This window comes from Sceloporus occidentalis, unplaced genomic scaffold (genome assembly GCF_023333645.1).
Source record: "Sceloporus occidentalis isolate IW3139 unplaced genomic scaffold, rSceOcc1.0.p SCAF_30, whole genome shotgun sequence".
Lineage (NCBI taxonomy): Eukaryota > Metazoa > Chordata > Lepidosauria > Squamata > Phrynosomatidae > Sceloporus > Sceloporus occidentalis.
In genome coordinates, this window is record NW_028317010.1 from 7202716 (window position 1) to 7274804 (window position 72089).

Consider the following 72089-nt stretch of genomic DNA (forward strand, 5'->3'; position numbering starts at 1 on the left):
CCCTAGATGGCAGTGAATTGTAGTACTGAAGTGCAGGTGGAATTTCAGCAATTAATTTGGCTGTTGTTGAGAACAGGTACTCAGGAATCTGGTGTCATTAACCCTTTTACTCCCATACTCTCATGACTGTTCAACGGGGCCCATAGAGCCCTCACCTGTGACAAACCTCTACCTTGATAAATCCTTCACTAACAGCTAGAATTTAACCCTACTTAATTTAAACTATGCCATCTATTAATACAGTAGATACCTATAGGGGTTTTTCAAAAGTCTTTATGTGCTATTCCACACAAGCCTGATAATAAGCTTCTTAAATACTATAAATGGAAACCAAATCTATTTATATTTCAGAAGATCACTCTACTTCCCATAAATTCTGAAAATATATATATATATCCATATGTCTCATAAAACTATATTATTATATTATAGTCTATAAACAGACTGTTTGGGTCAGTTGTATAGGTAGTATGCCCCATAACTATTATCAAGAAGCACCAAAATTCCTTGATAAATGAGAACAATCATAATTTTCAACAGTATATTAAATATGTAAATTCTGTTGCAAGCCTTATTTTTGACATCGTAAATTTGGCTTACAGTCTTAACATTTTCCTCCAGTTTATAGTTTTCAAATTTACCCTCAGAAACAGCTTGTATATTGTGTTTACATTTTTCAAACCATAGTTTTAGCCATACTGGAGTGAGTATGTCTCTGTGTTTTATTCTTATAGAACCCTCCCTTGTGCCTTGTTATGTCTTTAATAACAAAGGCTGCCACACCATGTACTATAAGCAAAGGTGCTTCCAAATATTAAGTAGAGTGGACAGCTCAATTTAAAGTGCAAAAGAATGAAAGTGCCCAAATATCGATGTGCCTGGGGTTCCTAGGAGGTCTAAATCCAGCACTGAGCGCCCTCTATTTGTTATACTGCTTCCTCATAAACTTAAGTCAGAAGCAGTTTTTATTTTAAAAATGATAAAACAAGTGATCTATTATTTGCAAATCCTGGGTTATTGTATGCAAGCTTAGAACGAGCAAGATTGCATGTTAACATTTTTCCTTTTCGCTCCTAGAACTTTTCCCCCCCACTTTAAGTCTTAAAAGTGGGGGTGCGGCTTATATTCGGGGTCTAGCGCCCGACGCCCGGGACATGCAGTTCCGGGCGCTGGGCAGGCAGCAGGGTTAGGATACAGATCCCCCGCAGCAGTGCAGGGGACCTGCATCCTACTCTCTGATGCGCTCAGACAGCCTCCCCTGCCAGCACTTCCCACGGGGGGAGTGCCGGCACGGGAGATTGTTAAAGCACATCGTGCAGACGTGCCGGCAGCGGAGGTTGTTTACGCGCATCGCCGCAGCCGGTGAACGTCCGCACGATGCGTTTTACCTCTGCCCCCAAGACTTACCAAAGCAGACTCCCGATTGTCTTGCGGGGCCGGCGGGGGGACATCTACGCAATACGCGTATACAACTGAGTGTAGGCACCGGAAGTTGTATACACTTATTACGTAGATGTCCCCCTGCCGGCCCCGCAAGACAATCGGGAGTCTGCTCTGGTAAGTCGGGGGGACGGGACGGGTCTGAGTGGCAGCATATCTCAAGGGGGAGGGGAGGACAGAGTGGCAGCAAATCTCAGGGGTGGGGGGGACAGAGTGGCAGCATATCTATTACAAAACTTTTTCATTAAAAAAGCACCAAACTTTTAGGGTGCGGCCTATATTCCGGTGCGGCCTATATCCGAGCCAATACGGTATATATATAAAACTATCTTGTAACACTGGCATTATCTACTGAATGCTGAGTTGCCAAGAACCATGTCTTGTTTTTTTCCATCATTTTTATCCAGATTAGATTTTTTAATCTCCTGACAATATCTGGGAGTACTTCAGCAAGACCTTCATATATATTTCACTCTCTATGGTCCTCTGTGTGAAAATATAATAGTTATAATGTATTTTTATGGAAAAATAGCCAATACTGGTTCCTATATAATAATAATTTTGTTTCCTAAAGGTTTTGATATGTGAACTGCTAATATATATATATATATATATATATATATATATATATATATATGAATTTGAATGTATTTTTGTACAGAAAGCAGACTTAATGGTCTTAGACCAGGCCTGGACTAGCCACCTGGCGCATCAGGCAAATGCCTGGTGGGCTGCTGGCCAACAGCACCCCCTGCCGGATGGATATGCCTGGCTGCATACATAAGTATAAAAACATGTGGCCATGCATAACCCCCCGCAGCCTGCACTTATGTTACTGCCAGTCTGGCCCCGTCTTAGGCACAGTGTCACCTACATACTATCAGTTTTAAACCTCCTAATTTATGTATAGCATGCATTTTTCAACTTTATGTGCTCAAGCAGCTGGCGTTGTCTTAATGATTGATCAAAAAATGGATAAAAAATTTATTTTTATAGTACCATCATCACTGAGAAAAGAAGGTAGAATTTAACGAGTTTTCGTGCAAAGTGCAATGGATACAAACAGTCGCATCCTAACTGAACATACATGTGACTGATGCAACCGTGACAATTATATCTCATAGAATTTTTTACACATATACATATATTTATAGTGCATATCTAAAATAGCATTTTTGCATCTTTCTTTTTACACTTGCAGAACATTTATGGTACGTTAATAACTCATAAAAATAAACAATACAATTTACACACATTTAGTAGTCATTCTCTGTTTTTTTTTTTCTTTTTTTGATAAGTAATAGACATTGGCAAAATTCTACTACAATGGGTATATTAGTACAACTCTTACGGTTCAATAGCGATAAACCATTTATTAACTTATATATGTATATAATTATATTTTTATTGTAAAAACTCAGTATTGTTTATAAATATTGTGAGACAAACTTGGCTTCTTTGTCAACTTGGTTTTGTTAAAAACTTTTCTGCCAATTATTGATGGATCACCTTTCTTCTGTGACTTCCAAAGATCTCTAGAGCTGTCAGAAGTCTCATAGAGCAATTTCATTGGCTGTATCCCTATGCGGTTTATGTATGTTCGTCCTTTCTGGGCAGATTGAGGTTTCACGTCATGTGAATTACTAATAGGATGGCAACTGCATCGATTCCTGGGGAAAAAAATAAAGATTACTGTAAAAAAAGTATATAAATTGTTAGAAGTTTCTAATAAAACAATTACCTAACATACAAAATATGAAGATTTAAAAGCCCTATATACAAAGCTCAAGGCTGAGTTAAAGAAGACCTAGCTTATATAAAAGTGATGATAGGGCCTACTACAAATATTATTTTCATTTATATTGTGTCTGATTTTGCAAGGAAGTGTATAAATAAAAAATATATACTTCTAAAAAGGTAGCTAGAACAAATCACCAAAGAGGGACAGTGACTGATTAAAAAGAGGCAAATAACGTAACGGGAAACATTATTCATGTCCTGTGTACAGTAAGTTGGTTCGGCTGTTTCAGCTGGTATATACATAGGGAACATTTAATAAAAAAAAACCACACACATATATATAAAACATACACGCACATACATGTATACTATTACTATTTTTTTAGTACACTGAACTGGAAAATATAGTATTTGGGAACAGTGACAGTTCAGCTCAGTAGGGGATATAAAAAAGATCAAAATAAAGCATACATTAAATATACATACTGAGACTTGCTTTTCCTGCTAGCTGGAATGTGTCCAACCTTAATTAAGAAGAAAAACAAACTTTATAAAATAACTCAATATTGTTTCATTCTGAGTAACTCACTATAAAGATAATCAATTGTTTCTTACAGAAGGGGTTGCTCTTCAATTCTACAGACATATTTTAAGAAGTGAAGTGTTTTTTCATACATATGAGACTAGGTCAACAAAGGACAGGCTTGCTTTTAGTTTAAGCTTTCGTGAGTTCACACTCATAGTTTGAGTTTCAAGTCACTTGTGCCATTATAAAGCAAAATCGCCAAAAAGGTTGTTTTGATACTAGCATCCCAGATGTGAGGGATATTTCCACTGCACAAGAGAAGCAACAATCACAAGTGTACATTTTATACTTTCCTTGGCTTCATTAAAGAGGTATGGTTGGTATCTCTCAAGGCACAGTGATTAAAGCGGTCCACATCTGAACTTTTTTACTTTAAGTGATAATGTCTAAAACATTTAGAAGAATGCACCGATGTGTGTGAGATGAACTGAATCGAGAGCGGGACCTTTTTCACCCTGAAAGATGCCTACCACATCCCACATGGGCTGTCTGTTGACTTGTGCAGTGGAAACTTACTTGCACAGAGACATACACTAGTCCTACCTGTTCTCAGTAGAGCTGTCTCAGCCCTGCTTCTTCGAGACTCTGGGTCAGTTTCTTCTTTCTTTGGGAAGGCCACACCTACATCATGCTCCACCTCCTCCCTGCCCACTTTCCCCAGTCCCCTCCCACTTCAGGCTCTGGGCGGCTAGTCACGCCCCTTACAATATCACTCTTAGATGAACCCAGCACTGGAGCTTCCTGGAAGGATTACCAGATTTTTAATGTCCCTTACTTGGAAGGAAATAAGTATAAGCGGTTAAGATTCCCAGTAGAATTCTAGTACTTTCAGTCACCAATTTACTTCCTGTTCTTATTTTGTGAAGCATTTTCCATCCGAGACGAGGACATCAATGCTTTTATCACTATACAAAGAGCTTTTTCTTTGATATAATTCGCAAATCTATTTAAATAAGGGTATTTCACTGAAAAGGATTTTAAAATACACAATTTAACCTGGTAATTCACACTAATAAGCTAATCAGTGAGACTGTACAAATACATTTCTAATGCGTGAAAAAAAGCAAAGTCATTTGAATAATTGCAGATTTGACAACCTCTAAGCAAAACAGGAGGCAAATAAATAACAATTTTAGTTATTATATATATGTTTTTAAAGGACAAAGGCACAGGTTTGTAATCACTAGAGATGGTATATTGTGGCACACTGACTAATTGAATCCTGCTTGAATTGCAAACTTGGAAGTACAGAGATTTAAAAAAAATAATTTAAATGCAATTACAGGATAACATGCACCCAGCCAAGTGCTAAAAAACAAATCCAAAAATAAATAATTGGCTATATGCTTTTGGTATTACAGTTACCTTTTTTAGTAAGACATATTCTTATTCTTCAATAAAATAATTGGTTGGCTCTGACTATGTTAGAAATACAGCATGTGGCTGAGTGGATTAAATAAATACTATATACAGAATATACACACACGCATATATATATCAATGAAGTGTGAAACTTCTTCTAATCCAGGACTAGGCTGTTCAGTTACATGCAATTCTCATAATTACATGTTAAAAGGTAAGAAAGTGGCATAAACGATGAGTATTGTCTATAAAACGTGTTTTGAAGTTATCCTATCATAGAATGGTCTAATCAATTAATGGTCTAATCAATATTTCCCTTAAAATGCATTGTGCTGATCTGAGGAACCTTTACATCTTATATCTGCTGAATGTAACTGAATGTAACGCGATCGGCGGCTTTGCAGCATCCGGGGAGGAAAGCCTCAAAAAAATGGTCGCCAATGCACTGATTATCAAAGATCGTGGCGGCGGCCATCTAAACAGCTTAGGAAGCGATTGGCAAACAATCACCATATTTTATCTTTTTTTTTTTTTTTATAGTAAATTAGATATGATAAAAATAATGGTATCTAAAGAAAGCCCTGTTTGTCCTGAGAAAAAAAAATATAATGTGTGTTGGTTCACAAAATGAGAAAGAAGAAAATTACAGCTAAACAGCAACACTGAAAAATGTTGAAAATAGCCTTTGTCCCAAAATGTACTACGAGTATAGCAATGAAGATAAAAAACTATTTTATCCTAATAGTGAACAAAATAATAATTACCACAGGATTGCATGTTTTTGCTTGCATGTTTTTAATCTGTCGATTTTGATAATATTCCAATTGCTTTTCGGCAAATTCAACCCGTTGAAGGAGATTCTCAATAAATTGCTGAAGTCTTCTTTTTCCACGAAATTCCTTTTCAGCCGCTGCTTCCAGAAAATGGTTGATTGTAACAACTTCTCTGTAAGAGATAGATCATGTATAATACCTCTGTTATGCTAAATCACTGATGGTTTAGAAATGTAAAGTCTACAGACAATAAAGCGATATGGAACTTCATATGGAAAGAATTCATAGGTCCATAGGTGAAATTCAATATTCTGTAATTGACTGGAGAGTTTTCTTTTAAAGAAAAACTTTGCTTGATATTTGATCAACCATGTGGTATAAAAATTAATGAGAAAAATAACATTTGGAAATTAACAGTTAAACTCTGCCAGAATATTCTATATAAAATTGTAATGCTTCTGGACACTTTTAATTTGTTGCAGCTTTAAGACCAACGGGGCCAACATATTTGGTACACTGTAAGACTGGAAATAGAGAAGGGATGCTTTCTTTAAATTCCTATTCTGACCGCAGTCCATGGTACCAACTGTCTGGCACTAACTAAAAATATTCATGCATCCAAATACACATTCCAAGCACTGGGATGGGCCCTAATGAATTAATTTAAATGGGGCTGCCCAACATAGCTCTTTTGCATGATTATTAGTGCCACATATACTATAGATTTTAAATGCATTGGATTGTTTTTTCAAAATGTTTCAAAATGATTATAGTTTTTTTGTGTCTCAAGAGCTGCATATTACCGCATTTGCTCGATTATAAGACAACCCTATAGGAAAAATCTGAATATTAATTTAGGAAAAAAGAAAAGGCCTGAATATAAGATGACCCTATAGGAAAAGTTTTACTCGTAAATGTTAATTCATGTAAACTATGTAAACATTTTTTTTTTTGTTTTTATTTCCCTTTATTTTCCAACCTGCCCCCAGGCTTGTCACGCTGCCCCAAAAATCCCTTATACCCCCTATATGCCACTGTGCCCCATGATATTCTTTTTAACCCTCTATATGCCATTGTGCCCCATGATATGCCTTTTAACCCCCTATGTGCCACTCTGCCTCCAGAAATGCCTTATACCCCTATATGTCACGCTGGCATTTAGGGGGTTAAAAGCCATATTATGGGGCAGAATGGCATATAGGGAGGTATAAGGCATTTCAGGAGGCAGAGTAGTATATAGAGGGTTAAAAGGTATTTCTGGAGGCAGAGTGGCATAAAGGAGGTTAAAACGCATAACTAGAGGCAGAGTGGCATTAGGGGGGTTAAAAGGCATATCATAGAGCACTCTTCCTACAGAAATGCCTTATGCCCCCCATTTAACACTCCCCCCCCAAACTTACCAGTGCTTCTGACTCCCTGGTGTGTAGTCGGGGTAGCGGGTAGACGTCTACGCGATACGTGTAGGCAACTTCCACAGCAGCCGGAAGGAGGTGCCGTTAGCAGTGGGGGTTGTCTGCGTCCATCGCGCAGACACCCTCCGGCTGTCAGAGAGAATTCCCCGCAGCGGTGCTCTCCTCTCTGACAGCCGGGGAAGGTTATATAGTTATAGGTATAACAGTACGTTGCACATGTTTTACACATGTGTAAAAACTGCAGTAAAGTAAGAATGTTTTCAAAAATAGACAAAGTGCAAAGTGAGTGAACAGAAGAAAAATCTAATTCAAACCAATATTTGGTGTGACTGCCCTTTGCCTTAAAAAGTTTTCAAGGAATTCGGCAGGCTCATTGTTTCAAACATCTTGAAGAACTAACCACGGTTCTTCTGCAGTTTTAAGAAGCAACAGTTGCTTCTCTGTCTTCATGTAATCCCATACAGACTCGATGATGTTGAGATCAGGGCTATGTAAGGACCAAATCCCAACTATTTGCAGAAATGCTGCCCCAAACTTGCAGGGAACATCCACCATGCTTCACTGTTGCCTGCAAACGCTACTTTTTGAACAGCAATCCTGTCCTTTGGCGAACTGCCATCTGCTTCAGAAATATTTCTGACTCATCAGTCCCAGAGCATCCGCTGCAATTATTTTGCACCCCAGTGCCTGCGGTTTCGTAAATAGTTGAGTCACTTGGCCTTGTTTCTAAGTCAAGGGTATGGCTCTTTGGCCTCAAGTCTTCTGCCAATAATGGGCATCTTCGGATTGTAAAGGGAAGTAAGCATGATGTGTCTTTCATCTGTTTGGCTAACCACTACGTCTATTGTCTGTTTCTTTTTGCTTTTTCAAAAGAGTTTGGGCAGAACATCTGGAAATCTCTGTATGCCTTGGAAGTGTGTAACTGCCTTGTGTCTTGTTGCTGATCACAATCTTGCCAGGGTGTATGACTGTTGAGGCCAATTTTAGTCCTCCTACACAACTGTTTCTGTTTCACCTAATTATTGAGTTTAAACCTACAGTCCCAGTGACATCAGTCGGCGGTCCCACTGACAATACCCCTATTTAAAGGGGACCCAGAGGATTCGGGTGTTGACCCCGAAAAGCAGCGTTTCTCCTGGAGTTCTACGGGCCAAACCAGTAGAGTTCCCAGGCATATATGTGTGTATATATCACCTTCTTAGAATCATATCTACAAAATGTTCTACATATATGTACTCACTGGCCACTTTATTATGTACACCTGTTCAATAGCTAATCAGCCAATTACATGGCAGCAACTCAATGCATTTAGGCATGTACACGTGGTTAAGACAACTTGCTGAAGTTCAAACCGAGTATCACAATGGAGAAGAAAGGGGATTTAAGTGACTTTGAACGTGGCATGGTTGTTGGTGCCAGACAGGTTGGTCTGAGTATTTCAGAAACTGCTGAACCATCACTGTGGTCACGCACAACCATCTCTAGGGTTTACAGAGAATGGTCCGAAAAAGAGAAAATATCCAGTGAGTGGTGTGAAGAACCCTGTCTGATCTTCACTGTTATTATTATTATTATATTTATGTGTACCGTTTGAATGTGGCTGCGGCTCCAGCCTTCAAAGAGACGATCCTATAATCTGGCTGGGGCTCTTAATCAGCCAGCACAGCCCTGTCTGCCCAGACGGCACCCGCACTACAGGGGGGATAACACAGGTGGGGGAATCCATTGTATCCCTTAATCCCCTCACCTGATACATCCCCTGTATACCGATGGGATTTGTGAGGGGATGTGGCTGATGGGATTGAGGGTTGGGTTCGGTGCACAGTGAATGGAGATTGTATATAAGTTCTGTGTGTTTGTAATAAAGAGAGTTCTGTTTTTAACCTCAAAGCATAAAGTCCTGTCTCATGATTGAGGGAAGTGCTGGTCTGTGACTGCTTTCTTCGGACAGCCACAGCGTGTCCGCTTAATGGGAGAGGGAAGGAGCTGACGGGCGGATGTGTCCAGTCTGGGGCACAGGACGATCCGTCACATTGGTGGCAGCGGTGGGATCTACTCCTTCCAGACCAGAGCGGACCAAAGCAACTAGCCGCAGAACAAAGTTATACCCTGGCGAGGAAGAGCCAAACGGATCCACAGATGGAGTGGATTGAACAGTCACCGGGATGCGGGGTGACTTGGAGTGGAGTCGAGACCCTCGAATTGGAGACTCCAGTATGGGAGTTTGAGAGACGGACCCGAGCCTGGCTCGTGAGATGGAGAGCGGCCCTAGAAAAGTGGAGCGCCCACCAAGGTACACATCTGCCCACCCTAGAACAAACGAATCAGGGACCAGGTGAATGGGAGGCTCTACTTGTTCGGGGGACCTGCGTCTCCAGGTGAGGTTGCAGAGCTAGAGAGGCTGGTCCGACAGGAGATTGGGCTCGAAGAGGAGTACCGAGCCATATACTGGGAAGCCCGAGGCCCGCAGCGAAAATCCAGAAAGCCCCATTCTCCGGAAGGGATGGATGTTGGCGGGCCTAGCCTGTTGTGGGAGGCATTCGAGGAAAGGGGTGTCTTTGGCAATGTCAACATAGACCGATGGTGGGACTTTAGTGACAAGCGCCGGAGAGACCTGCCGCCCACTGCAACAAGTGAACTCAGCCAAGACCTTGAGAGACTAGTAGACAGAGAATGGTGCCTCGAGGCAGAATACTTGGCGCTATTCGAGGGGAGCTACGCCCTGCATTGTGAGCCGACAGATGTTACAGAGCGAGCTCAGGAGGCCGCTCACTGTAATTGGCAAGCCTCCGGACTTGAAGGTTCAGCCACTCTGCCCCTGGTATTGCAGCCAGACCCCGAAGAGGTGAAAGTGGGCAATCACTTTTGGGAGGAAGTCTTCCGGGCGATTATGGATCGCATGCAGTCGCCAGAATTTGAGGCAGCGGTCTATGGGTTTCCACTAGAGGCGGCAGAAGCGCCGACAACAGGGCAGAGGGACGCTGTTCTCTGCCCAGCACCATGCGCCCCTCCTACTCCGGCTGAAGCGTCGGCAGTGGGGCAGAGTGCCGCTGGCCTCTGCCCGCCCCACAGTGAAAGGTCCCTGCCTGCTAACAGAGACCCACCAGGGCAGTGCGACGCGATCCTCTGCCCAGCACCGCAAAATGCCAGACCGGCAGAAGAGCCGGCCACGGGGCAGAGTGCTGCTGGCCTCTGCTCATCCCCCAGTACAGTGTTCCCGCCGGCTAACGAGGACCAACCAGAAGTGCTGGCACGCGGAGAGAGAGTCGCTGACCTCTGTCCTGCACCAGCAATCCTCGGTCTGGCTGAAACGCCGGCAACAGGGCAGAGTGCTGCTGGCCTCTGCCCGCCCCACAGCGAAGGGTCCCCACCTGCTAGCAGGGAACCACCAGCGAAAGAGCTGGCCACAGGGCAGAGTGACGCTGTTCTCTGCCCAGCACCGTTCCCTGCACCAGCAGAAGCACTGGCAACCGGGCAGAGAGTCGCTGACCTTACACCCCCAATATCTGGCTCTCCCCAGCACGAGCATCCGGGAGGGGGCGCAGGCGGCGACCCTCCCCAGCGGCTGTCACCAATTATGGGAGGAAGGGCAACCGGCACTCCTCCCCAGCGGCATGGTCCAATGGGCAAAACGAGCCCCAGCTCGGAGAGCCAGGTAGGGGTAAGTGAAACTGCTGCTGCTGCTTTGGAGTGGGCTCTTGTTGTTAGGGTGGGGGAATGTGGAGCTGACTCGGGACAAGCCCATAGTCAGGGCAACCATGGGAGGGTTCCATCAGGTTGGGAGGGAGCTGAGTCTGGGCTGAGTGCCCAGAGGGGAAAGGAAGCCCTGGAGAAAGGTCTCCCATACCTGCAGAGGAGACTAAAGAGGGCTGCCCACTGGAGAGGCTTCTGGGCTGGCCTCTTACCCTTTGCCAGGCCTAGGAGCCTGGGTGACTGACATGGGGCTGCCAGGGTGCCCGAGAGGCCGCACGCCCGCTCTCCCTACCCCGCAGGACTAGAGACAGTAGAGGCCCGGTGATCCCCAAGCCGATCTGGCTGTGTCTGCTGGACGTTTGCACAAGAGGGGAGTAATGTGAAGAACCCTGTCTGATCTTCACTGTTATTATTATTATTAAATTTATGTGTACCCTGTTTGAAAGTGGCTGTAGCTCCAGCCTTCAAAGAGACGATCCTATAATCTGGCTGGGGCTCTTAATCAGCCAGCACAGACCTGTCTGCCCAGACGGCACCCGCACTACAGGGGGAATAACACAGGTGGGGGAAACCCATTGTATCCCTTAATCCCCTCACTTGATACATCCCCTGTATACCGATGGGATTTGTGAGGGGATGTGGCTGATGGGATTTTTGATGGGATGTGGCTGATGGGATTGGGGGTTGGGTTCGGTGCACAGTGAATGGAGATTGTATATAAGTTCTGTGTGTTTGTAATAAAGAGAGTTCTGTTTTTAACCTCAAAGCATGAAGTCCTGTCTCATGATTGAGGGAAGTGCTGGTCTGTGACTGCTTTCTTCGGACAGCCACAGCGAGTCCGCTTACTGGGAGAGGGAAGGAGCTGACGGGCGGATGTGTCCAGTCTGGGGCACAGGACGATCCGTCACAAGTGGCAGTTGTGTGGACAAAAAAGCCTTGTTGATGTCAGAGGTCAGGGAGAATGGGCAGACTGGTTCGAGATGACAGAAAGGCAACTGTAACTCAAATAACTAGTTTCAACAAAGGAATGCAGAATATCATCTCTGCACACACATCACGTCAAACCTTGAAGTAGATGGGTTACAGCAAAAGAAGACCACACCGGGTGCCACTCCTGTCAGCTAAGAACAGGAAACTGAGGCTACAATTCGCACAGGCTCACTAAACTCAGACAATGGAAGACTGAAAGAATGTTGCCTGATCTGATGAGTCTCGATTCCAGCTGCGACATTCAGATGGCAGGGTCAGACTTTGGAGTAAACAATATGAAAGCATGGATCCATCTCGCCTTGTATCAACAGTTCAGGCTGGTGGTGGTGGTATAATGGTGTGGGTGACATTTTCTTGGCACACTTTGGGTCCCTTAGTACCAATTGAGCATCATTTAAACGCGACAGCCTACCCGAGTATTGTTGCTGACAATGTCCATCCCTGTAGGACTACAGTGTACCCATCTTCTGATGACTACTTCCAGCAGGATAATGCAACAGGTCACAAAGCTCACATCATCTCAAACTGGTTTCTTGAACATGACAATGAGTTCACTGTACTCCAATGGTCTCTGCAGTCACCAGATCTCAATCCAATAGAGCACCTTTGGGATGCGGCGGAACGGGAGATTCACATCATGGATGTGCAGCCGACAAATCTGCAGCAACTGTGTGATGCCATCAAAATCTCCGAGGAATGTTTGCAGCACCTTGTAGAAAGCATGCCACGAAGAATGAAGGCAGTTCTGAAGGCAAAAGGGGGTCCAACCCGGTACTAGCAAGGAGTACCTAATAAAGTGGCCAGTGAGTGTACATACAAACACAGATCTAATGCTTTGATATATTGTCTATATTAATAGAAGCAGAAGTAAATACTACCATTAGATAAATCCCTGTGAGAGTGTTGTTTTTCTTTTTCTCATGGGTTTGTTCTCTGCATGTTTTTTTTTTCAATTCCCAGATGCTTTTACACATTTAAAGAACACATAAAATAACCATGCTTTGTTTCTTATTACATACAAGGACATATCCAATAGACAACTACAGAGAGACTGTGGATTTTTCAAGAAGAACTGTATTACCACTTATGCCACGTCATAATGAGTTCCAAGAAAGTGACTGTTCAAAGATAACTAAACACCAAGGAATCTGGAGCATGGGGGACAAGTCTAGGCATATAAGGGGGTATAATATATATCTGGGAGGCAGAGTGGCATATCAGGGAGGCAGAGTGGCATATAGGGGGGTATAAGGCATATCTGGGGGCAAATTGGAAAATAAAAGGAAATAAAAACAAAACAAAAAATGTTCTCAATGATATTTTTTATTAAATATGAAAAAATAGTTTACATGTGAATTAATATTTACTAGTAAAAAAAAATTCCTATAGGGTAGTCTTATATTTAGGCTTTCTTTTTTTCCTAAATATTGGGGGGTCGTCTTATAATCAGGGTCATCTTATAATCGAGCAAATATGGTAAGTCTGACATTGACAATATTTCGGCTAAAACATTAACTGATTTATTCACACAGTTAGCCAGTTATTTATGTAATAATATATGTTAGCTATATATCTGCACTGGAAAAAAGAAATACGATAAACCTGCTCTTAACCATGGTTACCATAACCATTTATTGTGAATATACTTTTAGAATCTGATAGAGATAATCCATCTTTGTCTTGTCTGACATATGGATTTCCTAAAATCCTATTATGCATCTGAAATTTGCTACACATCAGAGAAAGATTTTGAGACCCCTACCATATGGTTTACTATCAATAAAAGAAAATGTTCTGGAAGTTTTATTTCCACCAGGTGATATTTACAGAACACATCATAATCAGACAGACATCAAAGATTCTAGACATACCAGGCCAGTGCTGTTTATACATATATCTGCCATCAAAAGAATGCGAAATACAAAACAGACTAAAAATTATTAAATGCTCATTAAATTGATGTAGCTATGGTTCCAAAGCTCATATTAGCTTTCTGCATAGAGATATTGCATTGCATTTTTCATGTTCTGGTGGGACCCCACATTAATTACCCACACTTTCCTTTGCTTTGCATATGCTCACCTATGCATATTTTAGGCCTTTAAAAAAAGAGACATAAGTAATCTTTAGCTAGCCAACAGAAGTTACCAAATTTGCTTTTTTTCTTTTAATGGCTAACACATTACAGTTCTCTCTCTCTCTCTCTATATATATATATTCTGTATTGGCTCGATAGGCCGCACCCTAAAAGTTTGGTGCTATCTTAAGGAAAAAAAATATTTTAAAGAAAAAATGCACATTAGTGAAATAGTAAAACAGTATTTTATCTAATAAACAGGAATACCTGTATTGTAACATTTTTGGTATTTATTATGCAGTTAGTCAGGATATGTTATATATAAACAGAAATTTGTAAAGCCCCCTAGAAATGCCACTCTGTCCCCCCAGACATGCCAATGCCCCCCCCCCAGACTCCCTGGTACCTGGATCCATCTCTCTGGCAGCCTCCTGGCTGCTTTAGCTACAGAGGCAATCTCATTTAAAGGCAATCAACCCGGACATCCTCCAGAAACGGAGCTTCTTATGTAGATTAGGCTACTGATCTAAGAAGAAGGAGCAAAAGTGTGCTGGAAAATCTTGGGTTTCTAATTGGCCCCTGGAAGAATCTTATCCTTTTCTAATTGCAACACCAATGTAATGGATGTCAATAAATCTACTTCGACCACAGAAAAAAAAATGGGAGCACTAAGTCCCTCCGGAAACTTAACTGTACTCAGTAGCGTACCTAGCGGGGGCGGTCCGCACTGGGTCCCGCTCATCAGGGGGGGTGCCAACTTGCAGGCGCCGGGCACCCCTCCAGAGACAGACAGTAATGTCCGCCGCTGGAGGAGCAGGCTCGGTTGGGGAGATCAAGGATCTCCCTTGAACCGGCTTAAAATCACTCAAGGGAGCCGGAGGTCTATTAAAGACCTCCGATACCGCTCCCTTGCGATGCGCGTGGCAACTGCTGCTGTGCGCCGGGGTTTGTTGTCAGATCCCGGCGCACAACACTGAAGCCGCGCCCACCGCTGGTTCAGAGGGCACGGACGGAAGGAGACAGAAGACTGCTGTAAGGAGAAAGGTGAGGAAAGCATTCAGTGAGAGTGAGAAGAGAGGGGGAGGGGGGTAGATAGTGAGAAGGGAGGGGGGTAGATAGTGAGAAGTTGACAGCAATCACGCTCCTATCATGCCCAGTACATGCTAGAACCTGGGTATGCCTGGGCATGATAGGAGTGTGATTACTGTTAACAATCATACATATATATATTAATATTGTTATTAAATTTTTTTATCCTATTTTGGTGTGTTACTTACTTTAAATAAAAGTGTGAGATTTTTTTTTTATGGTGGGGCGTCATTCGGTTTCGGCCAGGTAAATGCTGCATTTTCGGTTTCAGTCCAGAATTCGTTTCAGTGCATCCCTACTACTAAGCCAGACAATGAAGTGGTAGGCCTACACCACATCAATGTTTGACTTAGTATATAGTGATAGTCGATATGCTGCACTATTGTCAGTCTGGCTCAATGTATAGTGGTAGGGATTACGCTGTACCACCGTCAATGTCTGCCTCAGTATATAGTGATAGGTGTTATGCTGTACCACCGTCATTGTCTGCCTCAGTATATATATATATATATATATATATATTAACCTTAAGTTACCTACTAGTGGCAGAATATTAGTTTTTTTTCCAGAAGCTAATGAAAGAGGTATAATGGGAAGAGTGAAAATAAGTTAGACAGGTAAGTATATATTAACATAAGCACAGTACTTAAAAGGACACACTGGAAACCTGATATATGCCTATTCATACTACGTTTGCATTCACTTTAAACATTAATACTTACTCTTCTTTCCTCTGGAGCTCTTGCTCAGATTCTGTCAGTCGTTGTCTAAGTATTGCAATCAGCTCAACAGCAACATCTACTTGTCGACTGAGCGCCCTTTCCCGATGCTGGACTTCTTGTTTCTTCTGGGAAAGTTGCAAGAACGCAGCACGGACTTCCAAGAGCTCTGATGTCTTTTCACAAAGCTCTTTATTAAGTTTGTCAATTTTCTTTTCTATTGTCTTATCAACGGTTTCAGCAATTTGGTTAAATGTCACTTTCCCTTGCAGTTCTAAATTTGGCTTAGTCCTGGTTGCAGGATATACACATACAGAATTGTGAACGTTTGTCGATTCATCAGAAAAATTACTCTTCATAAGCGGTGAAGGTCGTTCCGTTTCAGTGATTGCCTTGTTCTCATTTGTTTGATCACAATAAGTGGATGATGCTTTTTGCTTCAGACCATTGTAAGTGGAACCTATTTGTGTTTCATTTAAGGGTTCTATGGATAGTTTGGGATCAATCTCTTTTAAAGAACAAAACAGACCTGACTTCCCCAAAATATACCTTTCTTCATAGCTGTGCATATAATCCAGATGAGCCCTTAAAGAACACAGGCTTCTAAATCGTGAATTTTCTCCACATTGTGGGCAGCGGAAAGGCTTATAGACATTGTCATTTCTTAGGGTGTCCTGCCATGAGGACGTGGTTCCTTCGACGGTTTTCTGTTGCATCACACTCAATACCCTGCAAAACAAAAAACATTATTATTTAATGCTGCCTGATCTTACTTTCCTAAAAAAATGTGAGCTGCAGTCATTTAAAAGCTAAATGTATGGTATTTATATCCGGTCCACAATATGGCGATGTTCCTTACATCATGCCATTTCATAAGTAGGATGGTCTGGGAATTAAACACCTGGGAGTGTGATTATCAAAAGAGTGACAAAGCGCTATTAAATTCAAAAAATGAAGATGTTCTGATGTAAAGGGACCGATTACTGTTGGTAACAGGTCCACTAAGTAAGAATTTATATTAAAGAACTATGTGTGTACTTTAATTTGCATTCTTCAAAAACAAATTATAGCACTTAACCTAAGCTTCAATCATTCTTGCTTAAGAAGCCAATCATAATCAGGAGAGCATTCCCACAAGGGTCTACATAGACTTTCATCTGCCATGTTCGCAGGGTCTGAATAGACCCTATATATCAGGGCTCGACAAATCCCAGGCGCCAGGTCGCCATGGCGACAGAGAATTTTGTCCTGGCGCCTAGGTGTTTGTCAGCCTGTTACAGCCACAAAAAATTGCCGAGCCTGAGGTCACTCCCACGGAGTGATCCTGTAGGCTGAAAATGCGGTTGCAGGAAAACCAGCAATCGCGTTTTCAGCTGCCAGCCTGCCACAGGCAGCTTCAGGGAAGGAGTATGGGGCACTGGTGCGGGGAACTCTGATCTCTGACAGCCGGGGAAGGTCTGCGCGATGGACGCAGACAACCCCCGCTGCCAGCCACACCTCCTTCCTGCTGCAGCGGAAGTTGTCTACGCGAATCGCGTAGACATCTACACACTGCCCCAGCTACACACCGGGGACTCAGAAGTACCGGTAAGTGGGGCGGGGGGAGGAGACAGGAGGATCCAGGTCCCCTGCAGCTGCGGGGGATCTGGATCTTAGTCGTCTCATAGTCAGACGACTAAGGTCTGATTATAAGACGACCCCAATTATAAGACGAGGGGTATTTTTCAGAGCATTTGCTCTGAAAAAAACATCGTCTTATAATAGAGCAAATACGGTATATATATATATATATAGTGGTATAGTGTGTATTTATTATTATCTTTTACTTATATAGCGCCAACAATTTATGCAGTGCTTCATACAATACATATATTTAGAGTATATGACAATATGTATAACGCAAGTGCGTGTGTGCGCATATACACCAATCAGCCATAACATTATGGCCAACTGCCTAATATTGTGTAGGTCCCCCTTTTGCCATAAAAACGCCCATGACCTGTCGAGTCGTCCCACTAGACCTCTGAAGGTGTGCTGTGGTATCTGGCACCAAGACATTAGCAGCAGATCCTTTAAGTCCTGTAAGTCGCGAAGTGGGGCTTCCATGGATGCATCCTGGTGACATGTGTCCCTCCAGGTAAGTGACGCACACACACTCAGTCATCCACGTTATGTGAAAGAAAACGTGATTTAGCAGACCAGGCCTCCTTCTTTCATTGCTCTGTGGTCCAGCTCTTAGGCTCACGTGTCCATTGTAGATGCTTTCGGCAATGGACAGGGGTTAGCATGGGCACCCTGACCAGTCTGTGGTAACGCAGCCCATACGCAACAAACTGCGATGCACTGTGTATTCTGAGACCCTATCAGAACAAGCATTAACTTTTTCAGCAATTTGAGCTAGAGTAGCTCGTCTGTTGTATTTGACTACATGGGCCAGCCTCGCCCCCATGTGCATCAATGAGCCTTGGCCGCCCATGACCCTGTTGCTGGTTCACCGCTTTTCCTTCCTTGTGATAGGTACTGACCACTGCAGAAAGGGAACACCCCACAAGAGCTGCAGTTTTGGAGATGCTCTGATGCAGTTGTCTAGCAATCACAATTTGGCCCTTATCAAAGTCGCTCAGATCCTTACGCTTGCCCATTTTTCCTGCTTCTAACACGTCAACATTGAGGACGAAATGTTCACAAGATTATCAGTGTTATTCACTTGACCTATCAGTGGTCATTCTGTTATGGCTGATCAGTGTATAGATGCAAGTGTTCGATAGTTTGTAAATGTCTATAAGTGTGTTGTTAGCGTGTACAAGCATATGATGTGTGTTACTGTATAGCATTAGTGTATATGTCAGCATATTGTGTTAGATAGTGTGCGTATTAGTGTATACTGGAGGGGGTTAGTGAGGTTAGAATATGTATGGCTGTTTCTGCATGGTGTTACCAAGAGTTAGAGGCGAGTACACAAACCGTGTGTATGTAACGGTAAGGAGGTAACTTGAGTGTAAGACATTGGGCTTGTGAGATGATGAAAAGGCGAGGCAACGGGTGGAACAGGTGGATGGACATGGGGCTGGCTGCTTTACAGGGCACGGGGGCCCTGGCATTAATTATTTACTGGGCCTCAAGATTGCTGATGGTGGCACAGCATAAGTGGATTCATCAGGATTACTGCAAACCAGTTCCAGTGCTGGCTCACTTTAAATTGCCAGAGGGATTGAAACCTCCTCTCCCAATCCCACACATGCAGAAACTGTTTCCACTGATTTCAATTGGAGTGCTTTTCTGTCAGGGATTTGCAGAAGAAAAAGCAAGAGTTGCTCTGAAGCTCCAGCATCTTCGGCAGACGTTTTTGATTAGGTTGATAATGTTTATTAAAGTACTTACTATATATTTTAATACACACTCTTCATTGGTGAGCCTGTTGAGCAATAGAGGGCCACATTAAAGGGACAGTCTAATGTCCCTGGCACCCCTGCTATAAAGGAATGCATATGCCTTTGTGAGTAACCCAAATCCTCTATGATGACATCAACATGCATTCTTAAAAAAGAAAATCATATAAAATTAAAGCTCTTACCTGACACAGAAGAGATTATCTTGTAGCAGCAGATGTATACCTCCTCTATGACTTGACTGTTCCTGTCACTGATTGGCTGCTTAAGCAGCCAATCTGTGGCAGTAAAGAACTGCCAACACGATTAATGAGAGTATGTTCCTATCACTGACAGACAGCCTATGCAGCAAATCAGTGGCAGGAGAGCGCTTCCATTTAAATCTATGGGGAGACTTTACACACTTACACTGCAAGTAGTGTTCACCAAAGCCAGTGCTGGAGGCGAGAGCTTCATGTGCAGGAAGATGCATTCGGCCAAATGCATCTCCTGCAGGGGTTTTAGGCGAGGAAGAGGCAAATGCATTTGGGGATTCTGCAGAAGCTACCCATGCATTTGCAAAATGGACCCCATGAAAATTTACCACCCACCTATCATATGCATTACAGTGCATATGATGGCTTTCAATTTGCAAAACTCAACTATCACTAGTGGACGAGAAGCTGCAAAACGATTCAAATCACATGAAACAATAAAAGATGGGAGAATGCTGTAAACACACTGCTGCTACAGCACAAAATGCTACTTTTACTCTGAAAAACAACAGACATATTGAGAAGCTGTAAACCTGGCAATGATTTACAAGGCAACGAGATGGCAACTGATGAGGAGTAAAGCAGAACCCCTGATATTTATTCAGAGCATAAATATATGATTGGAAAGACCAGGGACATATAAAATACGTATACAGGTATATGTATCCTAAACATATGCATGTATATATACACTCAAAGCAGAACGATCTTATATGCACTGTGAGTGTACAAACTGCACACACTATACAAATCCAAACACGCATTTATTTTGTTATTATGTGTGCATCACATACATACACAACTGCATGGTGAACACATTAACCACTGGGCTGCAAGGAATGCACGTCGTGCGATCAGCTGCCTCTCACATAAATCATCCATCTTTAAAAGAGAACTGTCATGGCTGTCTTTCTGCTGCAGCTTATATACGGAGGTGTTACTGTGTAAAATACATGCAGGAGACTGTGGGCATTTTAGGAATATAGCGAATGCGGAGCTCTGTATTGCACACATTGAAACGTTTATCGTTATCCCTCACCCGCAGCATCCGTAATCACAGCAGGAAACGGCACACTTACCTGACTTGTTGCTGATGCTGCTGGAAAAGCTCTTTTCAGCAGTGCCGTAAATCAGCGCCGGGCTGGCACATAGCAGAGCAGAAGGAATGTTGCTAACCGGACACCTCCAGGACAGCTACACACTTTGCAAAGTTGAAATGTAAGCTGTCCCGTAATTGGTCATTGAACTGTTTCCGCTGATTGGCCAGTTATATATCTGTATCCTTTTTGTTACTGATGGGATAATGCCATTTATTACACAGCTTTAGGCATATAATCCCTGGCATTAGCCGGATAACCAGTTGTAATAATGTGTAATATATCAGACACTGTTAAAGAGACACCTGTGCTGCTAGAGTCAGATGTCTAGACAGATGCAGCTAATTTTTTCTCTAATGTCCTTTAGGAAATCTTTTTTGAGATATTTTTATTGTGTTGATCTAACCATTTTTTTCCCAAACAACTGCAGATATGAATCTATTATTAAACCAGAGAGATCACATTTCTGCAGCTTTCAGTTCTCAAGGTCCTTGCACAACATATTCTCATACCACTCAAGCTTCCTTTTTTGAGGAGGAACATTCCCCCTATGCCATGCTACTTCCATGCAATCGGAAACCCTCATTCACAAACATCATAAACTACAGCATAACACCCATCACTCTCACACACTTACTAATATTTTTCTACCTTTCCTCTGCCACTGTCACTTTTCCTCCTCCTCTTCATTCTTCCTCTTCTTCTTCCTCCTCTGTGTACTCTCCTTCCGGTGCGCGGAAGACGGTGGGCGTGGCAAGTCCCGACGCACAGCCACAGTTGCCGCGCGCATCATTTTTGGAGACATGCCGGCACGGTGCCAAGCCCCGGTGGCAGCCGCTTAGTTTTTAACTTTGCGGCTGCCATGAATGTTTGTGTGCCGGCCGCCCGGCCAGCCGGCCCGGATTCAGGGCGGCCTGGGGGGCAATTGCCCCCCTGCCCAGCCCGCCCCTGCCATGGAATGTGTGTGGCGAGGAGCACTCTGTTTCCCAGCAGACAAACCTGAAGGCATGACTCTGATTCTGTCACTAGGCAGCCACTGTTGATAGCATTTTCAAGGTGTCTAATGAATTCACATTTATTTACCACAATGTAATCTCCTTATCTTACTATGCAAACATGCATGAATGCACTCGGAGAGGTCCTCTTACTTTTTACCTATTGTAAAACTGCCCTGTTACCGTATATGTAAAGCAGAGCACTGTGGAATATGATCGCACTATATAACCATAGCTGGGAACTTCTGGGCTACGGCTACCTGGAGCCAACCCTTGAGGAACGTGGCCAGGACTCTCCACTGGAATACCCCTTAGTGTTCCTCGTTAGGCAGGTATTCAGTTGGGTGTAAAGGTGATACATCAGTATGCTGGGATAGAATGCTATGATGCCAGATTAGCGACAACAACCTGGACATGCGCCTCATACAACTTTTGCATAGCATTTTTGGCCCTAGACCTTTTTTTAAAATCCTCAGTCCATTCCTGACTCCTATGTTTTTAGACACCCCCTCTAGCAACAAAGAATGCATACTAAAGGACTTCAACACCCCCCACCCCAGAATTCTTGAACAAAATGGTGAGTATACCCAGCATGTAATGGGTTTGCCAAATGCAGGCAAGGAGCTGGGGAGGTAGTGGCAGGTGTATACATAGCATTCTTCTGATATGATGAGGTGACACAGCTCTCGTATACATTAAAGTGCATATGATGATGGGAGTGTCAATTTAATTTCTACTTAGGGGTGGAGGTTAGAAGACAAAATCATTTTTTAAATCAAAGAATAATTTGTTAATGTGACGGGACCGACCTGTACCCCGACTGGGTACGCCCGCCGAACGTTGCTTCCTTCGCCCCATGGCCACCGGGGCACCAGAGACTAACCCCTTCACTGTCTGTGGCTAGCCGAAACTGAGCTACACAGGGTGGCTATCGTCCTGAAAAGGACAATACGCGATCATAGCAGAGAACACAGCTCTTCAGGAACCTCGGCCGTACTGTAGTATACCGAAGTATAGCAATACAGCACCCTACCGCCCTAATAAGGGCAGCACCGAGGCTTACCTCAATAACAAGACAGGACTCGTAGTGAGGTAAAACAGGAACTCCCTTTATTTGGGAACACAGGGGCATTTAAACAGTACAAGGGATTGAGTTACGTCCAATAGACACACAAGGGAATTGCGTCCAATAGACACACAAGGGAATTGCGTCCAATAGACACAAGGGAATTACATCCTGCCCTCTTTTGCATATGACTGAGCATTAGCCCTCAGCCCAGTAGGGGGTCTCTACTGTAGTCTGTGTAAGGAGGGAGGGGCAGGACATGTGGCACCTGGATAGGGTAGCAAACAAGGGGAACAAAAACACACACCATAATCACAACATATACTGGGAAATGCAGGTATCACAAACAATAATTATTACAGACGGTACTGATTAACCCGGGGCCGTCACAGTTAACATATAGAGAAATTTTTTTTTTTAATTATTTGTATTTAGTATTACATCCCGTTTGGTAGCTAAGTCCACGGAACATTTTTTTCTAAGTACAGGCATAAAGTTGATGCACTCAATAGGCTTCTTAAAAGCTTTGCTATAATTATATTGAAAGGCATTTCCATCTGCAACAGTATTGAGATATAATGATTAAAGAGGGAGGAAAATGAGGAACAATGGGCTCAATCAAAAAATAAATATTAAAAGGCCGGAACTAATAATGGCTTAGAAAATGATATTTAGACTTTATCTTTACCATTCAATTAGTTTAAGAAGCATGTTCATTGTGTTCATTGCTGCATATCTTATTTGTATCTAAACACTTGTAAGAGATAGGCAAATATTTTGTTATGAATAGATTTTTTGTTCTGTTTTGCAGAAAGTGCATTGTAAATCATATAAAGACTTATGAAAATATAACATCCTGTAAAAACAACAAGAATACTTCCTGTTGACATATTATAGATATGAATAGAAATCACGAAACCCAGCGTGCAATATACACTATATGGACAAAAGTATTGGGACACCAGACCATTACACCGACAAGTACTTTTGCATTCTAAATGCATAGGCATTAATAAGTAGTTGGTCCCCCCCTTTGCAGCTATAACAGCTTCCACTATTATGGGCAGGATTTCCACAAGATTTTGGAGTGTTTTGGTGGGAATATTTGCCCATTTATCCAGTAAAGTCTTTGTGAGGTCAGGCACTTGTTGGATGGCAACTACTGGCTTGCAATATCCGTTCCAGTTAACCCCAAAGTTGTTCCATGGTTTTGAGGTCAGGGCTCTGTGCATGCCAGTCAAGTTCTTCCACATCTGACCATGTCTTTATGGACCTTGCTTTGTGCACTGGGTCACTGGAATAGAAAAGCGCCTTCCTCAAACTGTTTCCACAAAGTTGGAACCATAGCATTGCCCAAAATGTCTTGCTAAGCTAAAGTAGCAAATACTCCAGTGTGACAACCAGCTACAGGATAATCTTTCAAATTTTTAATTGGTCCTCCAATAAAAAACTACTACTTATTTGGGTCAACTTGAGCCATGCTAGGATTTAATGTCAAATTTCTTAAAGGGGTGCAAATGGATATCTTGCAAATTACACTAGTTTGGGTGCTGAAATGTAGACCATAGTTTCTGTGACAGAGACCTGCACTCAGGATGAGTAGCTCCGCAATGTAGGTCTTCCTTGCAGAAAATTCTATAGGCAGCCTGGTAATTATAGCTCTTATTCACCCAGTCACATGCCAAGACACAGTGTAGGGTGAGAAAACAGACTCTTGTTTATTGAAATTGTACACATTGAACCAGGTTAAATACATTATCTTTCATTCTACCTGTCCTGCCCAGGGTAAACATCCCAGCTGTCTGCCTGGTGTGAAACGTCCAGATGTACAGAAACAGGGTTCCCTCTAATGCTGTGACCCCCAAACCGTGTGTATCTCTGAAAGCCTCTCATAATTGCCTCCCTCATCCTGAAATATTATGCCGATTGGAGGCTTTATGAGGATGTGACAGCTGCTCAAAGTTTTACTGGACCGCAGCGGATTTGTGGTCCGCGCTAGAGTTCCAGGGGAATCCTGGTTGCAGTATCTAGTGATTTTCGTTGACGCAAGCACATAAGGATGTGTTTTGTAACAATGACTGTGCCCCATAATGGTACAATGAAAGCTGGCTCATTTTTTTTTTCAATGCAAGAAAGAAAAAAAGTATTTGTCATTTTGTTGCCCTTTTCTTGTGTTTGTTACCAGGCTAAAATATGCCTGAAGAACAGACCTAGTCTCAAACACACAATAAATGGCTGCTTGAATCCCACACTTAGGTATATTGTGAAAAGTGCTACTATAACACTTACCTTCAGGTACACTTAGCTTCAATGAACGAACACAAAAAGTAGAAGTTGATGCATGATGCGTTTTAGAATTGAACTGAGTTAAATTGTATAAAAGATGATATCGTAGGGATGCACCAAAATGAAAATTCTGGACCAAAACCGAAAATTCAGGATTCACTTGGCCGAAACCGAACCGAAACTGAAAATGACCCCCCCTTAACAAAATATAAAAAAAAAATAACCACACTTTTATTAAAACACACCAAAATGGGACAAAAAATGCAATAACAATATTAATATATATATATATATATATATATATATATATGATTGTTAACCGCAATCACACTGCTATCATGCCCAGGCAACCACTACATGCTAGAACCTGGGCATGATAGGAGTGTGATTTTAATAACAATATTACCTATATGATTGTTAGCAGCAATCGCACTCCTATCATGCAAAGTCAGCCAGTACAAGATGACCCCCCAAATCTGAATATTAATTTAGGAAAAAAAGAAAAAGCCTGAATATAAGACGACCCTATAGGAAAAAAGTTTTACCAGTAAATGTTAATTCATGTAAACTATTTTTTTTAATACAAGCTATGATTGAGAAAAATATTTTGGTTTTATTTCCTTCTATTTTCCAACCTGCCCTCCCAGTTATGCACATCTGCCCCCAGAAATGCCTTATATGCCACTGTTCCCCATGATATGCCTTTTAACCCTATATCCCACCGTGCCCCATGATATGCCTTTTGACCCCCTATGTGCCACTCTGCCTCCAGAAATGCCTTATACCCCTATATGCCACTCTGGCATTAAGGGGGTTAAAAGGCATATTATGGGGCAGAGTGGCATATAGGGAGGTTTAAGGCATTTCAGGAGGCAGAGTGGCATATAGAGCGTTAAAAAGGCATTTCTGGAGGCAGAGTGGCATTAAGGGGGTTAAAATGCATTTCATAGAACACTCTGCCTCCAAAAATGCCTTATGCCCCCCCTTTTAACACTCCCCTGCTCCCCCCCCCCCAAACTTACCGGTGCTTCTGACTCCCCTGTCAGACCTTCCCCGACTGTCAGAGAGAATTCCCCGCACCAGTGCAGGGAACTCTGATCTCTGACAGCCGGGGAAGGTCTGCGCGATGGACGCAGACAACCCTCTCTGCTAGCCACACCTCCTTCCGGCTGCAGCGTAAGTTGTCTACGCGAATCGCGTAGACATCTACACACTGCCCCGGCTGCACACCGGGGACTCAGAAGCACCGGTAAGTGGGGCGGGGGAGACAGGAGGATCCAGGTCCCCGGCAGCTGCGGGATATCTGGATCTTAGTCGTCTCATAGTCAGACCTATTTGAGGTGTGATTATAAGACGACCCCGATTATAAGACGAGGGGTATTTTTCAGAGCATTTGCTCTGAAAAAAACCTCGTCTTATAATCGAGCAAATACGGTACTTTGTTTTTTGTAAATTATATGATACAATCAAAATAAAGGTATCTAAAGAAAGCCCTTCTTGTCCTGAAAAAAAAGTCTGCCTGTTTCTACTTGCTGTAACTCTATGTAGCATTGCAGGCTTATCCCCACTATTTAAAAATACCAGATTTGATCAGAATATTATTCTTCATAAAATATTACTGCTTAAGTAAGTTTTGAACAGATTTACTTATTATTACCTATCATATCATTCAATTCATAGAAATGTCATTACTCTGCTTTAAATACAATGGATTGGTCTCAATAGTATTTAATAAGGTCCATAAATTACTTGTGTACTTCCTTAAAGTGTCTTTAATTTTAAATACTCTCCATAAACGAAAGCCGATCCATCACTTTCCTCCTCGAGAATACAAAAGCCACTGAGCAGGTTGCACTATTGTCCAGCCGCACCTGCTCAAGGGAGCTCTATTTGTCGCAGTCACAAGTGGAGGGAGAGTTATTGTACCTTTCTGTATGATACGTTACAGTGCTTTTCAGTCGTGCCATATACGTATATATTATTAGCGCCGTATACTCATTTTATACCATCAGCGGCCAATCCGTTCGGTGGTCTATACATTGTTTTAAACCTAGCGCTTTAAGTGCCCTGTTTAACCCCCCCCTTACAATGGTACGACCCACCCTTCACGGGTCGGTGATTGGCTGTCTCCCAGGAACTGTAGAAAGATTACAGATAGAACGTTGCAAAACACAATGGAGGAATCGGGACACGATCCACGGCGCGAAATTCAAATGTTTCGAAGGAGCGATAGGAATCGAGCGACGGTATCTGCCTGCTCGGCACTCGGAATGGAGATAAAGCGCAAGAAAATCCGGGAGAGCGCTCTCTTTCCGCAGCAGGATGTGAGTTGTGCGGGCAGGCTGGGAATCTTTGTTATCAGTGCCTGGCAGGCAGAATCTCTGTCCTTCTCTCTTCCCCTCTGTTCTGAGATCTCAGAATGTTTAGCGAATTTAAAGTCTCAGCAGAAAGCGTGCAAATCAAATGCTCTTTCTTTTAAAAGCCTTCCTAAAAGGTCTATGTAAAGCCCGATTACTAGCAATGCCTCTGGCCACGCCCCCTACAACAGAGTACCTTGAACCTTAGAAAAGATCAATTGCCTGAAAAAATTGATATGTAAATATTTATTATTAAAAGGACACGGCAGCCACCAAATGATGGTAATCTATACATATTGGCAACAGTACAACCTAGTAGGTTTCTACACTGCATTAGAAAGTGTCTGAAGTCTACTTGTCCTGTGATTGGTAAGCAGTAAGCCACGGTTTGGGTTTTACTAACTATAATCCACGCTAGGCAGCTACAGTCATTTTTAATGAACAATGCAAAATGTTGGCTCTCCCGAAGCGCCACCTCCTACTGCTGATGGTATCAGTAGGGGTAAACCTAGTAGTCCATGCTCATGCCCCATCTTATTCTTCCTTGGCCACAGCTGATGTAATCGTGTAATATGTTAACAATTAATTAGGCTTGAAGCCAAGGTCCTCGTCATTGTCAAACGCAAACAATTAAAAACAGCAGCGATCAATAACTTCTACCACTTACCATACTCTGCACATGTTCACCACCATTACTTTTTTTTATACAAAAACCCCTAAACTGACATTTATTCAAAACTATAAAGTATCAACGCGTAATATTCACTATTTTTCCCTGATTGTATAATTTTAGATTTTAGTGAGTGATTGCGTATTACATACACTTACAGTATAACATATGTTTTCTTCCAACCTTGGTCTTAAATGAAGGGTGCATATTACAGGCAACACAATAAAAACGCTTGTCACTGTGGGCATGACCAAAAAGACTGTTAATTCGATATGTGTGATTCTTCCAGTGCACACAATTCTAAATAGAAACATGCAGATAATGTTACTTTTTGATTTGTAACCCATTCTTCCCAAGTTGCTACTTTGTGTATTCATGTGCTATTCAAGGCAACATGGAATCTATTTTCTATTTTCTTACTCTAACCAACAAATTATACAGTCCCTGCTTAAGGCTGTTGGTTATATTTGCTTGGGAACGTCTAGCTGGTTGATTTAACCTTGCCATATCACGCTTCCTCAAATCATGGGTTCTGTAAATGAATCCAGTCAATTTTCAGTGACCGGCCATGGCTTTTGAGCTCCATTATGGAGACTCATTTCTGGAATGGTCTCCAGGTACCTGATGTAGGGCAGGCAGGCTAAGATGTTGAAAGATTGGCAAAATGGATTGGTTTAGTTGCTTGTTCCTGGTCCTCGATGCAAAAGCCAGTACAGGTGCCAGCTACAGTATATCTAAAAGGCACGTTTATCCCCTCTGTACGCATGGGCAGAAACCACTTATGTTAATGTAAATAGGAGCAAATAACTGCCACTGATTGGCTGCTTCAAACCGCCAATCAGTGGCAGGAATTGCAGGATCACAGAGAATGGGTAGCTGTAGAGCTTCTACCTCGGGTAACTGCTTTTTTTTTTTTTAAAGAGTGCAAATTAAGTGCTTTCTTCTTTAATGGGGGTGTCAGAGACATTTTTACTCTGATTATCAATGATGGACAAATTAAATTGATAATCAGAGTAAAAATGTCTCTGACACCCCCATTAAAGTATGATACCTTGACTCACGATGAGGACGGTGGTCATAAGTGGGCTCTGTAAATGTTTGCAGGCGTTGTGCATGTACACTCGGTATTACTCCATGTAGGACTTTTCAATTTCTATCCAACAGCTGTTCGTTTTCAGAACATGAAGACGTTTTCCACTGACCTTAACTTTTTGAGTGCCGGCTACATAGAGTGAACCAGTGGTGGGGAAAAACAATATTGTATATCTGGGATTGTTTTTTTCTGCTATTTTCACCATTATATCATGTGATGGGGTGTACTGGATGCCTTAAACTAGGTATCTATGAAAAGCTTAACTTATTTTTTTTAATAGGTTTCCCTAGGGAACGTGTAAGTTGTTTATAAGGTTGCCACCTAAACCGAACTATACTAAAAATGCAAAAAATTGGCCCAACGCCCAGCACACAAAGGGATAACCAAAATGTAAGGCACCAAGCCAGGTTTTTGACCCCAATTTGACAATTCCTAAGCATATCATTCTTAGATTAAATGGACACTCTAGTGGTCCAATTAAATGTTCATGTGCCCCAGTCTATTCCAGCGATGGCTTAGAGAGAGAGTTCCAGGGTTGACGAGACCTGCCCGGGGGAAAGATTTGTCCTGACTCCCAGCTTCTGTGGTTTGTTTGCAATTTTAATTGTTTTTGAGGAATTTAACCCCTTAATGACAAAGCCTGTACATGTACGGGCTCAAAATGCATTGTTTTCAATGGGTTTAGGGACCGCCCATTGTCCTTAAGGGGTTAATTTAAATTTAGAAGTTCATCCTAAAAAAGCTGGTGGCAGCCTGTGGCAGAGGCAGCATTATCTTATATTTCTTGTACTGAAGTTTTCTCCTTTCTCCTAACCTTAAACACACCCTTATTACGGTTAAAGTAGATAATACACTGTATTAATGTATGCACCTTGTGGCATACACCATATGACTAATTCATCCTTTGTTCCTTCCATTTAGGACAACTCGGTTCAAGAAAAACTTGATTTTGAAATTCGGATGCGAGACGGAATATGTAAACTGCTTTCCGTGAGCAGTCAGAAGGACCAAGTACTGAATGCTGTAAAGAACTTAATGGTTTGTAATACCCGTATCAAAGGCTATATGTTGCAGCTCAACTCGCCGGCAGAAGAAGAGAATATTGAGAATAATGGGAGAAGGTGAGTCTGACCAAAAAGTAGTTTTGCAACTGTTCAATAGCATACATTACTACAGATCCTCCAGAATCCCAAAAGCTGCTGTACCTCTTTCATGGGGGTCGGTGGGGGTGGTTAGGTTGGCCTTGTTTTTGTGATTTTGTGCAAATTTACCAGAATTCTGTACATTTGCAATTTGTACAAATCTGAATGTGTATCCATATGTGTATTTTATTGATCCAGGGGCGTATAGGATATTCTATGATCCTCAGTCCTTAACAGAGTGTTAGCACCAGGCCTAGGCCATAAATTGAATGAGTAGATAGCCACCAAAGCTGGTGCCATAAAAAGTACTGCTCTGAGGTGGGCTATCCAGGGGACAGCAACATAATATCAAATATGTAGAATGTGTCTATGTATTGTTAGAAGGTTCAATACGAATGTATATTTAGAACATGTAAATATATTTAACATGAATATTTATTTAGAATACCCAGGGTTTTATCCTTTCTGATTGATACTAAACATGCCCAAAGAGATGTGTTCCTGTTACGAGAATGGCTACTTTGCAAGCGGTTAAACCCAGCATATTTGATGTCCAGATTTTTATGGCGAAATTATGGAGGTGGCCGTAAAGCGCATGTCTGGGGATGCCTTGTGGCAAGCCTGATTGAGTGTTCCATTAATCAGGCCAAATCCTACATGGCATTTCCAAGTGATACAAGTGTGAATGTTTGGTGCCATCTGCTGGCCACGTTATTTAACTACACTGCTCACTGTATTTCTGCAAAATTGTTCTTTAAGTGGTAATAGAAAGTGATGATCCATGTTGAAAGTATTATAAAACTTTTTTTAATTTTTTTTTTTACAAATTAGCATGTGTAAAGAGCCTATTTTTCATCCTCACATAATGCCAAGCATACTAGATGGAAAATGAAAAGCGCATTTGACATTGAACATGTTTGTGTATTTTTATTAATTGATTGAACATCACTAGCACTTTGCAGATAAGGTATTGATTTCTGCATCCTTGTTCTACCCTTTTCAAGGACACTTTCTCAAAACTAAGTGTAGCTTTTATATTCTTTTACTATTATATTGGTATGATAGAAGACCGTGAAGAATAATTGACTGCAGATTTAAAGTAATGCCGTGAAATAAAGACCTTCTATTTTCATATGTATATATAGTGTCTGTATTTCTGTGGTGGTTCATGGTACCGCCTTGCTTTGGACGTTCTTTAGACCTCAAAATGCTCTGAATAATATCGTCTTATAATCAGACCTTAAATAGAGGGCTGCTATAAGTCTAAGATCCAGATCCCCTACGGCGCTGCAGGGGACCTGGATCCTCCTCTATCGCAGCCGGTGAAACTATGATTGAATTTCTGCGCAAAGTGCATAGACGGTCTCTGCTGCTACCTGGCACTTCCGCTGGAGCTTCTATGACGGAGCGCCGGCGTGACATGACCCTCCGGTGCTCAGTCATAGAAGCCCTGGCGGAAGTGCTGGGTAGCAGCAGAGGTTGTCTATGCACGTTGTGCAGAATTTCAATCATAGTTTTATTAAATATGAAAAAATACTTTACATGTGAACTAATATTTACTAGTAAAACTTTTTTTTTCCTGTAGGGTAGTCACATATTCAGGCTTTTTCTTTTTTCCCTAAATATTCAAATTTTGGGGGTCGTCTTATAATCGAGCAAATACGGTATTAGTAAACACTAGAGGAAAAGTTTAAATTTAAATGAACAAGTCAGTATCCATTCATTTTTTTAACCAAGGAACGGGACAAAATGCAGTGATCTAATTTGTGTCCATTGTAAGGCTTGTGTGTTGCTCATCTTGGGAAACCCTGGAGCTGGACTTTCCCAAGTAGATTCCATACTGAATAAACTAGAACGCTACTATAGGCAACTGAATGAGTGGTGACTTCACTGTGCTTTCTGAGCATTCCACCTGGGAATTTCTTTTGGTAAAGCTCAGAAATTAGTGAATATAAGCTTTGGCCTGAGGTGGTAAAATATTTGCTTACAATAAAGTTTGTGTTAGTCATTCCTTTTTTATATAAATATATTCTTTTTTCCAGATCTTCTGATGCGGGAGTGAAAGAACGTGCAGCTTGCACTGGAAAAGTTGTTATATCAGGTACTAAACTGTCTCATAAGCATTACTGCTGTTTTTAAAGTATAATATTGTATGTAATCTTGAAATGTTTTTATTTTAAATGTGCCATCGAGTAGAACTAATCTGTTAATGGCTTTTCTAAATACATTTCTAATGTCATTTTCCATTTCAAAGAAACTTTTTATACCTGAATGATTTGCAAAAATGTATTTTATGCACGTTTATAAGTTATAAAACTTATATTCTACAAGTTAAATCATGTTTGGGGAAAAAAGCTGTGGGTTACTTCTGATTTTATCCTGTTATTCCAAGTGGTCATAGTCTAAAAATATACAAAAACCTGCTGAATTAAAAAGCAAATAAAACTAGAGGGTTGGATGTAATGTAAGGAAGCTAGCCTGGGATAGGTTATAAGACAAAACAACGGATTGAATAAGGTTTGAGTCGTTACAGTGGGAATAATGGTTAGGATAGATCGGCCATGTTTCTGATCACAGAAATGTTCATGTTTCTGATTCCCCAATCAACACTGGTAGTATTTTTGTTGTGCCACTATATGGCACAGTATGCTATGTAGGCACAGTTAAAAGACCAGGCTTTATAATTATTACTGCTCTTGGTAAAAAATCTAGGCTTTATGGGTCAGCAAGGTTCTCAACGACTTGTCTTATCATAAATTGTTGGATATTCTACATAGTTTAATAATACAAACACGCGTTCGGATGACAAGCTGTACAGTTTCAATAAGTTCATTTATTTATTCTAAGTGCTCTGACAGCAACAGTTCCCCAAGTAACCGCCAAGTTCACATAATCGTAGTTTTTTTTTTTTGTTTTTTTTTAATCTGGCGGGCGGAATTAACTCGAAGAACCGCTAGTTTTGTTTCTAGGTAGCTCGGCATACCAGGTGATAAGGTAAACACACTTTCAATTACCCTGATAAGTTTTCTTTATAGGGTCAGTTAAGTTTTATTATCTTATTTGGTAGTTCCATCTAAAACAGGGTATATTTTTGGCACTTTATTAGGCTTGACAAATGATATTTAATTGCAATAAATTTTAAGATTAATTTTACCTAGTGTGTACCTGGCTCTCTGGGGATGGGTTACATCCTTAATATTGCCTTTTGTTCACCTCCTTAATTTCAAGTATCATTAATTTGACGTATGAAGCTTCTATATGGAAATGATAATAACGTTCTAACTTCACAGATTTATTATTTTCTTTGTCATGTGGTTGATACCTAATAATACGTTCAAATTTCATATGGCTAGGGGAAATATATATATATATATATTATAGAGAGAGAGAGAGACCTTAAGAGTAAATCTCCAGAATTCAATGGACACGGACTATGTTTATTTTTAATATTCATTTAGATTTTAATATAGGGGATTTTCTGATTGTAGACACTATAAAATGGTTAATTGGACTCTCTGTTTTTGTGGATCTCTTTCTATCGCGCTCTCTCTCGCTCTCTCTGCCACATACCCCCAGATATGCCACTGTGCCCCCCCTGATACGCCTTATAATCCCCTATATGCCACTGTGCCCTACCCCCCCGACTTACCCCTGTGCTCCAGACTCCTTGGTGTCTAGTAGGGGCAGCTGGTGAGTGTCTGCGCGTAGACAAACCTCTACTGCTGCCGGCACTTTTGTTGGAGCTTCCATGACTGAGCACCGGAAGGCCATGTGACGCCAGTGCTCCATCATAGACGCCCCAGTGGAAGTGCTGGCAGTAGCGAAGGTTGTCTGCGTGCATCGCACAGACGCCCACCGGCTGCCAGAGAGGAAGATCCAGGTCCCCTGCAGAGCTGCGGCATATCCTCCTCTCTGGATGCCGGCGAACGTTGCGCAATGTACGCAGATAACCTCTGCCACTGCTGGTCGATGCTTCCGCCGGGGCTTCTATGGTGGAGCACCGGAAGGTCATGTCTCGCTGGTGCTCCATCATAGAAGCCCCAGCGGAAGTGTAGGACAGTAGCGGAGGATGTCTACGTGCATCTCACAGATTCCAGCCAGCTGTCAGAGAGGAGGATCCGGGTCCCCTGCAGCGCTGTGGGGGAATCTGGATTTTAGTGTTATAATCTGACCTCTATTTGAGATTGGATTAAAAAAATGAGGGGTATTTTTCAGAGGAAATGCTCTGAAAAATACCCCTCATCTTATATTCAATAAAATCGATTTTATTAATTAGTTATTGCAGATATGTATGTGTGTGTGTGTGTGTGTGTGTGTGTATGTATATATATATATATATATATATATATATATATATTATATAAAAAAAAATTTAACAGACTTTCCCTTTAAAATATAGGAGTATACACTGTAAAAGAGCATATTGGGAATTCTAAATTAAACCAAGAAATTCATTTTCTTAAAATAACGTTCACGTGGCACCTCTTTCTGTGTGTGTAGGATTTAAAAATAATTAATATCCTTACTGCTACTTGGTAAGCCATCATCAGATGTTTAGTTTAGTCAGCTCTCCTACAAAGGCCTCTTCAGGCTTGATACGACAGCCAGCAGGGCGTCTGCAGAAGAGATCTATGTTTCGATATTGCTTTACAATGCTGTAAACCAGAATCTGTTTTCCTATGCTGGTGATCTGCAATGTATAGCCACTAGAGGGTACAAGAAACAGAAATCTATGCTGCAGGGGCACAAATCTACCTCCTGGACTTGATTGAATTTTGCGGTTGGACTGGGGGGTGCATTCTTCATTTGCATGCTAATAGTCACATTCAAAAATGCACTCCTTTTATTCTGGGGTAATTTTGAGCTGCCCCTCTCGGATAACCTACAGTTCGTATTGATGACATTTTACATGAATATCTCTATTGTTCCATTTAATATCTTAATAACATTCCTACTACTTAATATTATGATGCGTTTCCTTTTCATCTGCACATCTTGTTCAAGCTGTATAATGAAAAGCTAGAATCTGAATGTGTATCACTACTGTGGCTTAGGCTATTACTTTACGCCGTTAGAAATATATCTGCGGAAAAGCATTACATAATAGCCTGCTTTTTTAATCATTTTAGCAACAAAAGGACAAAGCAGGAAAACTGAAATACGTCTTTGTTGCTTTAGCAACACTGGATTAGATCATCCATAATTCAGACAGCATTTTCCAAGTGGTGAAAAAATGCAGTCGGGTTTTCACACCTGTGATTTATCTGTAGCAGAAATACAAGCTCAGTTTTAATAATCATAAAAAAGCGAAATCAAAATGAATTCACACGTTTTGCGGAGTGCCAAGCAAGAAGATGTGTTGTAATCATAGTTTAATCTTTGAGAGGTAATATAGTTTCCTACACTCAACAGGTACGAAAAATGTTATACGGCTTGGGTTTTCCGTCTCTATTTACGTAGATATAAGTGGCTATAATCTGGCTCTAATAGGAACGGTCCTTCAACATTTTGGACAACGCCGTCTTATTCCTGCGGCCCAAGGGAAATCTGATCTTAAACCCTGCAGTATGTCAGGCTGTTGTACATGTGTAAGCAAATATTAGAAATCCTGTGAAAACACTGCTGCAATTTTTCACCAATTACATTACAAAAAAAGATTTGTACCGCTAAGTAACGCACATGCTGGGCCAGGATTATACTAAAAATAGCTGGCTCTGCGTTTATATTGTGTAGTATCTATGCAGTGCTTCAATTCATGGATTTAAACCTCTTTAATCTTTATATTATTTCAAGGCATGAAATACCAAGTTAATTATAACGCTAGTACAGAGCATATAACATTTCTCTGATATGAAGAGTTTACATGTTGACGAAAAATAACGTCACTGGGGGGGGACTGCAATAAAAAGACATTTAGAGTAAAAATTACATTGTAACAAGTACAATAATATGCACTATGTGGACAAAACTATTGGGACACCTGATTATTACACCTGAGGGGGTCATCCAGTCCGGCTTTACTGCGATATTCTGTTTTTTACTGGCTTACACCAACAGGGACTTTATTACATCACATTCTAAATACATAGACATTATTATGTAGTTGACCCCCCCCGGCTATAACACTATGTCCTTAAGCGTATGTGTAAATGTGTGTATATTTGTGGCATGAGTGTGTGTGTGAAATGAAATGGGTGAAATTATATATATATATATATATATATATATATATATATATATATATATATATATATATATATACACTCAAATGATATATTACCTGCAACAAATATGCAGTTTACAGATTCATAATAGTCAACATTTTATATCTGTGGCACCAAATAGTGGATTTTATGTAAATGACAATAATATACATAAACTAAATTTGAATGTAGCCAAAAATACGAAAAAGAATGTGCTAATAAACCACTGTTGTTTGTTTTCCGATTATGCTATTAACCCGCTAGAATGGTTTAGCATCTAATAAATAATTTACCAGCTGCCGCATGGACGTAGTTCTGTGTATTGCTGGAAGTGTACAGTAAAATCCTGCAGAATACATTTCTTGGAATTGAAATTACACAGGGTATGAGCAGGGCCGGCCTAAGACAAGAATATGTCTGGGTGCCCAATTTTTTCTATTTTATTTTAGGGAGATGTGTTCATCCAATCACCCCACCTCTATGCATGGGTTTATTTTAATGGCAGCACTTTCTGGTCACTGATTGGCTTCTTGAATCGGCCAATCAATGGCAACAAATGTCAGACCACAGGTTAGGAGGGTAGCTTCTGCAGCAGGGCTGAAACTTCTAGGTCAGGCAAGTTTGGGGTTTTTTATTTTAAAAAAAATGCATTGTAAAGTTCTCAAAGACAAGAATATTGTGGGTGTCCGTTTCTAATGTGTCCAATATTGATGGAAGGGAAGGAGGTACATCAGGGGTGATAAGCGGGGGACAGGGATTATGGTCCAAATGTGGTCCAATAGGCAGACCATTTGTAACAAGTTCACCTTGTAACAAAGAAAATTTGATATTGCTGTAGTAGCCCAAGATAAATTTGAGTCTTTAACCAAAGGCTACACCTTTTTATTGGGCCAACATGGGAAAACATGTAATGTCTGAATGATTAAACATATAGGTTAACATGTTCTTAGCATTTATTGCTCATTAGCCGTCACAAATACTTGCCTTGTTTGCAAATATTGCCAAAGCTAGTTAAATATTCTTGTCTCTTCCATTTGCTTTTATTATATAAATCTGTTCTGAGACCATCAGTTTACTTTTGCCTCACACATAGGGGTTTCAACTGAAAGAAACTTTGGGAGAGCTGAACATTTTAACCCCTGTGACCTCTTCCATTTCTTAGACTTCCCCTAGCTGAACTATTCACTATACAGGGCTAGCTCAGCCCTTCTTGAAGGAGATACTCAATGAGGTTTGCCCCTACATAACCTAAAGTGGAGTCAGTGAGTTAAAAGGTAGGTTTCTGTAAACTCACTCTTTAGTGAAAAGGTCCCATAGAGTTGATGTTCCATAGAGGACCTAGTACGATGGAGACCTCTGACATACATTCTAATTTGTCAGCATTTCTGTATTTAAAATCAAATCTGCTTCTTTTCTCCAGGTATTCGAATCCCTTTGATGTGGAAGGATTCTGACCACTTCAGCAACAAAGAAAGTAGGTTTAACACATAAGAATTTTTATTTGGCAATTTGGCTTAAATACGGCTCTTAGCACTTGGCGGGTGAGCTTTTATGCTTTTGCCGGACGCAGTAATAAAGCCTCATAATTCAATTCTATGTCATCGAATGTTGGTACTTATTGTCCTATACTTTAATAACAGTCAAGTTATCTAGTTAGTCTGTTAGCTGATAGAATATCGTAGATGACTTGTCTGAATTGAGCACAAAGATTTATAAGAAAGATTGTGTTGACCAAACCTAAATTTATTTTTGTCATCAGATTTATTTACAGAAGTAACTGTTGTCTTTATTCTCATAAATGTTCATTGGGGGCCACTGATTATATTCTTGAAAAGTAGCAACAATAAAATACAGAACACTTGTGTTACTTTGTATATCATACTTGGAAATATTTAATTTAATTACGTGCCTAAGCATTTATTTTTTTTTCGTCCACATTTTCCAGGCTTTGATGATAGAAACTGCTTGGAGATCCTAGACACGTGACAAACTGTTTAAATGTATAATTAATGAAAACAAGAGTGCTTTGACAACTCCTTCGAGTATAGGGCTTAACGATTTCATCTGAAAAACATCCAAACGTCATATACAATGGCTGTTGTAGTGCCTTCAAATTTATAAAACAAATTGTTTGAATACAGGTTTATATATATATATATATATTTATATATTTATTTATTTTTGGTTCTAAAAAATGTTTTAACAGATCATTTGCATGTGCATCTAACGTTTTTGTAACAAAATTGAAATAGTTTTCTAAAACCACATTTATCAAATGAAAAAAAAATCTAAGAGCTATGGTTCGCATGAATACCTACAGGCGTAAGATTTACTAATGGCTCAACGGTGTTTAAGTTGAGGTTAGAGGACATTTTTAATCTTCCAAATTTAACATTGCATGATGGACCAAGCTAGCACTCTACAAATCAAAAATAATTGGTGATATTTCAAGAATTTTCACTTTATGGACAATGTTTTATTCAGGGTCATCTGAGCCCTGTCTGCAGTAGAAACTATCCATTGGGCTTTCATTAAGTTAGAAAGCTCAAATGTATAAACTCACCAGCTGACGATTTGTTGAATAGACTACAATTTAATCATTTTAAATGTTTTATCAGCTATCTGATTCAACTTTATTTTATCAATATTGGAACTTTAGCTTTAGGTTAATTGTGTCCGGACATTTTTTAATTCATCAATACTGTTCTGGCATTCTAGTACCTTTAAGTCAAAACAAGTTTTTCATCTGGGTCTGTTCACTGAAGAAAGTAGGTAGGGAAGTTTGCAGGAGAGTTGTCTTTCAGGTCCTTGACTTCACAATACATTGTGAAGGTCTAGCCCCAGTGAGCTTCTGCTGTAGGAAGCGCTTGGTTGGCCCTGAATAATGTATGTTTAAGTCAGTGAGATTTCCCTGAGGTCCCCTCATCCATTAAATTGTGAATAATGCAGGCCAGCTCAGCATTTCTAGCTGGAGAAACTGCTAGTGTTGGCCCTTCATAATGACTAGAGAAGTGAGGGAGTTAAAAAACACAACTCTTCTGCAAATGGTCCCATTAATAGTCTGATCTATGAGCAAAGGCCCATGACGGTATTGGAGAGACATACATGTATGATAGATTTATCATTGGGTTTAGGCTATAACGCTTTAATGTATTTAATAGAAACAAAAGCATACACATGATGTGTGTAATTTGATCCCTTTAAATTAATAGAGCTACCTTTTGATGTTGAGGCATATTTGGCTCCTAAAACATTCCTGGCCTGCCAAAGAGAATCAGGTTTTTTAATGTGTTCTTTCCATTGGGAATAGCACATAAAACCACTGTTAGTATTACATACCATTGTCACATATTATACATTTCCAGATGTTGATAGATATAAAATTTGTAGTCCTCTTTAAAACCTTTATTGAAAAAACAATGGTGGTTACAGCCCACCATTCTATGAAACCTTGCCCGTTATTGATCATTTTGTCTTTGAGCATTTTAAAGCTATTTAATTGATTCTCGAGCTACCCTTAGAAGAAACGCCATTAACCTGGAATGTAAATCAATTTATAAGAGGACATTGCAGATCAGAACTTGACAAATATTTTAGTATCTAAGAGACGGCACTGAAAGTTTAGGGACCTGAAGACTTACGAATAAACATGCTGGTTGTTATTGTATTGTGAGCAATCAAGAAACACACAGATTAGCAAAACCATTAATTAGGATGCCTATTATCATGAGGGATCAGAGTCTTACAAATTGTGTTCACTGCTAAACCTGAATTCCTATATTTGTGATTGCTGTTACCCTGATACTTTTGGGGACCTTCACATCAATCTCTAGTCATTTGCACCTTACGTTTTCAGATAGAAATGCACTTGGAGGTGCTTGGATGTGTACGTACTTGTCCACCTAGAGTCAACCTAGTTTGTTTCACTGATCCATGACAAAATGGGCATGACTGCCTGGCTTGCCATGCCATACAAAATTAAACTTATATTAAATTCACAGTTTAATATAATATTTGAAGATACAAGAACAGGTTAGTGGGGCTTCGTTTATAAAGAGGTGGAGAGGATGTGGATAATATTTACTAGCATGTTCATTATGCAAATGATTCTTTGCAAAGAGCACACATCCCTAAAATTGTATTATGTCTCAAGGACAAAGGAATGAGCGTAAGCATTCATCTAGGGAGGGCGCCTTTGATGGTAGGTTGATCATGGTCTGCTTGGTGCCCAACAGATTCTACTTTTGGTTACTCTTGCGATCTGGATGCACTTTAAATGATTACTTTGTAGAGCTTTATCTAATCTGAGCCGCTTATGTTTGCCTGTGTATTGTCCCACATTTTTTATAAAGCTTTAGTCCATATACATATAATACTAATTAAACAGTAGCGCCAGTGTTCTGATTATGGGTGTACCCCGATTACTCACATTTTTACCCCAGCTGCATTGTATTCTTCTACCATATATGCTTATATCTATGTCTGCGGATGCTATTATATCTTTTTAATACAGCTTTTACTTATGGAAGTGTTTTATACATGTCATTCAGTATGTAATATTAATTTACATGCTGAATGCCTAGAGTATTTAAACCATTTTCATGTTCTATGATTTAATAACAAATATACTTTCATAATAATTGAGAAATTAAACTTTTTAATTTACAATCTTTGCTAGCACTTCGTAAGCTGCTTTCACTTGTAATAGGCTTTTTATACACTGCCAGCCAACTTAATCTCTTAATACCGCCAAGAAAATATTTCCATTAAGGGATGGCAATACTAATGCAAGCTTGCCTCCTTGATATCATAGGGAATTGTTGCTTTCTTACTTCAGAGACATAATCAACAGATTGGTTTAGCTGGTGACACCATGCAAACAAAACGGATCATTTGATAGGGATGTAGTAGGGGTTCTGTTTCTTTATTTCTTTTGTAAGCTTAAATGTTGGATCATATCTACCACATCAGCTGCTGATGTTCTCCTTTTTAAATAAATAAAATGTTTCCCATGCTAAAACCTCTGACATGTATCAATCCTGTCCCGAATAATGTTAAATTAAGTTGATTTCCAGTTGTACATCGAGATACAATATAAGACCAAAACTATGTAGACTCCTGGTCATCACACCTATATAAGCTTGTTAGACATCCCATTCCAAAACCATAGACATTAATATGGAGTTGCCCCCCTTTTTGTGGTTATAACTGCTTCCACTCTTCTGGGAAGGCTTTTCCACAACATTTTGGAGTGTTTCTATGCCAATGTGTGACAATTTATCCAGTAGAGCATTTGTGAGGTCAGGCACTGATGTTGGACGAGAAGGCCTGGCTCGCAATCCCAGTTTATTCCAAAGGTGTTCAATGGTGGGGAGGTCAGGGGTCTGTTCTGCACACTTGAGTTGTTGGACCTTGCCTTGCACACAGTGGCACAGTAATGCTAGAAGAGGAACGAGTCTTGCACATGCTGGTACCACAAAGTTGGAAGCATGCAACTGTCTAAAATGTCTTTGCATGTTGTAGCAATAACATTAAGCTTCACTGGAACTAAGAGCGCCAAACCCTGAAAAACAGTTCTACTGCTAGAGACTCTAGGGGTTTACACCACTTCAATGGACGCCTGATGTTGCATATGATCTTTATATATTTAATTTTGATTAAGGCTCTAGTTTACCAGCAAAATTTACCAGCAGTGAAGGAGCCTAATTAAAAAATCTAGAGACTGGTTTTACCATCTGAGCTGCTGACTGTAGAAATACAGTTTTATAGACTTGTGCATCTAGATTTGTATGAATTGCAGATTTACAGAATTTTGGTAAAGAAAAACAAAGCAAAAAGCTCAGAATTTTCATATGGTATTCATGGGTCCACATTCATTCATGCTCTCGCTCTTGTTCTCGTTCTCTCTCTCTCTCTCTCTCTCTCATGCTCCCTGCCTTCTCTGCCGACCACTTCTGCTACTGCAGACCACTTCCGCTTCTGCATCTTCTCTTTTCCTTGCCATTCCAGGTGGCACATGAGAAGAAGGCTCCGCCTACCAGGTAGGACAGGAAATACTATAAAAAAAAGGAGACCTCCCCCTTCCTCCCCAGTGTTTCCTGCCCTACTCAGGTAGCGGTTAGGCTGAAGCTTACCTCTACTTCCTTTTTTTATTTTCTCGGAGCCCCAGGGGGGCGTCCTTGTTGATGCCCGGCAGAGGTCCCGTGTGGATCTAGGGTTCGTGTGGCAGCCTCGGAGGCTGCAACTCCGCGTTTATCTTAGCAACGCACACGAGGCTCAGCCCTCGTTCGGCTCTGCCCACAGCCCAGGGGGCTCACTGGGATGTGTATCTTCGGGCTCCGGTTCACTCCGTCCCGGGGAATCCTCAGAGTATGGGGACAAGCACTGGTTACCTCAGAGGAAAGGACCACCTCGTTTCAGGTCGAATTATTACAGAGCTCCAAGAGACAGAGAGTCCTACAGGCCCTCAACCTCCAATCAAGACTACCAGTCCTTTCGGGGGAAACCCTACGCAAGAGGAAGATTCCAGAGAGGAAGAGGCAGGGACGGTAAAGCAGGAAGGTTCTGACGCCAGCTTCAGGTAGGGGGCAGGTTGACCAGTTTCATTCATGCCTGGGAAGAGATCACCTCAGACCCCTGGGTCTACCTCACCTACCTGCCCGGAAATTCCTGCTGTCCATGCCCCCTGCAGATCCTTGGAAAAGGTCGGGCTCCACGAAGCTCATGTCAGTGGTCGTGGCCTTTCTGAGGCAAAAAGGCATAAAGGTGGTCCCATATCTGGACGATTGGCTCCTCGTAGCGGCCTCAGCAACTCTGCTCCAGTCCCATCTGGAGTTTTTTCTCAGGACCCTCCACGACCTAGGATGGCTAGTAAACAGACTCAAGTCACAGTTGCTTCCAAACAGACGTCGTACCTTTCTGGGAATGATCCTCGATTCACACGTACAGAAGACGTTTCTCCCTCGGGACAAGATCATAAGATTGAGGGAATTTGTATATGCGGTCCTAACGAACAAGTCAGTGTCCATCAGAGCCATCATGTCTTTGCTCGGTCTAATGACCTCCTCCATCTCAGTGGTTCCCTGGGCACTTGCTCACGCAAGACCTCTTCAACAGTTCCTGCTGGATCACTGGGATCGCTCTAGGATGTCCTTTCGCAAGAAGGGCTGACTTTCTCCCTTCGTTCGGGAGTCACTCCGATGGTGGCTGACAGCCAAGAATCTTTCACAGGGGCTCTCTTGGCAGACGAGAGACTGGGTGGTAATTTCCACCGACGCCAGTTTGAGAGGCTGGGGTGCTGTTATGGGAAGCAATATTACCCAGGGAACTTGGTCTCCTCGGGAATCAGACCTGCACATCAATTTTCTAGAACTCCTGCGACATAAGTCCATCAGGATCCTTTCAGACAACGTCACCGTTGTGGCCTATCTTTCCAAACAAGGTGGCACCAGAAGCAGGCGCCTGCAGACCCTGACTGCTCAGATCTGCCGATGGGCGGAGTTCAGTCACTGCACTCTGTCCGCGGTTCATCTCAAGGGTTCACTGAATCAGGAGGCGGATTACCTCAGCAGGAACTCAGTACTCCCGGGAGAATGGTCCTTAAACAAAAGGGTCTTCGACTTCATCACAAAGAAATGGGGTACTCCTCAGATAGACCTGATGGCCACGCACCTAAACAAACAGGTAAAGGAGTTTTAGTTTTTTTTCTCTCTCTCCAGTCGGCTGTCCCCAAGCCCTGGAAGCACTCTCGCAGACCTGGGACTTCGATCTCGCGTATGTTTTTCCTCCGCTTCCCCTTATCTCCAGAGTGCTCCGGAAGATTCGGGAAAACCCTCAGTGTCATCCTGGTTGTTCCTTTCTGGCCTCGAAGAATCTGGTTTTCGGACCTTACCAACCTGGCCGTAGACGAGCCCATGCTTCTTCCTCAAGTGAAGGATATTCTCCTTCAAGGCCCTGTTCTCCACCCAGATCCCTCCCGGCTCAGCCTGTCAGCATGGCTTCTGAAAGGGAGATCCTGACCTCAAGGGAATGAACTTCATCAGTAGTGGAAACGATTCTCTCCAGCCGCAAGAAAACTACGGCTGCTAAATACCAGAAGGTTTGGGAAACGTTCATCACCTGGTGCAATGGGCACGAAGTATGCTCTCCATCCATCCGTGAGGTGCTGGGCTTTTTACAAGACGGCTTTGATAAGGGGTTACAACCTGCTACTATCAAGGTCCAGATCTCAGCTCTCAGCAACTTCTTGGACTCCAATCTGGCTTCCCATCCCTGGATCTCCAGATTTTCTAAGGGGATGTGCAGACTTCGCCCTAGGCTCCGTCTGTCGGTTCCACCTTGGGACCTTAACCTCGTGTTGCACCAACTCACTACGTCTTCTTTTGAGCCTCTAGAGGATACCTCTCTAAAGCTGCTCACCTACAAGGTTGTCCTTCTAGTAGCCCTCACTTCCACTAGGAGGGTGAGTGAGCTCCAGGCTCTCTCCAGAGTGGAACCTTTTCTCAGGATTCTGCCGGACTGCATTATCCTCCGTTTACCACCAGAGTTTCTCCCTAAAGTAGTCTCACCTACTTTATGTCCGGATCCCAAGAATCCCATGGAGCTGGAACTCCACTCGCTAGACCTGCGGAGGTGTATCCTGTCTTATCTCTCACGTACGTCTGCCTGGAAGAAATCCGCTCTCTTCCTGTCCTTTGTGGGGACCCGCAAGGGCAGAGCAGTGTCCAGGGCTTCCATAAGCCGCTGGCTTAAGGACGCAATCACCTTATGTTACATCTCCGCGGGAAGAGTACCTCCCTCCGGCCTGAAGGCACACTCGACCAGATCCGTCTCGACTTCCTCGGCTGAACTCTCCGGGGTGAATCCGGCTCTCATTTGCAAGGCAGCGACCTGGAGGTCGATTCATACGTTCGTAAGGCACTACAGGCTGAATCTTCATCTCTCTGACGAGTCTCAATTTGGTCGTCGTGTCCTGCAGACTGGAATCCTTCCCTCCCTATCTCGCTAATTCTTCTCATGTGCCACCTGGAATGGCAAGGAAAGTGAGAATTCTTACCTGGGAATTCCTTTTCCTTGTCCATTTCCAAGGTGGCACACTTTTACTCCCACCCATTAAATTTACTTTTGCTTGTCTATTATTTGTCTGAGTCCTTCTTTTTAACCACACTGGGGAGGAAGGGGGAGGTCTCCTTTTTTTATAGTATTTCCTGCCCTACCTGGTAGGCGGAGCCTTCTTCTCATGTGCCACCTTGGAAATGGACAAGGAAAAGGAATTCCCAGGTAAGAATTCTCACTTTCTCTTCTATCTTAAATACTTCATCTTCTTTCTTTGTCTGCATCTCTGTGTACGTAATCCAGCAACTTCCGCCAAAATGGCGTCGCTGCTGGCCTGCAATCAGGTAAGAGGACGTTGTTTGTGGTGACACCCTCTCCTGATCCTCCAAATGGGCCTGAGGAAGTCGCTACAAGAACCGCCATATTGCACTGAGCTCACATGAGCAGTGAAGGCAATTAGTTTGCTTGCATCTGATGGTTTCATTAATAGCCCCTTGAATGGGAACAGGTCGGTCAAATTATTTTATTTTATCCAGATGACTGTGGGTTTACTGAAGGAAGGTCACATTCCAGTTTAACTGGTTTGTTGATTCCAAGCATGAGGTGCAGAAAACATACATTGAGTTTGGAATCCTTATCTATCGTTATCTTCAAAGCATGGAATAAGCACAATGAGTTTCCTGTGCATAATGAGGCATTTCTTTCCTGTGTGTTAGAATAGTTTGTTCATGTATCTCATGAGCGTATTACCCCATGTAAAACTAACCCAATGCCTTTTTATTTATTCTACAGAATCACAGCGCTATGCCGTCTTTTGCATGTTAAAGCTGGGAAAAGAGGTTTATGACACTGACATGGTTATAGTGGATAAAACAATGACCGATATTTGCTTTGAAAATTTAATTGAATTGTAAGTACAATTTCTCCCTTTGTGTTAATGTTAATCAACTTGCTTTATAATATATATATATATATGTATAAATTGTACTTCTGTTTACCTTTAAAGTTATAGCGAGTCTCTGTTGTATTTCATTTTTAGGCACCTTGTTTTAAATAAATAAATAAAGTTCCAAGATTTATTCTGATATATTGTTCAATAAATGTTATATTCCCAGGGATCAGCATCACTTGCAATCCCAGCATTTCAAGCAAATAAATCCTCTTTCCTTTTCTCTTAAGGTTTAATCACATTAAAATAACACAAACTATATTAAAAAAAAATTCCAGTTTCTATGGCAACAAGCAATTAGTGTCTGCTTTTTTGTGCCCCATAACAATTACATGTTCTTGGCAAAATTTTACAAGCGTAAAGAATTATTTCTATGAAAGGTCTGGGCGTTCAACAGTACTAGTGATGATGTTTCTAATGAAGCATTTAGTTACAGAACTGTTACTTTCAACATATTAAGTGGAACAGCACCTTTAAATTCCTCTTTAAATGTTGTAATTTGAATCCTGTCATGTATTGAGACTGTGTATTGCTGAAAATAAATTACAAAGTATGCATGCGTGAGAATTATGGTGGTTTTTGTGGACAACAGTTCCTACAACTCTCATCCATCCACTAAATGAAACTTGGCTGTCCCTATTATTGGAGCCTGACAACACTTTTATAAAAATAGGCTGCTAATGGGATTACGTTTTCTTGATTTTAGGTCACTCTGTTGAAATCATAACCAGTCCATCTTCTTGACAAATTTGGAGATTTGAAGGGCAAACTATGATAATCTTTGTGCACTCATGGAAGCATGATTTTTAAAAAGGATAGGGTTTTTTTTTTTTAAGAGATTTCTCCTGAATTTTATTATTACTAATAATAGTATTATTATTTTTGGGAAAATGTCTGCAGAGAGAGAGAACCTTTTATCAAGTGACCGGTCTGCATTACTTAATGGAGATCTTTTTACACCTCTTAATTCAACAATGCATTGCACGACAATGGATTAATATATATATATATATATATATATATATATATATAAATATTATTTATGTTGTATGCGTGCATTTATCAGGTGTCCAAATGTTTTGTTCATTTTGCCTTATAAATTTCCTTTTGCCCGCTGTTTTTTTCCCTTTTCATTATTTAAATCTTCATTCTTCTTACGGTATTCTACCCTGAAGAGCATACTTTTTTTCCCCGACGTTATAGATTTGTCTGCATGTTTTTGTCTCTAAGTGAGGAAGAAAAAGGGCTCTTCGCATTTCATCGGATTTTGTTACTGATGAGGCCCCCCCTTTAACTTGATTAAATTGTGTTTGCTTGTTTTTGACAGCACCGAGGCAAGGCCAGATTTTCTGCTAAAGCTGGAACTATATAGCTGCTGCATGGAAGATTCTTCTATAACCAACACTCCAAAGAAACTTGCGCAAAAGCTTAGAAACTCAATTGGCAAATCTGCAGGCAAGAAATTGAATTCAGAGTTTGAAGAAACAGAGCCACAAGCTTTATCGTTCTCAAGTCCTCATATGCCGTGAGTGGGTTTTTTTTATTTTTCTTCCACTATGCGTTTTTCCTGGGGAGAATGTTTTTGTGATATGTTTATACATTTAGAAGTCATTTCTAAATGTGGAAATTATATGGTATATACCGTATTTCTCCAAGTATAAGACGCTCCCTTGTATAAGACGCACCTTAATTTTGGGGGCCGAAATTTAAAAAAAAAATATTACATAAAGTTATTGTACTGGCTGCCTGGGCATGATATGAGTGTGATTGATGTTAGCTGCTAGCAATTGTTAGCAATCGCACTCCTATTATGCTCAGCCAGCCAGTACATGCACATCACTTTCAGCCTCCCTGTGCCCCCTACACACGGATCCATGCTAACACACACACATACATACATACATACATACATACACTCCCCCACCTTACCTGAACTGCAGATCTTCTGCTGCCGCTCACAGACTTCCGTGGGGCCCGCTGTTTTCCTCTGCCTTGCTCGAGCAGGAACAGAAACTGAGCGGAGTCATGTGATGCGATGTGCATTCACGTGACTCCACTGGGTTCCTGTGTCGCCGCGGCGGATCAAGAAACGCTGCTGAGCAAAACAGGTAAGCAGCAGGTCCCCTTTCTGGTCCCCTTTTTAGACCCCAAATTTTTCTAAAAAAGGTGCGTCATATACATGGGGAAATACGGTAATTTATGACGTCAGGTCCATCAGAGCCGGTGTCCACAAGCATATTAAAATCAGTCCTGGATTTTTAAAGCTAGCAGACAATAACATGGTATATGTGGATGCTGCAGCTCCTCTCTACGCTCGCACAGTTGCAGCATGCGGCTGTATGTATCCAGCTGTCAGCCAATCACGGGGGAGGTACCATCCCGCTAGGCATTTGCCTTGTTTTCCTTATGGCAACTCCTGGCTCGTTCAGAGCATGCGAGTTTTTGAATGAAATGTTAATTGTTGTTAGATTGTGTTTGTGCCTTATGGCATGTCATAGATTAACCATAAATGTTTACCGCTAAGTCAAACATCCTATAATATTACAAATGAAGCATATAATGTGCTGTTTAATTAGTATGGGTGACATTTTGCACAGATATCTTTGGATGGGCTAGTAAAAGGAAGAGAAAACATAGTGCCTGAAAACAAATTGTTTGTAGAGATGTATTTATGTTCCATGAACAATTCCCTTTTTGTTGGCTTCAGAGAAACTCTGGGTTGGTCAATAACAAACCGACAAAAGGAAGGAGATTAATAGGTCTGCATAGTGAATTTTAATGGGTGGTGCAGTCCAACTCTTGGATGATTGCAAGCATCATTGTCAATGCTTCATTAATGGACATTACAGTAAAATACTGATTTATAATGGAAGTGAAGCTAACTTAATTAAATTCACATACAGGGAATGATGCTTAGTGTGCAGTTGCTTTAACATCTAATCTTTTTGCCCCATAGAGGAGCAAAATACAACTTGCTTGCCCATATTACCTTCACTTTGGAGGATATTGAAGACAACTTCAGCACCCATAGTCTAACCATAGCTGCTCATGGTAAGTATTCAACTCTATACATACATTTTAAAATTGATTTTTATGTGGAAAACACCTTTTTATCTTGACTTGGTAAATCTCTAAGAGGCTAAATTTAAGAGTCCTACATCTTACCTATACAAAGAATATTATATATGTGCCCAGAAAGAATGTGGGTTCTAGAACCAAAAACTCTATTTTAATTCGGTTGAGGTAATCTGTAAATCTTAATATAGGTCTGTAAGAACTGAATTGCAAACATCCATTCCTGATAACATTAATGAAAACTACTGAAAAATGTTATAGCAGAATAACTATAACATTTATAGAAATGAGCTAGAAAGAAGTGGTAAGAGAATCCAATGTATACATATTACGCTGTTAATCATAACATGCAGAGCTAAAGCTTACCAGTATCTGCAAAAATCATATAATACGTAGCTGGTGTATATAAACATTAAATATCTATGCTGTTTTTCTTTTTGTTGTTTGCAGAGGAATCTTCTTTTTGGCTTCCTTTGTATGGTAGTATGTGCTGCCGATTAGTTGCCCAACCAGCCTGTATGACTAATGAAGTAATATCAGGATTTCTCAACCAACAGGTACAGAAGCTATGTGACTCTCTCTCACTCTCTCTCACTCTCTCTCACTCTCTCTCACTCTCTCTCACTCTCTCTCACTCTCTCTCACTCTCTCTCACTCTCTCTCACTCTCTCTCACTCTCTCTCACACTCTCTCTCACACTCTCTCTCACTCTCTCTCTCACTCTCTCTCTCACTCTCTCTCACTCTCTCTCACTCTCTCTCACTCTCTCTCACTCTCTCTCACTCTCTCTCACTCTCTCTCACTCTCTCACTCTCTCTCTCTCTCTCTCTCGTTGTAACCTATGGAGGGTCCAGGGTCACCGTCAAGTGTGAAAATCTTATTCGAAAGCCTATGTATTTTACAACATGTATTATTACAACATGTATATAATTTGTGTTGACTGTATGAGCGTGTGTGTATATATGTAGCAAAGGAAAAAATTATTTGATCACCTGCTGATTTTGTACATTTGCCCAGTGACAGACATGATCAGTCTATAATTTTAATGGTAGGTTTATTTGAACAGTGAGAGACAGAATAACAACAAAAAAAATCCAGAATAACGCATTTCAAATAAATTATAAATTCATTTGCATTTTACTAATTGAAATAAGTATTTGAACCCCTATCAATCAGAAAGATGTCTGGCTCCCAGGTGTCTTTTATACAGGTAACAAACTGAGATTAGGAGCATTTTCTTAAAGGGAGTGCTCTTAATCTCAGTTTGTTACCTGTATAAAAGACACCTGTCCACAGAAGCAATCAATCAGATTCCAAACTCTCCACCATGGCCAAGACCAAAGAGCTGTCCAAGGATGTCAAGAACCTACACAAGGCTGAAATGGGCTACAAGACCATCGCCAAGCAGTTTAGTGAAAATGTGATAAACGGTGCAATTATTCGCAAATGGAAGAAACGCAAAATAACTGTCAATCTCCCTCGATCTGGGGCTCCATACAAGATCTCACCTCGTGGAGTTTCAATGATCATGAGAACAATGAGGAATCGGCCAAGAACTACGTGGGAGGATCTTGTCAATGATCTCAAGGCAGCAGGGACCATAATCACCAACTACGAAGGTTACACACTACGCTGTGAAGGCCTGAAACCCTGCAGCACCCACAAGGTCCCCCTGCTCAAGAAAACACATGTACAGCCCGTCTGAAGTTTGCCAATGAACATCTGAATGACGAAAAACTAAAAACACGTGTAAGGTGATGGTAAAAGAATAGGAACCAAAAATTACTTCTCTAATGTATCACTGCCGCAGCCCAACCAAAACGCTCCTCTCGGCGTTCAAACACGTAACCAGCAAAATTCGGGGCGCATGTGTACATAGAAAAAAGAAATAATCTTATAGTGTAATATTGTCAAGAACAATAAGCTATGTAAAAGGTGTGAAATGCACTCACAAACAGTGCCAGCACAACAGGCTCGTCTGAGGTATGAAGACTGTTCTTTATTCTTTAAAATCTCTAAGAGTATAAAATAAAGAAAACAACCATATGGTGCAGTATCTTCCTTAATAGTATGTGCGCAAGTTAAAAAAAGCACTTACAGGATGGTTGAATTCAAGTCGCTATTCAAACTAAATGTCCATTGTAGTGGATCAGGAACATGCAGATTAAAAAACTGTCTTCATACCTCAGACGAGCCTGTTGTGCTGGCACTGTTTGTGAGTGCATTTCACACCTTTTACATAGCTTATTGTTCTTGACAATATTACACTATAAGATTATTTCTTTTTTCTATGTACACATGCGCCCCGAATTTTGCTGGTTACATCTGAATGATTCAGAGAACTGGGTGAAAATGTTGTGGTTCGATGAGACCAAACTCACCATGTTTGGAGGAGGAAGAATGCTGCCTATGACCCCAAGAACACCATCCCCACCGTCAAACATGGAGATGTAAACATTATGCTTTTGGGGTGTTCTTCTGCTAAGGGGACAGGACAACTTCACCGCATCAAAGGGACGATGGATGGGGCCCATGTACCACCAAATCTTGGGTGAGAACCTCAGCCAGGGCATTGAAATGGGTCGTGGATGGGTATTCCAGCATGACAATGACCCAAAGCACACGGCCGAAGCAACAAAGGAGTGACTCAAGCAGAAGCACATTAAGGTCCTGGAGTGGGAGTGAGAAAATCTATGGAGGGAGCTGAAGGTTCGAGTTGCCAAACGTCAGCCTTGAAACCTTAATGACTTGGTGAGGATCTGCAAAGAGGAGCCAATTACAGGAAACACCAAGTACTAAGTAATGTTTTGCAAAGGGGTCAAATACTATTTTCATTGAGTAAAATACAAATCAATTTATAACTTATTTGAAATGCGTTATTTTTTTATTTTTTTCTTGTTATTCTGTCTCTCACTGTTCAAATAAACCTGCCATTAAAGTTGTAGACTGATCATGTCTTTGTCAGTTGGCAAACGTACAAAATCAGCAGGGGATCAAATAATTTTTTCCTTTACTGTATAATATATATATATATAAATATCTATCGCATATGTGTGTGATTTTTATGCATTTTGTTTCCTTGTAGGAATTGGTGGCAGGCGTTGGCAGCTGCATTAGGTTGTACTGTGTGCTGAAAGGTGGAAATCTTCTGTGCTATTATACCCCAGAAGAAATTGATGCGAAGATTGAACCAACTTTGATTATACCTGTTAACAAGGTAAGTATTGTGAAGAAATACTACTATATTTCATGTATTTCTATACACACTCCAATCAATTTTGATAGAAAAGCTTTTAAAGGGCATGTAAGAATGATATGGTTGTTGGTGGCCTGCAGGTCAAGTGTGATTCTCAGAGGTTTTTGAAGCTGTGCAAAAGGACTAGGGGTTCCCAATCCCGATATCTATTTTATTGTCCATGAAGCCTATAACAACTTTCTTCTTGGGCTGATGTCAATATGTGACTTTTTTGGGGGGGGTCCAATAAATGACAGAGGGTGACCTAACAACCTGGGATTGTGTGCATGTATAATTATGAGATATATATATATATATATATATATATATATATATATATAATTAGTGTGTGTATATATATATATCCCCCCCCTTTTTTTCAGGATACAAGAATTCGAGCTGTGGGGAAAGATTCCAAGAAAAGAACAAACAGTTTTTCTGTTATCAACATTATGTCTGGAGAAGCTGTTACAAAAATATTTTCAGCCGACAGCAGAGAGGAGCTTCAAAAGTGGATGGAAGCTTTCTGGCAGCATTTTTACAACATCAGTAAGTTATTAATGCGCAAGGCTCCATCTAAACAACTTTTTTTATTTGTTTGTTTTTTTTCTTACTGAATGTAAAATTGTAGATAAATGGTATTTGTATTTATCCCAGTCATTTTTAAATTTCCATTGGCCGATGCTCTCTGGAAAGTTTATATTCTTTAAGGAGGGCGGTTTTGTAATTTTTTTTTCCAAGACAACTCTCCTGCTTTAGCCTGTGATAACGTTGCTTTGGCTTTTAAATGTCTGAGGTTGTAAGCATGTTCTGTGTGTTGTCAACTGGAGCCAACACAGGAACGGCAATGAATAAGACCAGGAAGATCCTCGCTAAGTGGAAATACTGTGAATTGCAACACTATTGCGCAAGTCTAGTGGTAACCTTTGACAAATAGCAGTGGAGGCAGGCAGAAGAAACGCGTGGCTCTACTTGCGCTTGTCCATCCCTGGAGGAGACTTCTGCTCCAAAATATATATATATATATTTTTTAAACTGGGAATAAGCCAAAGTAAGCTTATGTTATCTAACATGTTTTTCGTACATCATTGATCTATTGCCTGTGTGGTTATTGTGCCTTATGGTTGTTTTCACTAAAACTCACATTAGAAAGAATCACAAAGTTATGTCCAATACAAGAATAATTGTTTTCTTGTAATCACTTGTAAATTTTTCATTTATCTATTTTTTCATGCACTTAATCCATGTAAAATTCTTGTGCTGTTTGTTCTGCTTTTCTCCCCGTAATCCATTGTGCTAATTTCTCCTGTGAGTACAATTAGCACAAGCCACGTTGAAATTGTATTTCCCCAAAGCATGTATCCAATTAAGAATTTTCTTAAGGAACAGACAGCGAAATATTGCCTGTTTGGTATTAATTTTAATTGCAATGTTTCTGGTGTAAAAAAAAAATAAAAAAAAAATCACATTGGGCACAATGTCAATTTTACTAAAAATGGTTTTTGCATCAGATTTATTGATTTTTGGTAACCGATGTTTTTTTTCAAACTATCATTTGTTTTTATATAAAATTAGTTTATTTAGCTGTAAATGAATTAAGAAATGGCTTTTTTTTTTTTTTTCTGGAAATAACAGAATACATTTTGTAAATTAAACAAAGTGGCCTTTTCCCCTCCTTTTAATGTATAAAGGAAATTCTATGCATTTTTTATAATTTATATATGCCTTTTCAATAGTTTGGTGTAACTTATTAAAATATCTGAAAGAAACCCAAATTACTGATCGAATACAATAGCATGACTTAATTTTTAAAGCAATGATTCTAAAATAAGCCCTCCTTAACAAAACCAGCTGCTGAAATACAAGCATTTTGATATACTTGCAGACAAGCATATAACCAAATAATCGAGGGAGGGGGGAAACACTCTCTCTCTTTGTTGGTCATGTTTTTATGTCTTGTCGCTCTTGTATTTATTATTCATGCGATCGTCTAATAATAGTCCAGTAGCAGTTACACAAAGTCAAATAATAATGCTTTTGTGCTAATGAGCAGAATGCCGCCCTGCTATCGGCAGCTGACAGCACCATATGAATGGCTTCTGAACAGCTGTTAAACAAGTTCTTGACATCGCATGACAGCTGGTTGGAGATCGTTCATGAAGCAAATATGTATTCAAAATCAAATATCAATTTAGCACAATCACGCGCGACATTGGTGCAGTGGGGATTAAACATCAGTCTACGCGCTGCATTCTTCCATCAATTAATCAGCAGTTAGATATTGTGTGTTATCTGTTCTGTTGCTAACCAGTTTAGGGCTCAGATCACAAAATTTGCTGTAATTGGGTGTGTGGGGCACTGTGCCATAGAAAAACACTAAGTATTTGATTGGTTGCCTCCGATTCCTAAAGCATTAGAAATCTAAGTGTGGATAACAAATCAAAATTCCTAAATGGGTAATCCGCTGTCCCATGCAGCCCCGCCAATGAAGAAGCATACTAGAGTACTTGCCAAGTAATCATTCTTCAACTTCTTAAGACCCCTTACCTTTAGGACGCTCTGCAGCTTCCCATCTGTGGCCCTGTTTTCACGCTACTAGTCGAGATTAGCGAATGCACCACATGGCACAGGTAGCAGGGGATGGGAATGAGACCTGCATATGAAGGGGCTCTGCAGAATACCTCTATACATTTGTAAGGGGGCCGCATGAACATTTTAAGTGTACGCTCTGCTATCAACACATTAAACGTATGATGGCTGGAGTGCCCCTTTAATATTAGTCTAGTGTAATAGTACAGTACTTAATTGTTATATTCCTTACAAATTATATATATCCTTTAACAACCAAGAATCACTTATTTCTACAAGTTAGGGGTTTTTATTACTCATTTGTGGCAGTATTTTTCTTATTAAGCAATTCATAAATATGTTCAGTGGAAAAGTAAATGTTGTGGATTTGGTAAATGTGCTTAACAATAATCGAGAGACGCAAACATATGATTTGCCTGCCAAGTGAAATTCTGTTTAATTATACATTCTATAAGTTGTTGCGTTTTTACCATTTTTGTGCTCTTTAACCTTTAGGATGTTAATGTTAACAGTTCAGTATGTGTGAAACGGAACATGCTATTTTTAATACGCACATCTAATGAATTAAAAGCCATCACAATAGTATTAGTATGTAGGTGTTGAATAGCTTTTTCGTGATAGGAATAATTATGCATTTGATTAAAAAAAAAAAAGCTCTCAAAAGGATATACCTAGTTTGTATGGAACATTATTAGTGTAAACGTTAACTCAATTTATTCTTTCAGGTCGATGGAAGCATTGTGCAGAAGAACTTATGAAAATTGAGATTATGTCACCACGGAAACCACCATTGTTTTTAACAAAAGAGGCATCCTCTGTTTACCATGATATGAGTAAGTTTATTTTTGTGACACATTGCTTGGAGAATCATCTTGTATTACGCAAGTTTAATATTTAAAGTTTTTAAAGGAAAAAAATAAATAAATAATATATATATATATATATAATATACATACATACACATTATTACATTTTCACAAATCCATGATCTGTTAATAACACGCCAAACGGGCCCGGAATTCTGTGAATCCTTGCCTGCAAACAAGTAGTTGTAGTCAGTATGGTATATTCAAAATATGTGATCTGTCTGTGGCCCTGAAGAACTAGAATTGTATGCTCCTGATATACAATCTGTCTAAAACCTTTTATTTTTATGTATCACACGTAATCAGGGTTAGCCTAAATATTTTTTAAAATTCTTGTTTATATGTCCTTAAGTGGTACAAAAGCACATGAATGATTTTTATTTTATTAATGCAAGTCTGCCACTTTTATATCTGTATTTCTATGAACCAAAAATTTGCACAATAACACTTATAAACAAAAAAGGGTCCCAGTCTTGTTGTACACCCCCCCCCCCCCCCAATTTTTGTTTTTTAGCAAGACAGGCTTCATGCCCAATTTATTTTTAGATTGTATTTGAGCATCCATGTTTGGGGTGATCTAGACCAATTCTTTGCCCCAGGGTTTATTGGATATGTTTGTAGACTAGGTTCTAGATTTGGAAGTTTTTAACAACTAAAACTTACAGCTCTACCTCACATTAAGCATTATTTGACCTTTTAGGTATTGGCTCCCCAGCGAAACTTGAAAGTGTAACCGATATTCTGCATAGAAAAATTGAAGAAACAGATGGGATGTTCCTTATAGGACAGCAAGAAGATGCTGCACCACCTCCTTGGGCTGCTTTATTTAATGGTAACCATGACCTACATTTTGAGAAAAATACAATGCCCTCGGCCTCAAAAGATGAGACCATACAGGGCCTTGATGGTAAAGGAAAGAAGAGAAGAGCACCACCTCCTCCACCCAATAAACCACAGTTTGGTGCAGAAACTCATGCGAGCAGAGACATTGTGGAAAAAGAGAACATGTGGACACGCTCCAGCTTCTCCCGAAAGTCCTTTGATTCAAAGCTGGCTGCTCTAATGCACCCGTTTCAGAGGCCTGTGGCAACCCCTCGTATCCCTGTTTTATCAGAAAAAAGACAACTTGAAGATGGCAAGTCCAAAAGCCAAGATGATCACACAACAAAACCGATCCCAACCCCTAGACAGAAATCTGTCAAAGAAATACTGGACCCTAGGTCATGGCGCCAGTTACAAGAATGACTTTTTTAATAATATATATATACTTTTAATTCTGTAGTAGATGATAGCATTGGAAATCACCACAGTCCAATTAATGGTTAAGCACAGAAGAAAAAAAGAAAAGACATTTGTTATGAACAAATTGTTCCATAGAATAATTGGCTTATTATTTTAATACCCCAATCCTATCCTCGTGTTATTTGTAATGTGCTCAGTTGATGTATAAGAATTTTCGAATACCCTGAAGAAAAAAAAACTATGCTCTTAATCTTCAAAGAGAGTTTTTCTTCTTGTTGTTATCCTCTGGCTTTGAGACTGTTCTGCATCATAATTGCGGAGAAAATCTCTGTTTAAGATGACTAGGCAACATAACTCACCAATGCTGTCTTATGCCAAATCATTTCTATTATTACAATTAATAGGTACATTGTTCAAATTTAATGGTTAAGTAGGATTTCGATTAGCAAAGCATTAATATTTCCTCTTCAGTTACGTTTGTGGTTTTCTGTTGGCTTTTTCTGTATAGATTTCTTTTACTTTAGATTTTTGAAACTCATTTATGTGACAGCTGCATTATTAGTGTTTGCGTATATTTTGTCCATAGACAAGGTCTTTGCTTATTTAACCATATTTCTGTATGGATTTTTACATAGCTGTTCACCAATGTATGATATTTTCCAAGATTCATAAAATTACAATATGTAATCCAGGGAAATAAGTTACTACGACAATGTAGTATGCGTTTTTCTTAGAGTACATGCATCCCTGGAGATAGACAATTAGATATGTTTTGTGTTCTTCCAACCCACCGTCCATCTCCACTGCAAGCAAGTAGAAGGAACTGTCATTTGTACCAAACATATCCTATAAAAAAGAATATTAGTTGTAATTAACAGTACTTTTCTAGGTGGCAGAATTCAACGGTATAATACCAAATTTAAGAAATCCAACAAATTAATGAGGGAGTCCATTATTATCAGCCAAACAGTATTTGCATATTGTGTACATATCCATTATGCATATTGCATATTAATTCCTATAAATGTTTCAACTACTAAACATTAAAAATAATATATAAACGCGCAATGCAGCCAGCTTTTTGGGGATTATTCAAGAGGTGGCAGGAAAGTTGCAATTTCATCTCTGGTTTCATCGTGCATTATGAATGGCCCTCGCTGTGAGCTTTTGTTGCAAGAATACTTTGTATGCCAGTGTATAAGAAATATTTCCTACATTCATACTTTTTGAAACGCTCCTTTCTTATTGAACTATGAATAATACAGGGCCAACTCAGACATTCTAGCCAGTGATGGCCCTTCATAATGCATAGTGAATTCAGAAAGTCCAATCCATAACTCTCCTGCTTTAGTGAAATTAACCCCCTTGCGCTGCAAGATTTTATGGGGGGGAAAAAATAGATTGAAGGCCACTTTGAAATATGTAAAATTATTTTTTTTTTTTTTTGCTGCAGAATTACGAAAACGTTTTTTAAAGTTATTTCAAAGAAAACATTAAAGTAATTTTAAGAGTATTGCCAGTGGGGTATTACAATGTCTCAGATATTGTATATTCTGTGAAAATATGCAAACACATGTTTTTTGGTGTTGAAAAGTGTTTGTTCAATTCTGACCTTACATTACATTTATTTAAGATCTTTTAGTTTAAAAATAAAAAAGTTTCTAGCAAGGTCAATGCCATTTGCAAAACAGTTTTGCTTACCTGTCCTGAAATCACAATGGAATACAAAATAAGACCATTAACAAGAATGCACGTAGTTGTTTATATTTCCAGCAAAAATCGCTCAATTTTGATTCTAAATGCTTTGTAATTTTATCAGAAAATACATTGTGATGTTTCTTTAGATGACTCCTCTTTAACTGCATGACAGTAAGACTGAAGCAATCATCTGTCATTTTCTGTCTGTAGAACAAGATGTATTTGCCTGATTTAATTAATTTATAAATCTTCTATAAGATCTACCGCAACAGTAATATTTCTCATTAATCAAGAGAAAAAATCTACAGTGGAATATTGGATATTTTGTTTGACATTTTTTGTGTAAAAAAAAAAAAAAAATGTAACTAACATGATTTAACAATACATGTTCATTTTTAGTTTAACAAACAAAATGAGTGGCTATATAGGAAAAAAACAATTAGAATTTGTTTCTAGATTTCTTCATTTATTCCCACAGTTACATACAAATATAGAGGGAGAAGCAAGATTTCCGATGTTTGCTTGGACTGCATGTGTGCTTCTATTCGTGCATCTAAATGAGCTTAAATTACTCTCTGCATTTGGACTCACAAGAAATGCCTGGATTCATGTATTTTATGACTATTGCCTTAGTGAAAATAGAACTGGGTAAACTGGATTATGGATTCTTCCTCTTAATTCATGTTGTATCTATACATCTGTATATTAGTTACAAACACCTGTCATTAACACTAAAATAAATATCCCTAATTTTGATCATTTTCAATTGATTGTACCTGGTAATGTAATGTCTTATTATTGATTTGTAGTAATACATCTAACTAAGTTACCCCTCATCTGGAGCATGTTGTTCTATGATGCTTACCCATCTGTGAAAACCTCTGCTTTTGTTATAATATTACTTAATTAGCACACACATAGCATAGTAAGGCAGGGCTGACCATACAGAAGCCTTCAGATGTTTTTCTCACACCTGAGAATTTTTTTTTCTGTCCAGTTATTATCCCAAATAATGCCACTCTATTAAAAATGATCTCTGGCCTACTCTATTAAAAATGGACAGAAGGTACAGTTGAGGCTGAAAGTTTACAAACAACTCCACGCATTTCTTGTTACTATGCATTTCGTTTGACAATGAAGGCATCTACTCTGTTTACATCAGGGTGTAAACATTCCGTCATCTTAATTCACTGTATCAGAATTCCAGTGGGTCAAAAGTTTACATACACTTTAATATTTGGTGCCCTTGTCCTTTAATTGCTTAACTTGAATTAAACACTTGGGGTAGCCTTTTCATTATACTAAGCTGGATTTTTTTACCCATTCCTCCCAACACAAGTTGTGTAACGCAATCAAGTTTGTGGGCCTCCTTGCTCAGACATGTTTTTTCAGTTAAATTTACAATTTTTATGGGATTCAGGTCAGGGCCAACTTAGGAGGCACGGTTAGGAACATTTCCAGTGTGGAAACCTTTAAACTTTACATTTAACCTCATGTGAATAAATGTTTAAATCCACATGGAAGTCACTTACAGAGTGGTCTTCATGCCAAACACAAGCAAGCAATAGCCTAACATGTTTTGCCCATCATCCTAATTAAGCCCCGAATGGTGGGTAAAAGTCTTTCTTCCATATGCACCAGACCAACCTCTCACAGTGGACACCTTGGCTGTTGTTTTTTTACCTTGCTTACATCTTCCCTTTGTGGCCCTTGATATAAAGAGTGCTTCAAAAGATCAAGGAAGGAAAGGAATCATTTGTCGCACTTCCCAGTAGTAAAGCTCCCTGTGTTATATTGATTTTTTTGGTCTAGTGCTGGTTATTTCTACATATGCATCTCTAAGCTTTGTCCCTCATGTACAAGTGTATTCTTAATCTCACCTAATGATAACCAGTGGGTGATGGAGCAGAGAAATGTGGAGCAAATATTTACTTAAAAAATATTCTGTTTGCAGCCCTTCCTTCAAATAATGAATTCTGATCACGATCTGAATATTTAGAGTGATGGGAAGAAAAAAATCAGGTTAATCCTTAAGACCTTTACACTATGCCAGCGTATACTGTATAGTATTTTGAAATAGCTGGCCTTGGTTGATCTTTTTAATATTTGTAATAAGCATGTGCACGTTTTCTATGTTTTATTTCTATTTAAAAAAAAAAAACTTCCCCTTTTTACTGCACAGTAAAACAAAGACTGATATGTTTGGTTGTAACGGGTGCTGTTTTTATTTGTATGTTGATATTCAAAATACAAAATTTTCTTCTCAGTACATTGGCATACCTGGGAACTCCCCGGTAACACCCGAATCCTCCGTGTCGCCGGGACTTGACACGCCCCACTCCCCACCCATTTCTCCTTTAAATGGGGGTGTTTCCCGCAATGTTGCAGGAACGCCCCTGATGTCATCAGGAACTATCGACAGCCAAGCCAGCAATTTATTTCAAGACTTGCGGCCTTAGAACCATGATGTTTTATCCTGTGTAGTGTGATCTACACAAGGATTGCAAGAAAGTGGATTATAGAGATCTGTATGAGAAAAAGGCCCGGATTTCTTGAGCATGGGCCTAGGTTTTGTTTTTATGGTTTTCAAACATACAAACCAGCGGGTGCACATCCGGAAGGAAGCGGGAAAAAAAGGCAACCATTAACGTAGTAAATCAAAACGAAAAACTTTATTTGCGTCCTTGGACAGCAACTGTAAGAAAGGCTTCTGCAGGATCAGACATCACGGCTGTCACAATTCGTACGAACGTGCTTACTCCAAAGCAGTCTCTTTGTTTTCAGAGTTCCTTCGCTGAACCTAGTAGGCTATATTGGGTCCGGTCGTGCTGTGGGGTATTGGTTGTCTAACAAAACAGCTGGGATATAGTTGTACTGTTTGGGCTATGATGTCCTTAAAAACCTGTGATAAATTATGACTTGATAAATAGAAGTATGCCAGTCAACAATATTGACTAGCTTACTTCATTGATCAAAAATAACAAACCAAAAGCACTGCCAAATAGCATTTCTTCATTTCTTCATTTCATTTCTCAGCTGATCTGTTGACCACGTCACTACATAAACAAAGGTAAAACAACTATGCATTTTTCAAAGTTCCACTTCTGATTCTACCAATAATGAAGAACTTGATCATTTGACTTACATACAAGTGAAATTGTTGGGGGGGGGGTTCGTAAATCATTCTAAATTTAAATTCTTTGTATTTAGCCTTAGTCACTTTTTCAAAAAAATTGTAAGGCTTTTGACAGATTTTCTACTTTATTTAGGACCACAAAAATGTTGGAAAAAGAAACTTTGGCATGTGGTCGACTTGGCATGCCCCAAAGGATATTAATTAACCACAAACGAACACATTATTTGAGGGCTTGAGATTTAATGGACCATTGGGGATGGCAAATATGAGAAATCCTTGTTAGAAGTTTTTAAAACTATACGTTACTATACCATGTTTGGAATCATATCCTGTATGTAAACAACGTTGGGTCTGCCCTGTTTTTAATAATTTATCGTATTGTGTTATAAGCCAGTGCATAATATTCCACTGTGTATTTTGAAAACTTTGGTTCTTACCTGGGAATTCCTTCTCCTTGTCCATTTCCTTAGTGGCAGGAACAAATAAAAGGTTAACCTCCCCCTTCCTTCCCAGTATAATTAAAAATACAGGTTGTACCTGGGCAGCATTGTAGGCTTCAATGATCGCTTGTCTAATCCAACAGCTGATGGAGGCTCTAGAGACCTTCACCCCCTTCATTGATGCAGCAGAGGAAACAACCAAGACTGGGGATTTACACCAGCACTGGAAATGAGACATATGGGAAATACATCTATTAAGATCCAGATTGTGGAATCTCTTTTGTTTGGAATTCTGAGGGTCTGGATAGAAAACTAGGAGGATCTGAGATGAAAAAGTCTGTAACACCTCTGGGAGAAATGCCAGGGACTCTTGGAACTGTTCTTGGATGGAAAGAGCCTGAAGCTCACAAGACCCAATGGTCTCAAGTAAGAGCAACAAGGTGGATGACTTTATATGTCAGCAGCTTAGAAGAGGTTTCTTCCAGGGAGGCTTCCAAGGGTCCACCAACAGTTGCTGAAGCACCAAATACAAGTCCCAGGAAGAAGCAAAGGAAGGGGTCCTCAATCGGTCTGAGTCTTGAGATGGCTTTGTGGATTTCTAATGACCCAGGGATGTTCAGCCAGACAAATGTGTAGGATGGCACTGAGAGCAGAAATCTGTACATTCTTAGTACTAGGTTCCTAGTATAGGAGGAATAGATGGATGAATGATGACACTAGAACAGCACCAGAGAGAAAAACGCCCAAAGCTTGCAGCACCTGATTGATATGGCTGGCTTTATACTGGTGATGAGCATGTTAATCACAGAGGACAATTGACCCTGACTGGCCATGAAGCGCTTTTCAGGAGCCAAGCTGTCAGTTTCAAGGTGGGTGGGCTTGGTTGGAAGAGTGGACTTTGTGAGAGGAGATCTGTTCTGGCCAGTAGGTGAAGCGCGTTGTCCACTGCAAGCTGGACCAGTTCTTAAAGTTATACTCTCTTGGGACAAAATGAGACCACAATGATTACTTGGGCTTTTCTCATTTAAGTTTTTATTCAATTTACAAAGGTTTTTTTTACATACAAAAAGAGTTTAGACAAAACTCTAAGACATATCAAAACATTTAAAACCATAAAAAGACAACGAGATGCAGCGGAAGGAGGATGTCCCAAGACCCAGCGTAGCCTAGGTTTTCAATAACTGTATTCTTTTTTCCCATTTTGTGGGTTTAGTTAAGCTATAGCCATTTGATCTAGTTATACCCAGTTCTCCAGAGAACGTCTATATAATAGCATGCCCACCAAATATGTGGAAAGCTGCCGTTATCGTTTCCACATCTCCAGCAATTAGCCTCTGTATGTTCATACATTTTTGCTAATTTTGCTGGGACTAGGTACCATCTGTTTATAGAAATGTTCTCTTATGTATAAACATTACTTGGGCTTTTCATTCCTTATATTCTTGATCAGACAAGAGAGCAGAGGCAGAGGAGGAAATATTTAAGAAAAGGGAAAAATTCCAGGTTTGAGTGAGACCATTGAAACTACAAGGTCTGATGCCATCAGTTCTATCTCTGGTGTTCTCTATCTGTCTGTAATGGCAAAGAAAACATCTTGCACTCCCCTGGTAGAACTGACTGATGGCTGAGGAAGTCTTCTTGCTCTGGCAAATAATATCATGGAAAAGGGAAGAAAACATTGTTTAAAATGTATTATGAATATTAAGAACACCTACATCTCACGATAATGCTGAAAGTTAGCCATATTCATTCTCTTCAAAGCTAAGAATAATAATCAGTTTGCATAGTAACATAGGCAAATCAAGTATCATCTGTCATGCGGTTGCATTTTAATGAGTTTGACAAACTTTCTCATAAAATGGCCTTGCCTTTATAATTTAAATGTTAGCACCCAATAGCAATCTAATTGGTACATTAGGAATGGAATTAAGAATAGGATTTTTCTTGTGCATTCTAAAGTCAACTGTGAAGTGATGCATAATCTGTAATTTAGTAGTCTATACACATCCTGTTTGCTCAAATAAAATGAATAAAAAATACAGATTTTAAAAAAAATTTAGGATTTTAGCATTTTATTAGCATTTTCTTAAGAGGTCATAGCAATTCAATATTGTCGGTCATGAAAGTAAATACTGATCTCATGTGTTTGTAAGGCGTCAGTAAAACACTTGGTGCCCAGTGTTGTTCTTTTGAGGTAACACTACATTAATGAGGATATATGACCAAAAAATGCGCTAAGGGGTTAGATTTTCTTGATCCCACCTAAAGGCCGGTGCACCTCCTCCACCAAAAAGCATTATTACACAATTGATTAGCAATCCATGAATGGTTTAATAGATTCTTCCATAAAGCCAACTTCCCCATCACAAGCTTTAGATGCCACAAAGGAACCCTCTGTTTCATGTAATGATGCCTAAACAAATTCACTTATTTAATGATCTCTGTTTAAAAGAAAAATGTGTGTGCAGCCAGCTACTTCATTTATAACCACTTTTAAATTCAAGGTGTTTGAAACCGTAATAATCAGATATAATTTTTTTTCAGAAAGGCATTCATTTTACCCAATCACACAAAAAAGCAAGTTTGAGCTTTGAAACAAACCTTTAAGGTTATTTAATCAAGACCAGCACTTTAACTGTCACATCATTCCTCTACAAATGAGCAATAAACAATCACACAGCTTCCTATTAATTTTCATCTTGAATTCTCTTCTTAACGTATGACATTACATCTTTGTAATAGTCGTAACAATACGTATAAAATGGCAAACTGTGCTGGAGACAAGATTAACAGGATAATGAAACTATGTTTTTGCGAGGTTTTGCAACCAGATGCTTTAATATGTTCAATGCATTATTTTGCCAAAATATTTAGCGACAAACGTAAACTCTGAGATTTGAAAGGTTTTTACTGCCTCTGTGGGAACTCATTTCTCCCCGCAAAACGAAAGTAAACATCTGGTAATGAGCTGGGTTTGTGAATGCCACCCAGGCGGATAAAGTGAAGTACTCCTGCTGTTGTATCCAGACAATTTAGTACTTTCTTTTACTCACTTGCGTTTTACGTTACCAGAAGAACAAAATGCGTACATGAATTACAAAAAACCCCAAAACATTAAATTTAAGGTTTTTGCGTCTACCAACTTGCAAGTGATTTTTTAATCTACAAGCCAAATACTCATCATCCCATGGAAAAGGGGGTTCTTTATAATGTAACGGAAGCTTAATGTTTATGTTTTCTGATCACATAGTTCTGATTTATTTGGATTCATCTGGGTTTTGGAAAAACAGTCGTTTTAATTGATTTAGTTAGAGGTCTTATAAAGTTACAATGGGATAGGAAATACTCTGTTTTAATGGTTTCATTTTCACACCTTCTTGAAACAAGAGAGGTGACCCTTCAAGAAATAAGAAGGCTCAAAATCATTGGAGGTATGCAGAAGAAGGGTTTTAAAGGACAAAAATGGTGGGAACTGAAAGAGTTATTGTCTTGATTTTAGCTCTGCCCCTATGCTCCCTTATTACCCATGTACCCGGTTCTGTGGAAGCTTTTGTAAGATGGATTTATGGACACTAGGTTGGACTGTTGTCCTTTTTTTACTTGTTTCTCCTAAAAGTAAAGAAATGAAAGTCATAGTAAAAGCTTGTTATAATCCAAGAAACGTCTGCCTTCTGGCATCTTTAGCAATAGCAGTATAGAGAAGGTGATGTAATTAGTTACCTGGGTAAAGTTTTCCCCATCGTATTGCACTAATTGAAAACCAAAAGAATAAGGGCTATGGGTCAGGGCCAGACTAACACCCTGACACTTTAAGGCCAATGGCTGCTAAATGACGTGAGTGCAGCTGCTGACTGGGTACATTATATTTTTATATTGTCACATATGCAGCTGACAGCCACACACTGCAGGAACCAAAGAATGTGTAGCTATTAGCCAACAGCTTTATAGAAGCTAAAAGCTGTGAGGATGACAGTTCCTCTTTAATTGATCATAACGTTGAACAGTCTCAAACTTCATGGGACAGGCACAATAACCAAGGTTGAAGACGGGTTGTTGCATAGCACACCCTGTGCAGTGGCGTTACTGTGACCCCTTGTTCCTGTCTCCCCGTACTGGCTCAAACATTTAGAGAGTGTCCTTCCAACCTGGAGTATGTGTTAGAATGAATGTGTACATGTTTGTTAGTGAGTATGAGTAAGTGTGTGTAAATTTGTGTAGGTGTGTTTACATATGTATGGCAGAGTGTATGTTTGAATGAGGGGGGCCAGCGGGAATTTTCACACCAATGCCCTGTGGTTTCTATTTACGCCCTTGACCTTGTGGTGTCACAATGATAGTGTTCTGTCAGGATGAACCATGCATGCATTACACTTTTACTAGTTTAGAACCCAGGAAAGTATACAGACAGTTGGTAATATTTTTACTAAGAAAAGATCATGTGCAATGTAAAAGTTAAAACTTTGCAATATAATGTATTATCAGTGGTTTTGGGTCCCCCCCAATAACAATGGTGTTATTCCATCAGTGATGCAGTTAAATGAAAACAATTTGAATGAACTCTCTGCTTGCCAATTGACTGCTTTAACTTGAAATTCTAGCACATGTTGTTAATACTTCAGTGAAGTCTTTGAGGGCAAAATGCAAATACATATAGCTCAAAAGTACAGTAAATATACTTTTTAACATTATTTGCATTCCTCCAACTGATGAAATACACATTTTTTAGTTGCTTTGTCTATAGTTTTGAGTAAGCATCCTTCATCTTAAAGTATGTTTAAACAGCAGAAGGAAAACATTTCATATAGCCTTGAGATGACAATTCTTCTTGGTAGAGTTAGACCTTTTGTAATATGATTTTCTATTGCTATTCCTAGTGGCACAGATAGAGCATCGTCTATCAGGTAATGCAGGAACAAATAAAAAGATTAACCTTCCCCTTGCACCCAGTGTTTGTTTCTGCCACTTCTTGGGAAGTTCATTTTCATTCCCAGTCACTCCTTTCATGCTCTTAGAGAGCATGGATGTTTGTGAACACAGTTTGAGCCATTGGAGAACTATGCTACTGTGCTCTCTCCATGGTCCACAGGTCCTTGGGCAAACCTCTCTGTACCATTAGACACGCACCCCTTTTTCAGCTGCAGGCTTCCCTTGCTTGGCTACTGCTGGAGGATTTCCACAGAACAAGAGGGCAGGCTTTGAGGTCTCCGTTGCTATTGGTGCCTTGGCTAGCCTGGTTCTTCCAAAAGCGGTTTGCTTTTGGTTTCTGGTTTGCGCTCGACGTCGCTTCTGGCGCAAGCAAACCTGCTCTCTGGTGAGGCTCTTGCCGCTGAGTGCCTCTCTGCCCCTTTGGATTAGGAATTTTTTTTTGTATATCTTCAGCTTGTGTTGCATTTTCCTCAGCATGTCTTTTTAGTTACACTGAGGAGGAAGTGGCAAGTTAACCCTTTTATTTGTTTCCGCCATCTCTAATAGGCGGGGCTATCTCTCTCTCTCTCAGAAAAGGAATTCACAGTTTATTTTACAATTCCGAAGAATTATGAAGTAATAATTGTAATCATTTTCAAACATGAAAGCATATCATAGAGTTTTAGTAAATAATTTGCTTCCTACAGATAAATAAATTAGGTCCAGACTGGGGATGACTAAGAGGACTTGACACATTAAGGCCAGGGGCTGCGAAATGACATATGTGGCCGGTGACTGGAAATGCCTGGCCACATTTTTATATTCTCTCAGTATACGGTCACGCATATCCAGCAGCTAAACACTGCAGGGCCTAATTTGCCTCTGGAGCAGCAGAATCCATAAGTATGCAGCCCTATCAGCCTCCTGCCTACTGGGCATCTGCCTGGTGTACCAAATGGCCTGTCCAGGCCTGCATTAAACAATATGGAGGACATTTGTGCCGCCACCTACCTGGTCTCCAGGGAAGTTGTTTTTTTCCATGACAGCAAAAATGAAGTAACATTGGCATTATTTAAAGCAGATCAATTTTCTAAAACTCTATAGCACATTAAATAAATATATGTAATGTTGTTTACATATTAAAGTGAGGAGTACCACATCTGATGTGTACAACAGCCATCTTAACTTCCTGATTTCCAGATCTGCAGCAAAACATGTATACAAGTCAAAAAATAAAAAAACACACTATAGGCAGTTTTGATTAATTTACTTATACTAAAAGCTATAAAGAAGGCAGTTCCCTCTTTAATAATGAAAAAAATCAGCTTGGATTACAAATGGAATACAGCATGACAGGGTATTGCTGCCAAGTGTAACTACAAAGATATGTTTTTGTATCATTAATAACGTCTGTATTCCAAAGCAAATTGAAGTTAACTTCACGAACAGCACAGAGGAAAAGGTTTAAGAGATTGCCTTGATCTTTCATGAAATAAGAAGACTTTGAAAATATTTTTCAACATTTGAAATCTTTACTGCTCATCTGTACTGTTTGAAGTTTATTGATGTTTTTAATGGATTGAGAAGTTATTACAGTAGGAATGTCACAACAGTTTATTTCTTGACTATCATACGTTGTTAATGATAACTTTGTTTTTATTGCAATTGTAAGGGTTTTTTTTAACTTATGAGGAATACATTTTTGTATTCTGCTGTTTTATTTAAACTGTTCCTGTTTTGCATAATCAAGTGTTTTTAGACAGCTGAGTTTAAGTCATTTGTTTGTGCTCTAGCTCTGTTATTTTACCCCAATCTATTGGCCAACACCATGACTCTTTATCATACTGCCTGTGGTAAACAATAGAATTGCTCAGTCTTAATCACCCAGCCTGAGACTCTGGCTATCGGAAGTCTATAGTGGAACAGACTTTTTTAGCATTGCCATAAAGAATTAGCTCCGTGTGATGTTTGAGCAGGGAAATTCACCCAAAATATCACATGAACGAGAACTAGACATGTACAAATGGGCCAAAAACAATTCGGACTAATTTCTTGGTTTGTTTCTGGCCCATTTGTTTTCTGGCAATGATTTTCGTTCCCTGCCCTTTTCGGTTTGGCCGAAAATTCTGGCAATATGACGCCACTTGCTGTGACACTCTCTCCTTATCCTCCAATCGGAGGATTGACATCCCAGCAGCACCGCCATATTGCCCTCAGTCATGTCCTCTCCCCGGGTTGGAGAATCGGGAAAGACGTCGCTGCAGCACCACCATTTTGGGTTATGTCCGCAGCGATGCTGGCGCAGAAAGGAGATTGAGGATTGAAGAGAAGGGAGAAGATAGAAGATGTGGAAGCAGAAGTGGTCGGCAGAGAAGATAGGTAAACATTTAGGTAAGGTGAGAGTGAAAGAGAATGAGAGTGTGAGTGAATGTGGAGCCATGTCGGATAAAAATTCTGAGCTTTTTGCTTTGTACGAATCTGAATGGACAAGTCTACTGAGAACAATAGCAACCTACAAAATATTTTAATTGGGACAAAATGAGAAAACTACAGGGTTTTGTCAATGCTAACCTTCATTACCAGGTATTTGGCACCTGGGGCGGATCCTGTATGTGGCACCCCCCCACACACACACACTTTAAAACTGCATAGCTTCTACCGTTATATACCGGCACAGACACTGAAGGTGGTACAGCATTACTGTTATCATTATATACTGAGGTAGACATTGACGGTGGTACAGCATAACACCTATCACTATATACTGAGGCAGACATTGACGGTTGTACAGCATAACACCTACCACTATATACTGAGGCAGACAATGACGGTGGTACAGCATACACCTATCACTATAAACTGAGGCACACATTGAAGGTGGTACAGTGTAATCCCTATCACTATACATTGAGCCAGACATTGACAATAGTGCAGCATAACCCCTGTGACAGAAGCCTCCATCACTGGGGCCACTGGAGAGGCCTGACTGCCAGCCTCCTCCCTATTGACTATGGGCCCTGGGTTTGTAGAGACTTCTGTGGCTACCCCCAGCAGTATCATCTCATCACTGGCTGAGGGGATTATCTCCAGCAGACAGTCAGGATCTGCCACCAGGGAGTGACCACCATTCTTTGATGTTTAATGTTGTATAAATCAGTCTCCCCCCTATTGTATTGTTAATCCCGTTACTGCCCCTGTTGTCTCTGGGAGGCAGATTAAGGGGGCGGTTTGTGTCCCAATATCTTGTTTTATGTTAATGTGTGTTTGCTGGATATATCCAGCTCTGTGTGTCCAAAATAAATCAGTCTTCGTTTGGTTTTACCCTACACTGAGTCTCGGCTAGTGACTGGGGAACCGGGGAAAGTGTGTTGTCCCAGGCTAAGGGAGCACAAGACAGCGGAGGCAGTCGGTCGGACTAGCCAGCTCCGTGACATTGGTGGCAGCGGTGGGATTGCTTCTTAGTCCGAGGGACACTTACTTTCTACCGGGATTAACCGACAGGACGGCAGACTTCGGTCGCCTTGACGAGGACATGGATGTGGTATCAGAATTCCAGGGGCTGCTGCGGGTCATCCTCTCCTGCTACACCACTGCCCTGCCTACAGAACAATACCAGAACCTGAGGCAAGTGGTTCGACGGTCAGTATGGCAGAGGGCTGCTATATGCCGGGGTCAGTGTCTTCCAAGCTCCGAACAAAAGATTAGAGACCAGCGGGAACTACGGATGTCATTCCTGGGACAGCAACCCCAGGAGCAATGGGTATCCGAATTGGACAAGCTGGTCCAACAGGAGGTAGAGCTGGAAGATCACTATAGGGCTCTGCAGTGGTATACAGAGCAAGCATATTGGGGAACTGCGAAAGAATGTTCTCCAGAGGGCTATGACTTCGGTGGCCTGGGATTATTATGGGATAGTCTTCAGGAGGATCCGGACTTCGGCAGCACAGCGGAGTGGCGGATTGAGGACATCCGGGATTTCAGGGAGTGGGACCTCCCAGATGGACTAGGACTTAAAGGTGATTTAGACTTTTTAATTACACAGGAGTGGGAACTGGAGAAGGCGTATAAAAAACTGTTCGACCGCGTTCAACAGAATGCCCTGGTGTCCAGGGATTGTGTGGATTTTGTGGATGTGATTGAGTGGTCAGCTGAGGATGTTGACCCAGGCGGGGTGGATGGGACTGCGGTCTCCACCCCTGAGTCACAGGGATGCTGGGCAGCTAATCCAGATCCAATACTGGAGCTGGAGTATGGAGTATCATAGGAGTATGATTGCCCTATCTACCCCTTCTCACTCCCTTCTGCCCTATCTACCCCTTCTCACTCCCTTCTCCCTATGTACCCCCTATCCCCCCTCTCACTCCCTTCTCCCTATCTACCCCCTCCTAACTATCTACCCTCTCCCTCTTTGAAGTTCACTTACCTTTCAGGAGTCCTGCGGTGGGGGTGCAAGGCCTCTGTCTCCCA

General features: G+C 40.4%; 2 protein-coding genes across 2 annotated transcripts; one reads left to right on the forward strand and one right to left on the reverse strand.

The window, feature by feature from the left end:
- Window positions 1–2857: 2857 nt before the first annotated feature.
- LOC149298997 (protein ZNF365-like) lies at window positions 2858–16597 on the reverse strand. Its single transcript, XM_089486816.1, has 4 exons — window positions 15885–16597; window positions 5893–6073; window positions 3667–3704; window positions 2858–3110 (listed from the first exon to the last, which is right to left on the reverse strand). Exons 1-4 carry the CDS (start codon window positions 16595–16597, stop codon window positions 2858–2860), a joined length of 1185 nt encoding a protein of 394 aa, XP_089342942.1.
- Window positions 16598–27238: 10641 nt separating this feature from the next.
- Window positions 27239–57446, forward strand: LOC149298998 (rhotekin-2-like). Its single transcript, XM_089486817.1, has 12 exons — window positions 27239–27292; window positions 30010–30209; window positions 32273–32331; window positions 37854–37907; window positions 46280–46397; window positions 47764–47961; window positions 49393–49487; window positions 49962–50068; window positions 52597–52728; window positions 53130–53295; window positions 56061–56168; window positions 56902–57446. Exons 1-12 carry the CDS (start codon window positions 27239–27241, stop codon window positions 57444–57446), a joined length of 1836 nt encoding a protein of 611 aa, XP_089342943.1.
- The last annotated feature ends 14643 nt before the right edge of the window (window positions 57447–72089 follow it).

Coding starts and splice junctions, on each gene's coding strand:
- LOC149298997 (XM_089486816.1), bottom strand. CDS start 16,597: ATGCAACAGAAAACCGTCGAAGGAACCACGTCCTCATGGCAGGACACC. Junction 3,705..5,892: donor CAAAAACATGCAATCCTGTG/GTAATTATTATT, acceptor TTCTTAATTAAG/GTTGGACACATTCCAGCTAG. Junction 3,111..3,666: donor AGCAGGAAAAGCAAGTCTCA/GTATGTATATTT, acceptor TTTTTTCCCCAG/GAATCGATGCAGTTGCCATC.
- LOC149298998 (XM_089486817.1), top strand. CDS start 27,239: ATGGAGATAAAGCGCAAGAAAATCCGGGAGAGCGCTCTCTTTCCGCAG. Junction 27,293..30,009: donor CTCTCTTTCCGCAGCAGGAT/GTGAGTTGTGCG, acceptor CCTTCCATTTAG/GACAACTCGGTTCAAGAAAA. Junction 50,069..52,596: donor CAGGATTTCTCAACCAACAG/GTACAGAAGCTA, acceptor GTTTCCTTGTAG/GAATTGGTGGCAGGCGTTGG.